The following is a 72,089-nucleotide window of genomic DNA, read 5'->3' as shown; positions in this document are numbered from 1 at the left end:
TGGCTCTGGTTGAATCACCAAATTTTATATTTATTTTGTGACTCTAATATTTTAATCATTGATCAGAGCATTAAATAATATGTATTTCCACTTCCTCATATTAAAGGTTAATGAGGTAGTGTCTCTAACTGAACAAGAAAGTAATTGCCCTTTACCAACTAAGGAAAGAAATATAAGGGTTTGCTCTTTGAAAGTGGATTATTACCAGCATCTTAGGAGCAATGATAGAGGAATAGCAGAAATCCGCAAATGAGAGGTGACTGAGGAAAAAATACATGGGAGTGTGCAATTTTGGGTTAATTCTGATGATCACAATCATCCCAAGGTTTCCCTACCACACTGAAGGTGTAGACTGCCAGAAATACCAAGAAGAGGGGAGCCTGCAGTTCTGGGTGATCCGAGAAGCCCAAGAGGGTGAAGGTGGCTTGGGAGGTTACATTTCTCTTTCAGAAACATGTTTTCTTTCAGTGAGATCTGTAAATTGTCTTGGAAATAAAAGAAGGAAAGCGATTGACACCAAAATCATGCTTAATCACCCCCTAAGCAGATTATGAGGTGAAACAAGATGAATCTCTTTTATGACCCCCAAAATTATCCAGTATCAAGACAGAAAGAATTGAAGTTTCAGAAATATGATTTGAGTGAATTTTACTTTCTCAGAAACTGTACTACTAATTATTCTTATATTCTGCAATGTAATTTGAAAATATGCAAAGATAATCATTATTAGTTCAGCAGTTTGAACAGAAACATATGATCAATGTACAATGTACAATATTCAAATCTCAGTGAGCTTCATTAACTCTTCAAGAATAATGTCTATTAAAATGAAATAGTCATTTTGGTTCTGTGATTACTCATAAAAAGTGCAAGCATTTGAAATAGATTCTATAACTAGTTTATTTAATAATGATTTTTGCTTACATTATGACACCCCAAAAGAATAGTCCATATAATTTTCATTTATATCTGTGGTTTAATTATTCATTTAGCATCTTAATCATTATTCTGCCTTAATTGAATATATCAGACATAGGAGTCTGTATTTTCCTTTTTTCAGTATCAAAATTTATCTGTTAAACTGCTCTGCTCTCTGGATGAACAAAGGGAAACTTGAAGAAGCCATAATTAGCTGAGGCAGGAGTATTGCAAATTTGACCCTAGCCTCAGTAACTTACAGACACTGTCTCATATTTTTAAAATAAGTATAGGGCATGGGGATATAACTCAGTGGCAGAGCACTAATGTTGCATGCACATGCCCATAGGCTCCATTCCTAGCACTACCCACAGCCCCCACAAAAATAAAACCATTACTTGACCAAAAACTTACCAATATTAGATCATCAATGAACCCAATTTTCTTGAATCCCTATCAAATTGTTATCTGGTCTCCACTGCCATTTTGATTTGCATTGGAGATAGAAAATTTAATATTTTAATTTATAAATATCATATTTTCATACTTATTTTTCTAATTATCATTATTTTGAGGTAGGGACTGGGGATTGAACTCAGGGGCAATTGACCACTGAGCCACATCCCCACCTCTATTTTGAATTTTATTTAGAGACAGGGTCTCACTGAGTTGCTTGGTGCCTTGCTTTTGCTGAGGCTGTCTTTGAATCTGTGATCCTCCTTGTCTCAGACTCCCTAGCTGCTCTAACTATTTTGATTACCTTTTAGAGAATCTTTAGAATGTCAAATGGGAAGAAAGTGATGAGAGTCTCAGAGACGTTTCGAATGTTGGCAATAAGGTGAAACATACAGACTGGAGATCACAGAAATGTCTCACTTGGATATGAATAGGCATGATGAAAATCCATAATCGCCCACAAAAACATTTTCTCTTTCTTGGATCTTCTCTTCTTCATCCCATTAAGTCATCTGAAGCCCTCATTCTGCTCTTCTAATACCTGTCTGCCCCAACCCCCTGAAAAAATTGGAAGAAAATGGTAAGATGTTGTCACTAAATTGAGAAGACATCCAGGAGCAAAGGGTTATTGACACAGAGAGATTGTAGGGCTTTCCCTGATTGGTGCTCAGTTATCATTGTCAGATAAATTAGGGAACCCTAGTTAAATATGAGTCTCAGATAAATGATGAAGTTTTTCTGTATGTGCTAAATATTGCATGGTGTATACTCAGAGAAAATATTTGTTTATCTGACGTTCAAATTCAATTTGGTATCCTCTATTCTTGCTAAATCTAGCAACCCTATATCCAGAACAACTTAGTATTTTATGGCAATCAGCACAACCAGTTCATCTGAGACCTTTCTTTAGTACTGTGAGCAGGGCTCCCTCAACCACATTTCCTTTAATGAGGACCCTTTCTCGTACTATCATTTCTGGTAAAACTTCTTTGGTTCTATAATCAAGAGATAGTTTCCAGATGTTCCAAAATGGAGGTCTCTCTATGGGCCTGTGTTCAGATATCCAAGGACTTAAATATCATTGGGAAGACAATCTTTTTGTAGTTATTTCTGTTTAAAATTATTTCTGATTGCTTCATCTTACTATTTCTAAACTTCAGTAGGACTTATCTTCTGTGATGCATTATTCTGTGTAATAGGAGGCTAACTTGTGAAATGTACCAGGTATGGCAGAATCTCTGGCCTCCGTTCACTAGAAGCATCTCACTGACTCCACCCATTTGTGAAAAGCAAAAATCTCCAAATTTATTTGAAGAAGAAAGATTCATAATCTTCTGTAAAGAACTATTTCTTTATTTCCCTGATTTGGATAGCTTTTTGTGTTTCTTCTGATTGCTACTTAAGACTAATGCACAATTTCCATATCAGGATTCATTTTCCCTCAAATGATATTATTTTACAAATTGAACAATTTGTATTTTCTTTAAATATGGGTAAATGTGATATTTAAAAATACTTCTTATATTTTTTTTCTGATAGTTCTTGTTTTGTCCCTCATGAATCAGCTTTATGTCCGTGCTCTAAAAACATATTTAGATCATGTTCTCTTTGTTAGATTTCCTTAGAAGATTCACTTAGTCCTTTCAAATACATTTCATTTAAATACCTATTTCTCTTGCAAACTCCTTTAAATTCTACCACACACAAGGAGATATATATTCCTGAAAACTCACAGTGGCCTAACTTCTCCCACTCACAGTGTACTTCTTCAAAGTGAGTTTCTCCAAACAAAGCTCTCGAGAAAGAGCATGCTTCCTATTCCCTCAGTAACCCCATACATAACGTGTGCAGTGACTCAAAATTTTCGAAATTGTTTTCCCATGAAAATATGACAAAACCTAGGTCATCTTCTAAAAGCCTTCCTTAGAAAACATCATCTGCACTTTCTCAGACCTATGAACTTGCTTCCCGGTGGGAAAGGCCACCCCACTGGTCTTGAGAGAGCTCATTTGGGGAGACACAGTATCCTTATTTCTATTCCATCTCCCTTCGGGGTCTTGTCCTAGAGGAAATTGGTTGCCTTTTCTCCAGGGGCCTCAAAACAGCTATTAACACTAAGGACTCATTTCTGATGTAATCCTTGTTTCGTGGAAAATGTAAATGAAGTCAACAGCAGCTTTAGAAACATTTTATGTGAAAGTTAACTCAGTTGAATACCATCTCCCTCTGCTCCATGATTGTTCTCCCACTCCACAATTTTTTTTAGAATGACAGGTAGAGCAGAGATTATAATTTTTTATTTATTCAACAATTGTCTCAAATTTCTGCTATGCCTCTGTTCTTTGCAAAGTTTCAGTGCCCTTTTATTACTCTAACCAGCAGCAGGTAGATTCTGCCATTATGTCCCTTGACTACTTGGTTACGTTCTTGCCAGAGATACTATGTGGATATCTTTCTTCATATATATTCAGTATAAGACTACAGATGCTTGGAATTTGTTTCTTCCTGTCCCAGGAGCTAAATCTGACTAGAACCAGGATCTCTTGATGTCTAATGTTATTATAATATCTCAATATCCTATAAAAATATATGCTATTATTCATAGAATGATTTCTTTTTGCTTCTGATTTAGAACATGACTTTCAGAAATTTATCCTGAATATTGAAATCCCAAATATCTACAGAAGTCAAAATTCTTGATTCTTTTTTCCATCTCCAGTGATATTTGTTTTGATTATGCTTTTGTTACTTTTATATTCATACATGTGTTTTCATATATGTCTAAGATGTTGTCCTATAATAACTCTTTACAAAAAGCAACATATATCTTTTTGGATATACATAAATATCATAGGATGGATACACTTTTTTTTTCACATGGTTGAGAAAAGAGGGAATGGAAAATGCAATCATATCACGTTACCAAAATAAATATGTTCAAACTAAATCAAAATAAATCAGTGAATACATTATATAGAGACCAAGTTATTCTCCAGTTAGTAAATCTGAATGCATATTTAAGATCCTAATACTGGCTCCCCATGTCTGGTCTAGTGAATTTAATATATCTCAATTTTCTTCACAAATTTTAGTTCCTGCAATTATTAGTAACTTATTATGTATCTATCTACTGTTAATGTGTATTTGTCAAACAGATCTGTGAGATATCTCACCTATCTTTAGAGTATCATTTATGTTATTTATACATCAAAATATTACTGAGGTAGGGAAACTTCTATGGAACACTTTATGATTCCTCCTGACTACATTCATTTTATGCATATTGTCACAATATCTGCAAATTAACCCATACTTATCCATCACTAAGACCTTGGTGAGGTGTGGTTGTCTATATGTACATTGGTGTGGTTTTCTCTCCAACCAAAATGTGGATTTCTGGTGATCAGAAAAGGTTTCCCCTGTGTCTATCCTCACATATCCACATGGTCTCTCAAGACTGGACATTACAGAGGAAAGTATCAAGTAGGACACTTGTCTTTATTCCCTTCATCTGGAATGTTTGTTCTCACTCTGTTCTCACCTTGTTAGGAATAAGAATGTGTCCAAAGTTAAGTTTACTTATTAATAGTCAAAGCTACTTAGGATCACAAAACTTATCTTCTACTCTTCTAGGTTTACCTTATCTAATAGTGCCCTTAGGTTTCTGGTATTACGGTATAAATAGTGATGAACTGGAAAGTATGAATGAAATGTGAAAATTCAGTATAAAGAGAGTGTTAATATGAACTCAATATGGACTTAAATTCTTTCTCCTGACAAAATTCTACATAAGAACATTGATAACTTGAATCTGTACCACAATTTATCTATTCTAAGACAGTTTCATCTCTTATGAAATCTCTATAGTTGAAGATATTTTACAATTAATAGTAAAGATGTCATTGTAATCTCAAATCATTAATTAGCAAAGTTTATTTCTTGCGAGCATGTGAACAGTACTGAATATACCTTGTCAAAATTTAAGCTCAATAAAATCTTAGGAGGTTAGAACAACGAGTAAGTGTTGAAATGTAGGAAAACAAGGATTGAAAAAGTGAAGATAAAATTTCCAAATTAAAAAATGAGGGTTGAAACACCAAGTCTAGTGTTTTTGAATTGGGTCTATTGATTTTCTAACTTTTTATAAATACAAGGTTAGAAACTTCATTTTAAAAGCAAGTCCAAGTAGAAACGGTCATAATTCATAGTGTATTTACAAAGGAAGAATCGATGTTCCACAGGAGAAAAGGCTGAATTAAGAAATGTTCCTGAGAAACACAAAAACGTGACAAAGATTATCTTATGAAGACAAAATACACATGCAAGATGAAGGTTAGAAATCTACTTACAAGTGAAAGTATTTTATCCTCAGTAAACTGTAGATGTAACATGAATATAAGAAGTTCAGACATGGTAAAAGCAATAGTCTGCTACTCATCATAATGGCATTTACCTGATCAGCAGTGATGAATAAGAACAGAAACAGAATCCATAGAGAAAACTATAGAATGTATTATAAATAAGTGATTATAAAAAGTGTTAACCCATGACATGAAACTTTTCTCCTAAGATTTTTATGAAATTATTATTATTACGATACACATTTTTCATCCCTTAACCCAAATTATGTCAACACCCTGGATAACATTTTGGAGTCCACCACTTTTCTGAGAGTTTCTTTCAAATCCTTGTTCCTCAGGCTGTAGATCAGGGGTTTCAGCATGGGGATCACCATGGTGTATAAGATTGTGGTCACTTTGCCAATGTCCAGACTAGTGCCAGAAATGGGATGGCAAAAAATGAACAGGATTGTTCCATGGAAGACGACGATGGCTGTGAGGTGGGAGGCACAGGTGGAAAAAGATTTGCGCCTCCCCTCTGCAGAGCGCATCTTCAGGATGGTGATGAGGATGGACAGGTAGGAGGTGAGGATGATGGTGATGGTAATGATCTCATTGAAATTGACCACAATGAAGAGCAGCACTTCATTCACAGAGATATCAGAGCAAGCAAGATTCAAGAGTGGGGGTAGGTCACAGAAGAAGTGGTTGATCACATTTGACTTGTAACCTGGGATCTCAAGAGTTAAGCACAGATGAATTAAGCACACACTGGACCTCTGTGATTGCATAAGTAGAAAATAAATGGAGTTGCACCATGCAGCCCTGGAAAGAAATGGATTTGTCCTTGGTAAAGATGTTGGTCAGCATTTTGGGCACTATGATTGAGGAGTAGCAGAAGTCCATAAAGGACAAGTGGCTGAGGAAAAAGTACATGGGAGCGTGCAGGTGAGAGCTGAGCTGGATCAGTGCAACCATGCCCACGTTGGCCAGAACTGTGACTCCGTAGATGAGAAGGAACACCAGGGAGAGAGGGACTCTCAGCTCGGGGACATCTGACAATCCCAGGAGAATGAACTCTGTCACAATGGAACAGTTTTCCTTGGCCATTTTACCAGATATCAGGTTGAGAGAAACATGGCAATTTTTTGCTATTCAGGGAAGAGAACAAAAAGAAATTATCCTACTCTTAAACACATGTATTTATGGATCGTGAAAGAAACATAACTGCCAAATTTGGAAATATTACATAATTATGCAAATAATCTAAATTGTGTATCTCAGTAGAGTTCACTGTTGAAATTAATTTAAGCATCAGGAGTAATATTAAATGATTCTTAGACATTAACTACCCTGTACAGTTCTGATGATCCTTTGAATCTGGTGGTTTGGCAGACTGTCAAAGAGATTCAATGACATGCTATTAGTTACATGGAAATTTACTTCAATTTACACAAATGTTAAAAGTTATGTCCTGGTAGTGTAAAAAAATACCATACTCTTTTTATTATTTAAAAAAAATCTATCAGTAGCATAAATTTATACCATAGTTATCTAAATTCTATTGTTGGGAAATGTGGTTTCTGTGAAACTTGCGGTTCATGAAGCCCCTTTAAAATTATAATAATTCAGAATGAAAAAGGAAGCTTAATATATATATTCAAAGATACATAGTTTATCAAATTAGTGAAGCTATGATTTCATTGTAATAATAATTATGAAGTACTATAATGTCTCAGAAAGAAGAAACACCTGTATAATTTTTTAATACATTAAGCAATATTTATTGAAAGTCTTAACATTTTGAGTGATAAATACTAAATGATTTTTAATTAGATATTTTATTCCTAGTAAGATGATATCAGAACTAATTATACTGCAAAATCAACAAAAAGCTATGTTCAATGGTACATTATTGTTTGTGACTGTTTTGACAAAAGTCAAAACTCAAGTTGTTTAAACTATGATTCATCATATCTTTCGTAGAAATGTACTTTTACATTATGTTTTGAAATGATCAATTTTAAAGAACAGACACCAGTAATACATAGAGTGTGAGGTTTTATGTATAAATGAGAATGTATGTGGGGAACACGAATAGAAACACCATGTGTTATGTGTTATCAACTTTATTTGGCTCCGAGCCTGATATAAAAATATTTTAACCACATTAAAAAATAGGTAAGTGAAAACTTTCTCAGGTCCCCACAGAGTTATTTTGGTAAAGGAGTAAAATTGTGTATTTCATGTAAGTGGAAACTACCTTCAGTTCTTTCCCTTAAGGAAGAGGCCTATGGAAGTTGAATGATCATACTCTCTGCCTTCCTTCTTACCTTGTAGGAATAGATGCTTACTTCATTAAACCACTATAATAAAAATTGACTGAAGATGGTCAGGAAGAGAAAAAGTCTGATGTTTTTTATGTATCTTGAATCAATTCTGATGAAATGGAAAAAAATGTTCTTCTGAATTCATGGTTTTCTTGTGTCTCATTTATTTAAAAAATTAAGATATTTGTGGGAATGGGAATGAAAAATCCTCTTTAAAAGTTCTCTTCCTAATGTTCTATGGTAAAAGGAACAAGTCTATGATAAATCCATAGAAAATTCAAAAGTATCCTCCTACACTGAGCAGAGGACATCATGACCACCTTGCAGGCACATTCACAAGCCCCTCAAGATTGGGGTAGCCGTGGCAATCACCAGATCAACTTTGGTCATTGTAGATCTCAGAGAATGTTGCTGTGGCAAAAGTGGGGGAGAAAGAGAAAAAGAGAATGTTTACCATTTTTACTTTGAAATGTTTATATGCATTAGTGTTTGATGTTGCAGAATAAACCGTTGCAATCTCTTCCCTGTTTCTTAAACCAAAGAAAAAAATAACATTTGAAAAGTAAGGGCATGAGATAAGTGTTCTCATAAACATTCTCTAAGTCAAAGACAGTGAGTTAGGCATATCAATTATTTTTTTCTCAAAAAATACATGTCTTTTCATTTTTAAGTAGAGTCTAGTTTTAGTGAACAAACCTGTCGTATAGATGTTTCTTCCCTGGAACTGAAGGTGTTAGATGTGGATAGAATGCAATAAAAGACTTTATATTATAAATTAAGCTCTTGGGAAATGGTTCTCTTACATAAAACAATTACTATTCTCCATGGCATAAGAAAATTTTTTAAACAATGGAAGTAAAAATTGATGTCATAGATGGATCACAAATAATTAATCTCTGTGGAATGTGATCAGAAAATCTGTTTTAAACCACCATAACTTGGTGTTCTATTGCAGAGTACGGTGAACACAGTTAACAATAATGCATCATATATTTTAAGTGGCCAGAAGAAAAGAATGTTCAATGTTTTTACGACAAAATAATATTTTTAAAAAATTGACAAATGTTTGAGATGATAGTTATACAAATCTCCTTGATTTTATCATCATATCATACACACTATAGAAACAGAACTCTGTCTTCTAGGTAGTATAAATATTATGTGTCAATTAAAAAGAAAAAATCTAAAATTAGAAGCAATCAAGGGCTCATCTTCTGTCATTAAAGATCTTAAAAAGGATGCTGGTGTAATAAAAGTGGGGGAGAAAGAGAAAAACAGAAAGTGTACCATTTTTAGTTTCTATTTTTAATATATATTACATTTGATATTGCAGAAGAAATGGTTGTAATTTCTTTTCTGTTTCTTAAATAAAAGAAAAAAGTTTGGAAAACAAGGGCTTTAGATATGTGTTCTCATAAACATTCTCTAGGTCAAAGATAGATGAGTTAGACAAATCAATAATTATTATTGTTTGCTCAGAAAATATATGTCGTTTCATTTTCAAATACCTAGAGACTAGTTTTAGTGAACAAAACCATGGTATGGGTATTTCTTCCATGGATAAAATACAATAAAAGACTTTATACTATAAATTATGCTCCATGGAAATGAATGCCTTATCTAAAACAATTACTGATCTCTGTGGCATAACAAAATGAATAAAAATTGATGTCCTAGAAGGCTCGAAATAATTAATCTCTGTGGATTATGATCAGAAAATCTGTTTTAAAACTAACATAACTTGGTATTCTATTACAGAATAAGGTGAACATAATTAAAACTAATGCATTGCATATTTTAAATAGCAAGAAAAAAATTTTTAATGTTTTCACCACAAAAATCAAATGACAAATCTTTGAGGTGATGCATATGCAAATCATCCTGCTTTGATCATCACATCATGTATATATGCATAGAAAACACACTGTGCCCTATAATTATGTACAAAATCTAATTGTTTTTGTACCATGGAGTGAACCCAGAGGTTCTTAACTATGGAACCACATCCTCAGCCTATTTTCTGTGTTTTATTATTATTGTTATTATTCTTAATTTATATTTTGAGACAGGGTCTCATTAAATTGCTGGGGGGGTCTCACTAAGTTGCTGAGGCTGGATTTGAAATTGTGATCCTCCTTCCTCAGTCTGCTGAGCACGGGGATTATAGGCATGGTTTATTGTACACAGCTCAAAATCACATCTATCTAAGGGTTAGCTTGTGTAATCATCTCAACAAGTGAAGAGATCATTTTGTTCTTATGCATTTCTTACGAAGAAGGTGATGGGGGCACAATCAGTTATAATTCAAACACAGCAAAGAGAGCTGCTAGAGAAGAAAAATCCTTCCTGGTTTTTCCCAATGACATGACTGTACAGAGAAAAAAATGAGACTCAGAGTCAGTGTTAGGATCTGTCTCATTCAGATATGTGAAAGAGAGACTAGAAAAAAAAAGAAAAGAAAAAAAAAAAAAAAAAACAGGACCAGGAGAACCTTCCATGCGATGTGATCTGATTCCTCCAAACTGCATTCATTATTCTCCAATATTCACAATTTCTCTGAATTTGTGCTTACTTAACCATCACTCAGACTTTGGTGTGATGTAGCTACCAATAGATTCATCAGCATAGTTTACTCTCAAACCAAAACCTGGTTTCTGGTGATAAGAAAGGGTTTTTCCTGATCTGTTGCCCTCCTGGTTATCAGAAAGGGTTTTCCCTGATCTGTTGCCCTCCTCACACATTCCCATGTCCTCTCAGGAATGGACACTTACATAGGAAAATATCGAGCAGAACACTTGCCCTTATTCCCTTCATCTGGAATGAACACTCTTCTTTATTCCCTTCATCTCTCATTCTGATCTTCACCTTGTTGAGAATGAAAATGAGCCCACAGTTGAAGGTCATTTATTAATTGCAAAGCCACTCTGGAACACAAACCTTATATTCTACTCTTCTTGATTTTTCTTACACTTTATTAACCTTAGGTTTTTGGTATAAGGATCTAAGAGTCGTGAATTGGAAAGTCTTGGACTAAATATGAAAATTCAGTATAAAATAAGTGATAACAATAAGTTGAATCAATTGTTGTTCTTTCTCTTGACACAATTTTTAGGACAATAATGACAATTAAATCCCAATCATATTTACTCTATAAAATCTGTATGGTTGAATTTATCTTACAATTAAAAGAAAAGAAATCATAGTGTTTTCAAATTATTAATTAACAACATTTATTTCCTTCGAGCATGTAAAATACACTGTGTCAAGATTTAATCTCAATAAAATGTTGTGAGGTTAGCAGAATTAGCCAGTGTTAAAATACAAGAAATTGAGGACTGAAGAAATTAAATTGTGAATTAAATAATCAACATTGAAAAATCAATCCTAGTTTTTATGAACTGGATTTGTGATTTTCTAATGTTTTAAGGGTTGCAGAAGTTTCATTAAAACAAGTTAGTACAAACTAGAAATTCTTATAAATCATAATGGATTCATAAAGGAAGATTCAATGATGCACATGAGTCAGGAATGAATTAAGAAGTAGATGATGATATATAATGGGGGTGGGGGATGGGGTGTAAGAGAAGAATGGAGGAACTTTAGATTATGTAGAAGGAAATGAGAGGGGGGTTATGAAAGACAGTGGAATGAGACAGAAATCATTACCCTATGTACATGTATGATTACATGAATGCTGTGAATTTACATAATGTACAAACATAGAAAAAAAAAAGATGTACTCCATTTGTGTACAATGACTCAAAATGCAGTCTGTAAAAATAAAAAACAATAATAAATAATTTTAAAAAAAGAAAAGAAAAAGAAATGTTGCCTTGGTACACAGAGAACAGCCACCAAAAATCACTTTATGAAATACAAATACTAAGGCAAAGAACAGAATCAAAGTTAGAAATGACAAAGTAGAGTAAGGATTTCACCCACAAAGAATTGAAGAGGTAACATGAAAGTCAGAAGTTAAGAAAAAGTAAAGAAAAAAAAAAGACTACTTATAATAATGGCTATTTAATGACTAATAATTATGAGGAGAGATGATACAGAATGCGGAGAGAATGAGATAAAAGTGAGTAACGTAAGGGGATTTAGTAAATGCTTGCAACTGACTTATAATTTATTTCTTCTAAATTTCTTGTGAAATCCTTACTAATACTCTCCATTTTTCAAATAAAATGATGTTAGGAGTTTTAAAAATAGTGGTCATTGCAACAAATACCACAGCAATAATGGAAACAAAAAAAAAAATCAGTTAACAATATATGTGCACATATGGAATTCTCATGCTTGCATAAACTAACTGACAAGAGGCTGTTTTTCATTAGAGATGTCAGATATTAAAATCTGAAAAATATTATGTTTTCCCTAAATTTTGATGAAACAAGTGATTCTTATGAATTTTAAATTAATACATGTCATAGATTAAAACAAACATTCATGTCATGCTACTACCCATATAACTTTTAATAATAAAAGTTGAAGAAAATCATATGTATAATTTGCAACTTTTGAAAATGCTGAATCCTATCTTTACAAATTGAAGACACACAAAGATTACAGAACAAAATGACTCTTTCATACCTGCCTACTTCCTCATCATCCTGTGCTCTCCAACTCTTCTCCCAATCAACACGCTTAAAACAAATTATGCTGGTATCAGTTTCTCTGGGATAATAATTTGGAATCCACCACTTTTCTGAGAGCTTCTTTCACATCCTTGTTCCTCAGGCTGTAGATTAGGGGGTTCAGCATGGGGATCACCATGGTGTAGAAGACTGTGGTCACTTTGTCAATGTCCAGACTAGTGCCAGAACTGGGCTGACAATAAATGAACAGGATCGTTCCATGGAAGATGACGATGGCTGTGAGGTGGGAGGCGCAGGTGGAAAAAGCTTTGCGCCTCCCCTCTGCAGAGCGCATCTTCAGGATGGTGATGAGGATGAACAGGTAGGAGGTGAGGATGATCACAATGGTCATAGATTCATTGAAAGTAGCCACGATGAACAGCAGCACCTCATTCACACTGACATCAGAGCAGGCAAGACTTAGGAGAGGGGGTAGGTCACAGAAGAAGTGGTTGATCACATTTGACTTGTAGCCTGGGATCTCAAGAGTTAAGCACAAGTGAACGAGAGCACACACTGATGCTAAGAGGTAACAGCCAGAGACCAGCTCTGCACAGAGCTTCTGGGACATGATGACCATGTACAGCAGTGGGTTGCAGATGGCCACAAAGCGGTCATAGGCCATCACTGCCAGCAGGAAGATCTCCGTGATCACACAAGTGCAAAACAAATAGAATTGTATCATGCAGGCTGGGAAGGAGATGGCTTTGTCCTTGGTAAAGATGTTGGCCAGCATTTTGGGCACTATGATTGAGGAGTAGCAGAAGTCCACAAAGGACAAGTGGCTGAGGAAAAAGTACATGGGAGTATGCAGGTGAGAGCTGAGCTGGATCAGTGTGACCATGCCCAGGTTGGCCAGAACCGTGACTCCATAGATGAGAAGGAACACCAGGAAGAGAGGGACTCTCAGCTCGGGGACATCTGACAATCCCAGGAGAATGAACTCTGTCACAGTGGAACAATTTTCTGCAGCCATTGTCAACAGATGTCAGGTTAACTTACATATGGTAAGTTTCAGTTTACTTCTGGGAAGACATTAAAGAGAAAGTGAGAGGTGGTTATTAATTTCAGGAAAAAGTAACATTAGAATGAAATGTATGCATGAATTCTAAGAGGAATGTAACTGTCAAATTTACAAAATGTTCAATGATTTTAACAATATTCTAACCTATATATCTCCATAGAACTCACAAATGAAAATTAATTTCAACCTAATCAATAATCTTGAATGATTCTCAGTCATTAATTACCTTGCACATTTCATATCATGTATAGAATGAGGTGGTTTGGTTGACTTTGAATTAGATTCTAAGATATGCTTTAATTTTACATGGAAACTAACTTCTGGTCACAAAATTTTAAAAAATTTATTACAATAAATATAAAAGTTACTATGCACATTGTACTGTTATTATTAAATTTATCAATAACCTTAAATTTTCCCATAGAAGTTATCTAATTTTCTCTTTTATTTATAATTTTCCTTTTTTACAGACTGCATTTTGATTCATTGTACAGAAATGGGGTACATCTTTTTGTTTCTATGGTTGTGCATGATGTAGATTCATTTGATTCGGGTACCATACATGTACATAGGGTCATGATGTCTCTGTCATTCTATTGTTGGGGTACATGAACATTTTCCATGAAAATAGTGTTTAATGAAGATTCTTTCAAATTGGAGTCATTCAGAACCAAAAAAGGAAAATGAATGCATACAGTTAAAGGCATAATAGGTTTTGTAAAATTACTGATTATTTATTTCACTGTAATGGTAATTATGAAGTCTTTTAATGACACAGAAAGAAAAACACATCTTTCTTGCTTTTGGTAAAAGAATTAGACAGCATTTATTGAAAATCTTAACACTGACAATAATAAAAACTAAATGATTTTTAAATTACCAGATATTATTCACAGTAATATATTATCACAAATGATTACATTGAAAAATTAGGAAAAACTATCTTCAGTTCTCATTATTGATTATTACTGTTTTGACAATATTCAAAAGTAAAAGAATTATCAAACTGTGGTTCATCATATCTACTGTGGAAATTTACTTTCAAATTGTTTTTAAAAAATTTAAAAAAGGAGACACCAGCAGTACATAGGATGCAAACTTTTAGTTGTAAACAAACTTTTAGTTGTCTGAAAACAGACAGATACCCCATATGTCATCAAACTAATTTGGCTATGACCCTTATATATAAGTTGTTTATTCAGATTTTAAAAAGTTAAGTGAAAATTTTGTAAGGTCCCTCAAAATTTTATTTGTGTAAAGAGGGTAAATTTTATATTTCATGAAAGTGGAAACTACCATCCAGATCTTTCCCTTAAGGAAGAAGCCAATGGAATTTAAGTAATTTTACTCTCTGCCCTCTCTAAATTGTAAGAACAGATACTTCATTAACATATTGTAATGAAAACTGAGTGAAGACCGTCTGGACCCACCCAAACAGTCTGATCGTTTCTCTGTATTATGAGTCAGTTTTAAAGTAATTAAAACAAATTATTCTCATGAATTTAAGACCATTTTAAAAAGCTAAGACTCTTGCCTGGATAAAAGAAGAAAATCCTCTTTGAACAATTTGTTCCCAATATTCTATGCTAACAGGGAACTAGTCTATGATAAATCCAAAGAAAACCCACAAGTATCCTCCAATGCTGAGCAGAGGACGTTTATGACCACCTCACAACTCACACAACCCCAAGACTGGGGTAGCAGTGGAAATCATCAGCTCATCTGTGGTCACTGCAGGTCTCATGAAGACTGTTGATGTGGCAAAGGTCGGGGAGAAAGAGAAAAAAGAAAGTTTAACATTTTTACTTTGTAATTTTTATATTCATCAGTTTTTGATGATGCAGAAGAAATAGTTGTAATCTCTCCCCTGTCTCTTAAATAAAATAAAAAATTTTGAAAAGTAAGGGCATGAGATACGTATTATCATAAACATTCTCTAAGTCAAAGACAGATGAGTTAGACATATTATTTTTTCCCCCCAAAAATACATGTCTTTTCATTTTTCAAGTACCTAGAGTCTAGTTGTAGTGAACAAACCTGTGGTATGGATGTTTCTTCCCTGGAATTGAACTGAAGGTGTTAGATGTGAATAGAATGAAATAAAAGACTTTATACTATAAATTATGCCCCTGGGAAATGAATGCCTTAGCTAAAAAAAATATTAATCTCTATGGTATAACAAAGTGAGGAAAAAATTGAAGTAGAAATTGATGTCATAGAAGGTTTAAAAATAATTAATCTCTGTGGAATGTGATCAGAAAATGGTTTTAGAAGCACTGTAACTTGGTATTCTATTGCAGAGTAGGGTGAACATAGTTAACAATAATGCACTGTACACTTTAAATGGTCAGAAGAAACAATTTCAATGTTTTCACCACAAAAAATTAACATGACGATTGTTTGAGGTGATAGTTATACAAATTACCCTGATTTTATCATCATCATGTACACATACAGAAACAGCACACTGTGCCCTATAAGTAAGTATGAGTACTATGTGCCAATGAAAAAGAAAAAAAAATATTCTACATTGGGAAAAAAAAAATGTTTAAATCCAAATTTACCTACTTCCAGAATTTTTGGTAATTGCACTTCTGCATCCTAATATCAGATATGTGAAGCACAGCTTGTATTGCCATTTGAAATTACCATGAAAATTTCTGATGAACTTTCACTTTCTCATAAGATTACAAAATCCCCTAGCTTCCAGGAGGGCAGACTGTGTAGAGTCACACTGGAGCTTCTTCAAATACAGTAAAGGTAATGAATCTGCTGGCCAGATATCTCTAATGGTGGGACACATTTATTGGGCACACATTGTGTGTTAGAATCTATCTAAATCTTATCTAAACAATCTAAACATTGTCTTTTTTAATCTTCCTAATAACCAGTCAAGAGACAATTTTGTTTTCATGCACCACTTGCAAAGCAGGTGATGGAAGCACAACCAGTCGTAATTTGAACAACCTTGAAGTAAGCTGCTGGAGAAGGCCACAGCTTCCTGTTTTTCCCACCTACATGACTGTATGGAGAAAAGCAGAGATTCAGAGCCAGTGGTTTTGCTTTTTTTTTTTTTTTTTTCTTTTTTTGCAGTGCTGGGGATTGAACCAGGAACTTGTGCTTGCAAGGCAGGCACTCTACAAAGTGAACTATATTCCCAGTCCCAGAGCCAGTGTTAAGACCTATCTGTGCCAAAGGAGTGGGTTTGGATGCAGAGAGGTCAAAGAAACTGCAGAGATACAGCATGGGAGACACATAGTATTTATACCGCCGTTTACCGGTGACGAGTTCTGCTCCTTCTAATATTGAAGATTGAACACTAGAGAAGCACGCCAAGGCAAGCATATTAAGCAGGTTTTATTTAAAGGTAATGATACAGACTTCTCCCGGCAGGAAGTGGGGGCCATGGCTGATGTTCTAAAGTCCCCAGAAGTGAGTGCACCCTACATCTTTAATAGGTTAAATTCTCTTTTGTTCTCCAGTTTTCTCCCCCCTTATCTCTCCTTTCTGCCTATGTGACTAGGCCTGGTTTTGCATTAAGTGAAAAGCCATGGGCAGGGAAAGGGCCAAGGTGATACAGGCAGGTAAAGGTCCAGGGGGCATTGATTAGCAGCTCCTTGCTTGCAGTCCTTGATAAAGGCAGGTAAATTTGGTAATCAATGGGCTCCAGAGTCTTTCAGGGGCAGTCTCCAACTTCCAGAGGCAGATGGCTTCATGGCTTCATTTCCTCGAATTGACCCTATTCCCTATTTCTACACTAACTACCTGTCCTTAATTCTGGCTTCAGTATGTTGGAGAAAGCTTACAGGAGATCACTGACTGCTCCAGGAATAATTCAGAGGCAACAGCAGACAGCACCTCCATCCCTCTTGTCCTTTGTCAGGCAGTGCCTCCTGTCCCTGCGGGAGTTTTGTCCAGTGGCAGCTACCGGGATGAGTGGCATGCATGCTTTCCACTCAGAGAGGGTCTCTGTAAGTTGGGCTGCAGGTGCAATGACGTTATCATCATTCCTTTGCTTGGCCTGCGTGTCTGACCAGCAGTCGAAGGAGTGTCATGAACCAGCACAACTTTGATTGGTCCCAAACTCTAGGGTAGGTGAGAGGATGAGAAATAAAAGTAATAAAGGAAAGAAAGACAAACAAGCAATATAGGAAAGCTTGTGAGCAGGAACAGCCCAATTAAAAGCTCATGAGTTAGTGCCCATATCTCGTAGCTCCAGGCAGCTTGGCATCTCAAGGACATTGAGTACACTCTTCTACCTGAAGACAGCAAACAATGGCATTTGAACCCAAAGCCAGTAAATTCTGTGAGGCACAGAATCCTCCATGGGCAGGGCATCACCAGTGACTGAGCAGTCTCAAACTGGCGAGATACCACCGAGAGTTCTCAGAAGGGCATCGCCTCTGCCTTGGGATGGTTCAAAAAACCTGTAATTAATTAGCTGCTCCCAACCAAGGAGCAACTGTCTTGTTATACATGCCAGACAACACTAACTTGCCCTTCTTCCCTGTGTGCCTAAGCAAAAGCCAGCTTGAGTCTACACTTTCTGGTCCAGGCTTTCTCTCCATGTTCCCTTAACTTGGTTGGATGTTTTGGGAACAGAAAGGAGGCATTCAGAGACTTGGTGTTTACAGATGATACAGGATGACAGGTGACATCATTTTCATGAATGAATGTCCAGTACCAGAAGGCATCATGTGGGAGCCGCATTACCCATCTTTTGTAGGCCTGCACTTTAACCTTATAATGTCAATGTAGGCAAGGGTTGTGCCTGCCTCTGTGTAGCACTGGTGTACACCATGACTATACAATGTGCACATGTTCAAAAGGTCATTTCAGATAAATTAAATCCCATAATTCCCACTATCAAAATAGTTCTAAAATGATCCTCCAGGAACTTCACAGGAGGTTGAAGAGACATCTAAATATTATTTTTCACACTTTTCAAAAGAAAAGAGAAGCTCTGATGAAATCATATATATGCCCATGTGTAAAATCCTGTGGGTCCAAAGGGAGAGTTTCAAATATTGTTGTTCTTAGAACTGTTTTGAGTTTTAATTCTTAATGATGTCATCTAAACCAAATGATAGTGAAATAGATAAAAAGTTGAATAGTCCCAGAAACACATCCATACCTGCATTGATACACTTTTCTGAATTTAGTGAGTAAATTCACACTCTCAAACTTTAGTTTTAATGAAGTATTGTAAGGTTAGTAAAGATAGTCTTCATTAAGATGAAGGAAACAGAGGATTGAAGGAGTTAAATTCTTCCAAACTGAAAAAGTCAGAGTCAAAGTACCAGTCCAGGCTTTCATGAAATCAAGTCCACTGTTTTTCAAACATTATTACACAAAAGGATATGCTTCATTTAAACATGTGAATGCAATTCAGAAACTGAAATAATAACGCAGCCTCAAAGCGCCAGTGGTGTACAGCAATCAGGAATGAATGGAGACATATGATTTAGATACATAAAAGACACCAAGATGCATGCAAAGAACATGAACAGAGCTTAGAAATTATACGTGTTTCATTAATTATTTCATCTATAGTGAACTGAAGTGTTAGCATGAAAATAAGAAGAAAACAAAGTGATAAAAGAGACACTTCAGAAACTGTTACACCAATAATGTTTTTGTAAATGGGTACAAGTATATATAAGGAGGAGAGAGAGAGAGAAGACATGGAGCAATAATTATTTACTAGGGATCAGTGTAAGTTGATGCTTTCAGGTTGTGTAACTCAATATTTGTAATGTAACTGTGAAATTACTATCATATTATACATGAAATGAGGTATCATCCAAGGTTCAAGCACCAGACATTAGGACAACTGCAGAAAAAAAATGGAAAAAATATAGTAAATAACATTTAAAAAGTAATAAAAAAATAAACTCATAGAAGTATATAGTGACATATAGATTTATCATCCTGTGGACACAGTGTCAATTGTGTGATCTTCATCATGAAATTACAGAGGTTCTACTATGACAAGAATCTTACTTTTATGGATCAGGGAGACTGATATGAAATGTGATCCTTTAGTTCTTCAACTTGCAAAGGTTTCACACCAAACCAAATATGTGTGTCTTAGAAGTACCATTAACCATATTCATTTAAATATTACTAATTACTTTAAAATTTAAAAAAAAGTTTTGATATTTTTGAAAGATGTTTAATCCACAGTTGTAAATTGAAAAGATACAAATATAAGTGAATTGAAAATCTCACTCATGACTACTTAGCTTGTTCCTATTCCCTGTGCTTCAACACCGCAGCCCACCTATCCACGCCTCCACCTGCATCAACATTGCGACCTAAGTCCTGGCAAGCATACAATCTCTAGGAATGTGTTTTAGAACTGAGAGCTTTTCTGAGAGCTTCTTTTACATCCTTATTCCTCAGGCTGTAGATTAGGGGGTTCAGCATGGGGATCACCACAGTGTAGAACACCGTGGCCACTTTGTCAGCATCTCCAACATTGCCTGAAGGGGGTCTGCAATAAATGGAAAGGATTGTTCCATGAAATATGGCGATGGCTATGAGGTGGGAGGCACAGGTGGAAAAAGCTTTGCACCTCCCCTCTGCAGAGCGCATCTTCAGGATGGTGATGAGGATGAACAGGTAGGAGGTGAGGATGATCACAGTGGTCATACATTCATTGAAAGTAGCCGTGATGAGCAGCAGCACCTCGTTCACACTGACATCAGAGCAGGCAAGACTTAGGAGAGGGGGTAGGTCACAGAAGAAGTGGTTGATCACATTTGACCTATAGAATGGGATCTCAAAGGCCAAGCACAAATGAATGAGAGCACACACTGATGCTAAGAGGTAACAGCCAGAGACCAGCTCTGCACAGAGCTTCTGGGACATGATGACCATGTACAGCAGTGGGTTGCAGATGGCCACAAAGCGGTCATAGGCCATCACTGCCAGCAGGAAGACCTCTGTGACCACACAAGTGCAAAACAAATAGAATTGTATCATGCAGGCTGAGAAAGAGATGGCTTTGTCCTTGGTAAAGATGTTGGCCAGCATTTTGGGCACTATGATTGAGGAGTAGCAGAAGTCCACAAAGGACAAGTGGCTGAGGAAAAAGTACATGGGAGTTTGCAGGTGAGAGCTGAGCTGGATCAGTGCAACCATGCCCAGGTTGGCCAAAACCGTGACTCCATAGATAAGAAGGAACACCAGGGAGAGCAGGACTCTCAGCTCAGGGACATCTGACAATCCCAGGAGAATAAACTCTGTCACAGTGGAACAGTTTTCCTCATCCATGTACCCACTTTACATGTGGCTGGGGGGGAAACAAAAACAAAAACAAAAACAAAAATTAAAAGCTATTCTTCATTATGTGATGAAATTTAGTTTTCACTGGATAAAAAATTTTAAAAATTAAAAATAAATAAAAAACAACAGAATCAATAAGTTAGTTAATTTTATCCATAAAAAATTGTTATCTGTGCTATTCAATTTAACAAAAACTAAGGCATCGTATAATGGAGATGCATAAAGCCTTTAGTTTACTTCAGAGATGACATGAAATTATTAATATTTATAAAAACTTTTCTGTATGTTTGATTAGGTTTTCAAAATTGCAAGTTTGGCATTGAATCATGAGGCGTGATGTCATCATGTTATTTGATTAGCAAAATTTCTGTATAACTTTCAAAGCCATTTTACCTGCTTGAGTCTATAATCAATATTCCAAATATTGTGATTAAAGGAAATAAATTTTAAAATCTATGGTAAAATTTTCTGAGTTTTCCATTCTGAAAACTGTTGAGATAGGCTTATTTATAATTACTATCCCACAAGTGTTTAGGTTTTGTTGATGTATTTTACATGGGAATGTAGTTATTATACTCCATATCACCATTTCTTCTATAAAATTAACCTAGTTTTTCAGTTTAATAAAATGCCTAATGTTTGCCACAGTTTAGGTAATTAGTACTCTTGAGAACAGCCTTCCTATATTTACAACATTTTTAATTTCGGATGATCTACTTGACAATTAATTTACTTCTCTGATTCTATCTCAAGAGCTAATCAAAGATGTGCATAGAATATTATTGAGAAAAATAACCACTTAACATTGTAGCATTTTTTATGATTAAAAAAATTAGAAATGAAGAAATGAAGTATCACAGGAAACATTCAAAATTATTTTTTAAGTTCAAAATGATAAAAATGTTCAAAAGTATTTTGAAGGAAAATATGCTTATCTTTAAAATATTTTGACAAATAATTTTAAAGATATTAGAATTGATGCTGATAAAATGAGACAGTGAACAATAAAGCCGAGGGACAGGTAAAATAGTATGCTTATGTAATTATATGGTTTTCTTTCTCTAAATGACCAGGAAAAATGAGTTGTCCTCCTCTGAGTTCAAAGTAATACAAAATTTTGAACTTTTTTTCCTGTTTTCAAGTCTGAAAAAGAATCAGGTGGTCAGTGGTTCACAGAGCACTGCTCCTTTACCAGGAGTTGAATATGACCACTATGTCACATTGGTCAGTGATATTTTTGGTGGTCACCATGGTAGGTGTGTGTACTTATTACATCCAGTAAGGATGCTGCTAAAACTCTACCATCCCTCTCCCTCACCCTCACCTCCAACACAGCCAAACGCCACCAGGATGATACTGTAAGTCGCTGAGAAACCTGCTTTCAATTGACATTCTAAAGTGCTTTGCACAGAGCTAAAGCAATCCCTCCCTTTTCTACTTCAGAGATGGTTCACGTGTTTTGGTCCCTCCATGGAAATTCTCATGGGTGTCTCATTGCCACCCTCAGCATTGGGGTGACCATACGGAGCTTTTCCATGCAGGCTTGACCAGGTTGCACAGATGGAGTTGTTGTGAGAGAGAGATGTAAAAGAAAAACTGAAAATACACTTATCCTCATTGTTCTTGTTGATTTTCCTCTCGTGCTAGCATTTCTTATGAGATATGTGCTTCTGCAGATAAAATTGTCCCATTTGCCATTGAGAATATCCTTTACCTCTAAAGGAGAAGTATATTTTCTTAAAGCAGTGCTTAAATCTTGGCATTTATCAAAGAATTCTCTGAGAGGAATACTACTCAGAATTTTTAAAATATCTATAATACTATTTCCCTCTTTTACACCTCATTCTTCTCTCATTTATGACTGTAAGAGATTTCAAATATGGAAAAAAATCAAGTTTCCAGTTCCCAGAAAATATTATTCATATCCAAACATCCCCTCCCAAAATAATAAGCATGTATTTCAACTCACCTGTGGAGTAGGTACTCAATTGCTTTCCTTGTTTCTGAAATTGTTGTGATGGAAAATGTCATCAACTTTATGTTTGTGGATGTTTCTCTGGGATCTATGTTCCCTAAGGTACTAAAAACAATTACTGATCTCTGTGGGACATTAACAAAATATCAAGAAAACTCTTGGGATTCAAACAACTATTTTCACTATGGGAAGCAACTATCTTCACTATGGGATATGAACTGGGGAAAATAAATAATGCGGTAGGTACACTTTATATTTCCCTTTTATGCATAGGTTATTACAAGCTAACTCCATTCATTCAGAGTTTATGATGAATTTGATACATGGAAAGCTACATTCAATAATTTTGTCTTTGAGTTCTCATATTGTCATTTTGAAATATATGGATGCATCTTTTAAGTTTGTCTGCTTTATATGCAACAGCTCCTTCCTGCAAGGTATAGGGTCTCAAGACACATTATTCTACACAGAGTGGGGACAGTGAACCTACTATAGTGAGAATAATAGTCGTTGCACACATTTATTGGGCACTTACTATGTGCTATGTACTTTTCTAAATCCAACTATAACATATTTCCTCTTTACAAAAATAAATGATATAAATAATTTTATGTCCTTTACAAATGAGGTTACTGGGGCATAGACAGGTATAATTTGCCCAAAGTAACACAGAGAATCCCTGTTGGAGGTGGGACACATGCTGCTTTTCAGTTTGCACCACCACATGACTATGGAAAGAGCATAGTTGCAAGGTCCCTAGGAGGTCAGAGGCCCTGTGCAAAGCTGGAGGCTTTTGTACTGGGATGTCTCAACATCCCTCCATGTCTGCTCCTTTCCTGACTACTGAACTTTGACATGAACTCAGTGTTCAAACCACAGTCTGTGTGCCCCTAGATACAGCAAACATTTTAAAGTTTCACAGAAGTAAATAGTTACAGATAAACCATTCCTAAATTCTCAAAAAACTCTTCCTAGGTTGATCTAAAGAGTTTCTGAATTTAAGGAATCTTGGGTTTCATTTTACAACTAGCATTCCCACATGCCTTTTCTCCATTTCTTCAAAATCAAGGACTTTCTCTTATCCATTCAAATTTTCTCTGAGAATTGCTCTAATCAGGAAATGAACAAAACCAACATCCAAAACCTATGGCAAAAGGACAACTTTAAATGTTATCCATGAGTCCTGGAGTCTTTTTCATCAAGACAAATCAATTCTTATTTTCTGTCGTATATACAAATGTATTTTCATGGAAAAGAACATTTTACATGTATTATAGTCCATGGAGGAGTATTTTGAAATCAGATATAAAGTAGACTGATGGGCATATTTGTTTAATACTAATTCAGTGTCCTAGGTGTAAACCATACAACTTTTGTCCCAAGATGAAATACTATTGAAGAGACGATCCCATGACAGCAAAGCTAAAAGAGCATTTGCAAACAACATGGTTGTCCATGATGAATGTCATCCAGCAAATGCCATGCAGAAAGCTATTTGCTTTTCAATTCATCTTATACTTAAAGATTTGTGAGGCATTTGTAAAAGTTGGCAGATTTTTATTTCTGCAAGAGAAAGGTAGGTTCAACACTCCATCATATTCAAACAAACATCAACTTCTTTAACAAGACTCCTAAAGTGCATGATAGAAAACCAACACTCAATAAATAGAATGGAATGAAACCAAAATCCTTCTTCACAGCAAGGAAAACAAGTAAGAGCATGGAAAGAGAGAGACTGTAGAAAACAAGTAAGAGCATGGAAAGAGAGAAACTGTAGAATGGGAGAAAATCTTTAGCACCCGATATGCAAGGGGTTAATATCTAGATGATATAAAGAACTAAAAATAAACAACAGAAAAATACCAAATAATTCAATTAATAAATGGGCAAAAGTACTAAATACACACATCTCAAAAGAAAAAATACAAATGGTCAACAGACGCATGAAAAAAAAATTAACATTTCTAGCAAGCAGGAAAGTGCAAATCAAAACCACATTGAGATTTCATCTCACTCAGGGCAGAATAACAATTATCAAGAATACAAATAATAATATATGCTGGTGAGGATTTGGGGATAAAAGTACACTTCCTCCCCTCTGCCTAATAAAAAGTACCTCTATTGCTCCCTAGCATCCCCCTTATTGTGAATTAGCATCTGCCTGTCAGAGAAAATATTTGGCCATTGATTCTTTGTGATTGCCTTATTTCTCTTAGCATGACATTCTACAGTTCCACACATTTACCACCAAATGCCATAATTTTGATCCATGTATGTACAGAGTAATGGTCAACACAGGTTAATTTTTCCATATATCACCTTAAATTTTTATCATTTCTATATTGTTGTTATAGCTATCAATTAGTATAAACCCTTTGGGAAACAGAAGACTTCTCAAAAAACACTAGTAAGGGGATCACCTTTTGACCCAGCTATTCCACTCTTTGGTATATTTCCAAAGGATTTAAAATCAGCATACTACAGAGACACAATCACATCAATGTTTATAGTAGCACAATTCACAATAGCCAAGCTATAGAACCAACCTAGTTGCCCTTTGACAGATGAACAGATAAAGAAAATTGGATATATATACAAAATGGAGTATTACTCAGCCATAATGAAGACACTTTATGGCATTTTCGGTAAATGAATGGAATGGAGAATATGATGCTACTCGAAATAAGCTAGATTCAGAAAGTCAAGGGTCAAATAATATGCAGAAAGTAGACCAAAAAAAAAAAAAAAAAAAAAGAAGAAGAAAATAGAGAAGGGAATCCTATAAAATTAGAAGAGGGATCATTGGAGTAGAGAAAAGGATTTGTGATGGAGGGAGGAGGGATGGAAAAGGGGGGAAATGATGAACTGTATCTGACCAAACTTTCCTCTGAAAGTCACCACAGTGAATCTCGCCATTTTGCACATCCATGAGGAACTAATTTAGAAAAAAAAAAACCTGTAAATAAATAGAAAAAAGATTAGTATACTAGAGGAAAGGGAGCAAAAGGAGGGAAGAGGGAAGGGGAAGGGGGTGTATTGTGGACCAAATTAGAGCAAATTATATTCCATGCATGTACAATTGTGTTAAAAATGAACCCTTACACAGGAGTTAAACAAACTAATAAAAATTCTAAAACTATAAAAAGTGAGCATTAAGTAGAAAGTAAAGGTAGTTGATGTAGAAAACGTTTATCACAATTTTATCTTATGGTCACTCCATATTTTGAATAATATACACATAAAACTTTAAACTTTTAATAATATTTGATTTTTAAGTCACATAATATAGGCACCTATTCATGAGGTACAATGTGATATGTATTTTAATTTGTTCTAATTAGTTTTACAGGACAGTAGAATGTATTTTGACACATCATACATAAATGGACTATAACTTCTCATTCTTATGGTTGTACATGATGTAGAGTTACACAGGTCATGTAATCCCATAAATACATAGGGTGATGATGACTGATTCATTCTACTATACTTCCTACTCCCACATTTCCTGCCCTCCTTTCCCTCCTCTCTGCCTAATCAAAAGTACCTCTATTGCTCCCTAGCATCCCCCTTATTGTGAATTAGCAATTGCCTATCAGAGAAAACATTTGGCCATTGGTTCTTTGTGATTGACTTATTTCTCTTAGCACGACCCTCTCCAGTTCCATACATAAACTGCCAAATGCCATAATTTTGATCCATGTATGTATAGAGTAATGGTCAACACAGGTTAATTTTTCCATATATCGCCCTAAATTTTTATCATTTCTTTGTGGTTCGTGCATTTAGAAATCATCTCTTTTAACTATTTTGAGATATATAATACATTACACTTACTGTATTTGTCTTCAAAACATGAGTATTTATTTCTCCTCTCTGACTTTTCTTCCTCTCCTCTGCTTTCTATTCTCCCCAGTCTCTGGTAACCATTATTCTACTCTCAATTTCTCTAGGCCCAACTTTTGAAATTCCACATAGAAATGGGATAATGTGATATCCGTTTTTCCTTATCCTGCTTTTCCACTTCACATAATATTGTGAATTTCATTAGCAAATTAAAGTCTCTCATGTTATAATTTCAACCACATAATATAATACTATGCAATATCATATTGGTAAATAGTGTGTTGGCAAGTTTAAACACAGATATTACATTTTATAAACTGTTTAATGATATTACTTTGATCAATAAACTTGCATGTAGAAGAATGATGGATATCTTTAATTTATATATGATAAGACCTGAGAAAATATTTGCAGTAAACTTGACTGAATTTGAAAAAGTGATTACCTCTATTGACTTCAAAACAAACTGCTCTAAAATCTATTTGTTAAAAACAACCCTTATTGAATTAGCTGCAATTGTTTATTTATTAAAACATTGATATAGAAATGATACTGAGACCTCTTGATCTAGAATTGGGATTTTTCTACAAATACATTATTTAATTGGAATTAGAAATCCAAGCCCATATGCCCATGAAAAGAAATATTTTCAGGAATATTTGAAAAGTTTAGTTAATTATATTTTATCAAAATATATGGTGCTCTTATATTTTAATTTGTGGTGTGATTCTTATGAAAACATCAAAAAACAAACATTGTAAGAGCCAAAATAATATTATCAGAGGAAATACTTTCTTCGACCCATATAAAATTGTGCAGCAAATTACGTTTTTCCCTCCCTAAAATAAATGCAAATTGATTTTTTTCACTCTATTAATAATTGTTCAGAATTTTATCTAAGCATATTCAGTAAAGAGGAGAAAAATGACACACACATTATTGAAGCAACATTCAAAATAAAGATAGAATTTTGAAGGCTGTGAGAGAAAAGCATCAGATTACATATAGGGGGAAACCAATACAGATAGCAGTAGACATCTCAACCCAGACTCTAAAAGCTAGAAGGACCTGGAACAACATATTTCAAGCTCTGAAAGAACATGGTTGCCAAACAAGAATCCTATAACCAGCAAAACTAACCTTCAGATTTGATGATGAAATAAAATTCTTCCATGATAAATAAAAGTTAAAAGAATTTACAGATAGAAAGCCTGCACTACAAAATGTTCTCAACAAAATATTCCGTGAGGAAGAAATGCAAAACAACAATGTAGGTCAGCAAAGGGAGGAGCTACCTTAGAGAAAAAGCACTCAAAGGAGAAACCAAGCCAAGTTAAAACCAAAAATAAGCCCAAATGACTGGGAATACAAGTCATATCTCAATAATAACCCTGAACATTAATGGCCTAAACTCATCAATCAAAAGACATAGACTGGCAGAATGGATTAAAAAGAAAGACCCAATAATATGCTGCCTGCAAGAGACTCATCTCATAGAAAAAGACATCCACAGACTAAAGGTGAAAGGATGGGAAAAAACCTACCACGCACATGGACTCAGTAAAAATGCGGGGGTTTCCATCCTTATGTCAGATAAAGTGGACTTTAAGCCAAAGTTAGTCAGAAAGGATAAAGAAGGACATTTCATACTGATCAAGGGAACCATAAATCAGGAAGACATAATGATAGTAAATATTTATGCCACAAACAATGGTGCATCCCTGTACATCAAACAAATCCTTCTCAATTTCAGGAATCACATAGACCACAACACCATAAATCTGGGTGACTTTAACATGCCAATGTCACCACTAGATAGATCTTCCAAACAAAAACCAAAGAAACCATAGAACTCAATAACACAATCAATAACCTAGACTTAATAGACATATATAGAATAATCCATCCATCAATAAGTGGATTCACTTTCTTCTCAGCACCTCATGGAATCTTCTCAAAAATAGTCCGTATGTTATGCCACAAAGCAGCCCTTAGGAAATGCAAAACAATTGAGATACTGCCTTGTGTTCTATCAGATCATAATGGACTGAGAATAGAAATCAATGACAGAATAAAAAACAGAAATTACTCCAACACCTGGAGACTAAACAATATGCTATTAAATGAAACATGGATAACAGAAAACATAAAGGAGGAGATTAAAAAACTCTTAGAGGTCAATGAGAACAACGATACAACATATCAAAATCACTGGAACACTATGAAAGCTGTACTAAGAGGAAAATTCTTTGCATGGAGTGCATTCCAGAAAAGAGTGAATATTCAACAAGTAAATGGCCTAACATTACAGCTCAAAGCCCTAGAAAAAGAAGAACAGAATAATAGCAAAAGTAGTAGAAGACACGAAATAATTAAAATCAGAGCTGAAATCAAAGAAATTGAAACAAAAGAAACAATTCAAAAAATTAACAAAACAAAAGGTGGGTTCTTTGAAAAAGTAAACAAAATAGACAAACCTTTAGCCACAATAACAAAGAGAAGGAAAGAGAAAATTCAAATTACTAAACTTCGTGATGAAAAAGGAAATATCACAACAGACACCACTGAGATACATAACATAATGAGAAGCTATTTTGAAAATCTGTATTCCAACAATAGAAACTACCGAAGACATTGAGAAATTTCTAGAGACATATGCTCCTCCCAAACTGAACCAGGAGGACATACACAATTTAAACAGAGCAATATCAAGCAATGAAGTAGAAGAAGCCATTAAAAACCTACCATCCAAGAAAAGCCCAGGACCAGACAGATTCTCAGCCAAGTTCTACAAGGCCTTCAAAGAAGAACTCATTCTAATACTTCTCAAAGTATTCCAGGAAATAGAAAAGGAGGGTACCCTACCAAACTCATTCTATAAAGCTAATATCACCCTCATACCCAAACCAGGAAAAGACACATCAAGGAAAGAAAATTTTAGACCAATATCCTTGATGAATATAGATGCAAAGATCCTTACCAAAATATTGGCAAACCGTATCCAAAAGCATATTAAGAAAATCATGCACCACGATCAAGTGGAGTTCATCCCTGGAATGCAAGGATGGTTTAACATCCATAAATCAATAAACGTAATCAGTCATGTCAATAGACTTAAGGATAAGAATCATATGGTGATTCCCATTGACACAGAAAAAAGCATTTGACAAAATACAACACCCCTTCATAATCAAAATACTAGAAAAAATAGGGATAGTAGGAACATACCTGAACATTGTAAAGGCTATTTATGCTAAGCCCATGACCAACATCATTCTTAATGGAGAAAAACTGAAAGTATTCCCTTTAAAAATGGGAACAAGACAGGGATGTCCTCTCTCACCACGTCTATTCAACATTGTTCTCTAAACTCTAGCCAGGGAAATTAGACAGACTAAAAATATTAAAGGGATACGAATAGGAAAAGAGGAACTTAAGCTGTCACTATTTGCTGATGACATGATTCTTTATTTAGAGGATCCAAAAAACTCCTCCAGAAAACTTCTAGACCTCCTCAATGAATTCAGCAAAATAGCAGGCTATAAAATCAACACACATAAATCAAAAGCATTTTTATATGCAAGCGATGAAACATCTGAAAGGGAGATGAGGAAAACAACTCCATTTGCAATAGCCTCAAAAAAAAACAAAATACTTGGGAATCAATCTAACCAAAGAGGTAAAAGATCTCTACAATGAAAACTACAAAACACTGAAGAAAGAAACTGAGAAAGACCTTAGAAGATGGAACGATCTCCCATGTTCTTGGATAGGCAGAATTAATATTGTCAAAATGGCCATACTACCAAAAGTGCTATACAGATTCAATGCAAATCCAATTAAAATCCCAATGAGGTACCCTACAGAAATAGAGCAAGCAATCATGAAATTCATCTGGAATATTAAGAAACCCAGAATAGTTAAAGCAATACTTAGCAAGAAGAATGAAACAGGGGATATTGCAATACCAGAACTTCAACTATACTACAAAGCAATAGTAACAAAAACAGCATGGTATTGGCACCAAAATAGACAGGTAGATCAATGGTACTTGTGAAATTATTACTATATTCTACATGAAATGAGATACTATCTCCGGTTCAAACAACACTGAACATCTGGATGACTGAAGTAAAAAGGAAAAAATAGTAAATAATATACATATATATATATATATATATATACACAATAACAAAACAAAAACATACACGTATAAGTATGTACGTATAGATTTGTCATCTATGGGCACACTCTCAATGCTATCATCTTCATTATAAAATTACAGAGATTCTTTTCTGACAAGAATCATAGTTTCATGAATCATGGAAACTGATATAATACTGTGATTCTTATGTTCATCTTTAACTTGAGAAGATTTTATACCAAACTCAATATGTGTGTCTTACAAGGTCATTAACCATATTCATTTAAACATTACTGATTATTTTAAAATTTGAAATTTAAAATTTTTTTGAAGAATTTTTAAGGCCACAGCTGTAAATTAAAAAGACACAAATATAAATAAATCAAAAAGACTCACTCGTGACTCATTTAACTCATTCTTCTTCTCTCCACTCCAATACTACAGCCCACGTATCACCCCTCCAGTTACCTCTGCTTTGCAGCCTGAGTCCTGGCAAGCTCACATTCTCTAGGAATCTGTATTAAGCTGAGAGCTTTTCTGAGGAGCTTCCTTCACATCCTTGTTCCTCAGGCTGTAGATCAGGAGGTTCAGCATGGGGATCACCACGGTGTAGAAGACTGGTCACTTTGTCAATGTCCATGCTAGTGCCAGAACTGGGCTGGCAATAAATGAACAGGATTGTTCCATGGAAGACGACGATGGCTGTGAGGTGGGAGGCATAGGTGGAAAAAGCTTTGCACCTCCCCTCTGCAGAGCGCATCTTCAGAATGGTTTTGAGGATGAACAGGTAGGAGGTGAGGATGATGGTGATGGTAGTGACCTCATTGAATTTGACCACAATGAAGAGCAGCAATTCATTCACAGAGACATCAGAGTAGGCAAGACTTAGGAGAGGGGGTAGATCACAGAAAAAGTGGTTGATCACATTTGACTTGTAGCCTGGGATCTCAAGAGTTAAGCACAAGTGAACGAGAGCACACACTGATGCTAAGAGGTAACAGCCAGAGACCAGCTCTGCACAGAACTTCTGGGACATGATGACCATGTATAGCAATGGGTTGCAGATGGCCACAAAGTGGTCATAGGCCATCACTGCCAGCAGGAAGACCTCCGGATCACACAAGTGCAAAACAAATAGAATTGTATCATGCAGGCTGGGAAGGAGATGGCTTTGTCCTTGGTAAAGATGTTGGCCAGCATTTTGGGCACTATGACTGAGGAGTAGCAGAAGTCCACAAAGGACAAGTGACTGAGGAAAAAGTACATGGGAGTGTGCAGGTGAGAGCTGAGCTGGATCAGTGCAACCATGCCCAGGTTGGCCAGAACCGTGACTCCATAGATAAGAAGGAACACCAGGAAGAGGAGGACTCTCAGCTCGGGGACATCTGACAATCCCAGGAGAATGAACTCTGCCACAGTGCTGAGTTTCTTCAGTCATGTACCCACTTTAGATGTATTTAAAGGAAAAGAAAAAACTAAAAATTATTCATTTATTTACTTATTTATTTATTATTTATTTATTTATTTTTCAGACTGCATTTTGATTCATTGTACACAAATGGGGTACATCATTTAGTTTCTATGGTTGTACACATTGTAGATTCATACCATTCATGTAATCATACATATATATTGGGTAATGATATCTGTCTCGTTCCACCATTTTTCATACCCCCCCTTATTTCCTTCTACATAATCTAAAGTTCCTCCATTCTTCTCTCATTCCTCCACCCCTCACCCCCATTATTTATCATCATTCACTTATCATGGAAAACATTCAGCCTTTGGTTTTTGGGGGGATTGACTTATTTCACTTAGCATGATAGTCTCCAATTACATCCATTTATTTGCAAATGCTGTAATATTATTCTTCTTTATGGCTGAATAATATTCCATTGTGTATATACACTACAGTTTCTTTATCCATTCATCTGTTGAAGGGCATCTAGGTTGGTTCCACAATCTAGCTATTGTGAATTGAGCTTCTATAAACATTGATGTGGCTGTGTTAAAAGTTATACTTTATTATGTGAGATCCAAATTTAGTTTAGGCTGGTATAAATAAATAAATAAATAAATAATTTTAAAAAGCAGAAGCAATAGGATAGTTAATATTTTCCACAATTAAATAAATCATCTTTCATATGAAATTTATCAAAAGTTAAGCACAGCATAATGGAGATTCATAGAGTCTTTAATTCTGAGATCACATGAAATCATTAATATTTATAAAAAAATTTATATATGCTTTGATTAGTTTTTAAAATTTCTAACTTGGTATTGAGTCATGAGGGATCATGTCATAGTATTATTTGATTAAACTTTTTTCTGTACAATATTCAAAGTCATTTTACCTAGCTTATTCTATGATCAATGCTCTAAATATTGTGATTGTAGGAAATAAATTTTAAAATCTAGGGTAATATTTTCTGAGTTTCCACTTTGACAGCTGACAAGATAAACTTCTTTGTGATTATTAACCCACAAGAGTTTATGTTTTATTGATTTATTTTATATGGGAAAGTAGTTAATTATTATACTCCCTATCATCATTCATTTTTTAAAAAATTAGCCTAGTGTTTCAGTTTAATAAGATTGTCTATTGTTGGCCATGGTTCAGGGAATTAGTACTCTTGAGAACAGTCTTCCTATATTGGTGCATTTTCCACCTTCAAAAGACATTTTTGATAACTAATTTTACTTTTTGGACTGTATCTCAAGAACTTTTCAAAGATGTGTACAAGATGTAATTGAGAAAAATGACCAAAACATCACAGCATTGTTTAGATATAAAAATTTTAGGAATGAACAGTCAGATAGAAGGAAAAGTTCAAAATCATAATATATATATACACACACACACACACACACACACACACACACACACACACACATATATCTGAGAAAATACAGTTCTCTTTAAATGACCATGTCAAATAATTTAATGACATAATAATTGACCCTGATAAATTAATACTTTGTGAACAATAAAACTGAGGGACAGCTGTAATATTATGTATACATAATCATATGTTTTTCTTTCTCTAAATGACCAGGAAAAGTGATTGTCTTTCTCTCAGTGCAAAGTAACACGTAAATTTAAAAATGTTTTCCTGTTTTCAAGTTTGAACAAATAAATCAGGTGATTGTTTGCTCACAGAGCACTGCTTTTACACTACGAAGGAATGTAACCACTATGTGACTTTGGTCAGTTACATTTTGGTTGTCACCATGGCAGGTGGCCTGTGCTGCTGACATCTAATAAGGATCCTGCTAAACACTCTACAGGGTACATGACCACCCCTCTTCCTCACCCCCACCTCCAACACAGCCAGACTCCACCAGGATGATACTGCAAGTCATTCCACAGTTGAGAATCCTGCCGATAAGAGATATTCTAATGTGCTTTATACAGAACTAATGTTAATTAGTCCTCCCTTTTCTGCTTCAGGGATGATTCACTTGTATATGTCCCTCCATGGAAATTCTCATGAGTGTCTCATTGCCACCCTCAGCATTGGGGTGACCATCCGGATCCTCTCCATGCAGACTTGACCAGGTTGCACAGATGGACATGTTGTAAGAGAGATTTGAAGGGAGGGTGGGAAAGGCATTAATCCCCCTTGTTCACATTGATTTTTCTCTCACGCTAGCATTTCTTATGAGATATGTGCTTCTGCAGATTCAAGTGTTCGTATTTCCCATTGAGAATGTCCTTTACCTCAAAAGGAGAAGTATATTTTCTTAAAGGGATGCTTAAAACTTGACATCTCTCAAAGGATTCTTCAGAGGGGAAGGGAATAGTACACAGATTTAAAACAAAATCTGTAATACTATTTTCCTTCTTTACACATCATTCTTCTATCATAAAAGAAATCAAGTTTCTACTTCCCAGAAAATATTATTCATGTCCACACCCGACAAAGTAATGAGCATGTATTCCAACCCACTGAGGAGTAGATATTCAATTGCTTTCCCTGTTTCTGAAGATGTTATGATGGAAAATGTCATAGACTTAATGGTTCTGGATGTTTCTCTGGGATGCATGTTCCCTAAGCTTCTCAACACAATTACTGATCTTTCTGGAACATCCACAAAATATCAGGAAAACTCTTGAGATTAAAACAAATTTTTCCACTGTGGGATGTAAATGGGGAAAATAAATAATGTGGTACACTTTAGAGTTCTGTTTTTTCATATGTTATTATAGATTAACACCATCCATTCAGAGTTTATGATGAATTTGAAACACTGCACCCCACATACAGCCATTGCATCTTTGAGATCTAACCTTGGTATTATGAACTGTATGAATAAATCTATTTATTTTAATTTTTTTGAATTGTATTTGCTCTTTTTAGTTATATATTATGGTAGAATGTGTTTTGGCATATTATACTACATAATATGGTTGTACATGATGTAGATTATACTGGTCATATATTCAAATACAAGTCTAGGAAATTTATGCCTGATTAATTCTCTGTCCTTCCTATTTCCCTCTCCTCTCCTTTCCCTTTGGTCCCCTTTGTCTAATTCAGTGGACTTCTATTCTTCCCCTCCATCCCATTTTGTGGTTGAATATTTGACCTTTTTGTTTGGGGATTGGCTTATTTCACTTGGCATAATATTCTGCAGTTCCATCCACTTACTGGCAAATGCCATAATTTCTCTTTTTATGGATGAGTAATATTCCACTGTGGGTATATAATACATTTTCTCTATCCATTTATCCATTGAAGGACACCTACATTGGTTCCATAGCTTGGCTACTGTGAATTGAGCTTCAATAAACATTCCTGTGACTGTATCACTGTAGTATGCTGATTTTAAGTCCTTTGGGTATAGACCAAGGAGTGGGATAACTGGAGAGAACTGTGGCTTCTTCCAGGTTTTCTAAGGAATATCCATACTGCTTTCCATAGTGGTGGCACCAAAGTGCAGTCCCACCAGCTGTATGAGAGTAACTTCCTCCCCACATCCTCACTAGCACTTATTATTACTTGCATTTTTATTTACTGTTCTGACTTGAGTGAGTTGGAATCTCAGGGGTTTTAATTTGCATTTCTCTTAATTACTAGAGATGTTGAACTTTTTTTCACATTTCTTATGATCATTCCTATTTCTCCTTCTATGAGATGCCTGACCAGTTCCTTTGCTCATTTATTCACTTTGTTATTTGTTTCTTTGGTCTTTAGTTTCTTGAGTTCTTTGTATATCCTGGAGATTGCTATTCTGAGGTACAGGTAATAAAGATTTTGTTCCATTTTGTAGGCTCTCTCTTCACATTCTTGATTGTTTTCCTATAAGGTGCAGGGTCCCTGGTCTAATTTCAAAGTCCTTGATCAATTTTAAGTTGAGTTTTGTGCAGGGTGAGAGATAGGGGTTTAATTTCATTTTGCTACATATGAATTTCCAGTTTTCCCAGCACCATTTGTTGAAGAGGTTATCTTTTCTCCAATGAATATTCACAGTGCCTTTGTCTAGTGTGAAATAACTCTATTGATGTGGGTATGTCTCTGTCTTCTATTCTGTTTCATTGGTCTTTATCTTCATGTTTGTTCTTGTGTCAATACCATGCCATTTTTATAGCTCTGTAGTATAACTTAAGGTCTGGTATTGTGAGGCCTCCTGCTTCAATTTTATCTCTGAGGATTGCTTCAGGTATTCTGGGCCTCTTATTTTCCCAAATGAATATCATGACTGCTTTTTCTATTTCTGTAAAGAATGTCATCAGAACCTTAATAGGAATTGCATTAAATCTGTATAGTGCTTTTGGTTGGTAGTATTTCTGTTTTGATAATATTAATTCTGCTCATCCAGAAACAAGGTAGAACTTTCCCTTTTCTAAGGTCTCCTTCAATTTCTTTCATTAGTCTTCTTCAGTTTTCATCGTAGAGGTCTTTTGCCTTTTTGTTAAATTGAATACATTTTATTAGTTTTTTCTATCTTATACACAACAGCTTCTTCCTGCAAAGTATAGAGTCTGAAGATACATCATTCTCCACAGAAAGAATGGGGACAATGAACATTCATTAGTGAGAATAATAGCCATTTCTCACACTTACTGAGCAATTCCTACATGCCAGGTACTTTTCTAAATCCAACATATTTCTTCTCTATTAAAAAAATGATATCAGTGATTTTATGTCCCTTGCAAATGAAGTGACTGAGGCATAGACGGGTATAATTTTCCCAAAGTCACACGGGGAATTCCTGGTGGAAATGGGCCACATGCTGCTTGTCAGTCTGCACCACCACAGGACTGTGGGAAGAACATAGTCGCAAGGGCTTCGGGAGAGCAGAGTCCCTGTGCAGTGACAGAGGCTGCTGTCCTGGGAACTCACCAGCTCTCCATGACGGCGTCTTTCCTGACTATAGAACTGTGACGTGAACTCAATGTTCAAACTACAGTCTGTGCACCCCTCGATACAACAAAATTTAAGCATTTCATGAAAGTAAGTAGATACAGATAAGCCTTTCCTAAATTCTCAAAAAACTCCCTAGATTGATCTGAAGATTTTCTTAATTTAAGATATCTTGGGTTTCTTTCTAAATCTATCATTTCCACAATACCTTTTCTCCTATTCTTCAAATTCAAGGACTTTCTCTTATTCATTAACATCATCCTCTGGGAATTACTCTAATATGAAAAGAACAAAAACCAACAGCCAAAACCTAAGGCAAAAGGGCAACTTGAAATGTTATTCATGAGCTGAAATTCTTTCATCATGACACTTCAAGTCTTTTTTTCCTCTGGTGTACACGAATGTATTTTCATGGAAAAGAACATTTTACATGTATTCTAGTTCATGGGGGAATATTTTGAAATTAGATATAAATTAGACAGATGAAAATATTTGCTTAATACCAATTCAGTGTGCTCCTGGTAAACCCAAAAACATTTGTCACATGATTAATTACTACTGAAGAGGAGGTTGCCTGAGAGCAAAGTTAAAAGAACACCCGTAAAGACCATGTTTGACTATAATGCCTCATTCCTCTAATAAATGCCACACAGAAAGCTATTTGCTTTTCAAAATCTTTTACTTAAAGACATGTGAAGCATTTGTGAAAGTTGGGTGATTGTTATTGCTTGAAGATGAATGTAGGCTCACAGATGCAACATATTGGAACAGGCATCATCTTCTTTAATGAGACTCCTACAGTGCAAAAAATAGAATCAAAACTCAATAAGTGAAATGGAATAAAACTAAAATGCTTTTCTGCACAGCAAAGAAAACAAGTAAGAGCATGGAGAGAGAGATTGTGGAGTGGGAGAAAATCTTTGCCACCTGCTTCTCAAGGTATTAATATTTAGAGTACATAAGGAAATCAGAAAAGCCTAACACTAAAACTACCAAAGTAGTTCAATTAATAAATGGGCAAAAGGACTAAACACACACTGCTCAAAATAGAAAATGCAGATATCACACAAATACCTGAAACAAAATCAAAATTTCTAGCAAGCAGGAAAATACAAATAAAAACCATACTGAGAATTCATCTCAAGCAAGGCAGAATGACAATTATCAAGAATACGAATAATAATAAATGATGATGAGGATATGGGGATAAAGGTACACTCATACATTGTTGGTAGAACTGTAAATTAGTACACTTACACTTGGAAACAACTATGAAGATTTCTAAAAAAAGCTAGAAATGGAACCACCATTTGACCCATCTTTCCCACTCCTGGGTATATATCCAGAGGATTTAAAATAAGCACACTACAGTGACACAGCATCACATCAACGTTTCTAGCAGCACCATTCACTGTAGCCAAGCTATGGAATCAACCTAGGTGCTCTTCAACAGATGAATTGATAAAGTGTGGTACATATACACATGGAGTATTATTCAGTCATAAAGAACGGCTTCATGGAATTTGTCAGTAAATGAATAGAAGTGAAGACTATCATGCTAAGTGAAATAAGTCCAGCCCAGAGAGTCAATCTAAAGTTCCTCCATTCTTCTCTGAGCCCCCACCCTCCCACCCGCATTATACATCATCATCCAATTATCAGGGTAAGCATTAGGACTTTGGTTTTTTGGGATTGGCTTATTTCACATAGCATGACTATTCTTTCTACAGCATCAATTCTTTAGTTTCAACATATAGATAAGAACCTATAGTACATTTTCTGTACCAGTTTCTTTCACTTAGTTTATTTTTCTCTTCCATCCATGCTGCTGCAAATTTGAGAAATTCATTCTTTTTATGGCTGAATATTACTCCATTGTTTTCTTCACACCCCCCATCCATCAATGGATACTTAGTTTGATTCCATATCTTGACTATTGTACATGGTGCTGCAGGAAATATGTGAGTGCAGAGGTCACTACCACATACTCATTTCAGTTTCTGATTTAACTTTCCAATAATGGGATTACTCAATCATATGGTAGTTTTATTTCTGGTCTTTTTAGAAAACTCTATGATAATTTCCATAATGTGCTATATTGATTTTGATTCCAGCAACAGTGAATAAGTATTCTTACTTAAGCTCATTAACATTTGTTACTTCTCCTCTTTTAGGTAACTGCCATTCTAAATGGTGTAAGATAACACATCACTGTGGTTTTAATTTATATTTTCTAATAATATTATTGAGCTCTTCAGATCATTTGCCCAGAGTTAATTGCATCATTTCTGGGGTTTGCTGAGTTGTTCAAGTCCCTCATGCATTGTGAATATTAATCCCTTTTCGGAGGGATAGTTAGCCCTTATTTTTTTCCATGTAGTAGGTTGTCTCTTTACTCTGTTGGTCATTTCCTTTGCTCTACAGATGTTATTTTGTATATTTGTATATTTTATATGTTATTTGTATATTTTTTCTGTATATTATCCCACTGGTGAATTTTTTTCCTTGTCTTGCCTGTGCTTTAGGGGTCATACCCAAAAAACATTCTGCAAGACCAATGTCCTGATGCATGTTTCTAAGTTTCCTTCTACTACTTTCATAATTTGTGGACTTTGTTTAAGATATTAATGAATTTTCAATTGATGATGGTATATGGTGAATGATCAGAATCTGGTTTTATTTTTTGTTTCTACACGTGATATCCAGTGACCCCAGCACACCATGTATTAAAGATTTCCTTTCTTGAAGTTTTTTTTTTTTTTTTTTTTTTTTTTTGTTTTTTCCAAAAGTCCATCAGTTGTAAGTACACAGACGTATGTTTGTGGTCTCTGTGGTGCTTCTTATGTGTCTACTCTCATTTCGGTAGCATTCTGAACATTTCTGGTACAATTCACCCATGAAGTCATCTATTTGATCCTGAGTGTTACTTTGCTGAGGAAGTTTGTATTGCTGACAAAATCTTTGCTGAGGAAGTTTGTATTACTGACAAATTACTATTGTTCTGTTCAGGTTTTCTATGTACTAATGGTTCAGTTTTGGGTAGTTATATGTGTTCACAAATTTATCAATTTATTCTAGGCTTTCTAATTTGTTGGTGCAGAGGTGTTTATCATATTCCTAATGATCACTTGTTTTTTTCTGTAGAATAAAGAATTTTTAAGAGTTCAATATTAAGAAATAACAAAAGTTTGAGGAGACAGATACATTTAACCTGATTGAAACATTACATTATGTACACATGGTACCCTATCTGCAGATTTTCTGTTTTTCAGTATAAGTTAAAAGTAAACTTATGTTGGATAAAATAACTATGATATGGAGTGAAGAAGGAGGATTGATTTTCTTTTTTCAATGAAGGACACATGGCTTCATGGCCTTTGACACATAATGAATGCAAAGATTATTTATTCTCTTTCCTCAGACCACGGTGGAAATATCTATGGCTATGGGTAATGAAGCAATGATATTTCGGTGTTTGTAGCCATGGAAACACAATCTGGACTAGAGACCAACACTTCCAAGTTCATCAACTGATTTCAAAGTTTTGCAGGAAAAGTACATTAATAAATCCCTATTAGGAAAAAACATGTTTTTTTTTTTTTTTGATTACATGCTTTTTCTAGTATCAAAACAATAGGAAAGTAGGTTGTTTGGCTTTCCCTGAGTTCAATACAGTATATAATTTTTTTATATTTATTCATATTTTCAAGACTAAAGTTGGAGTATTGGGCTGCAGGTTCCCCAAGGAGCACCACTCTTTCCCTGGAGAATTTGATTGCAATGGAACATTTTTCAGTGTCTGGGAAGAGTTTAGTTCCCACAACAGGGAGTAAGGGCTACTGATGCCAAGGTGCAAATCTTCCCAGCTCCTCACTATGCCCTTCAGTTCCCTCCTGCTATACTATCTAGCCCAGCACAAACACATTTTCTGAATTAATTTCATGGTCCCTATCCATAAAGTGAATACTATGAAGGTGCAGCTTTAAAACTTCTCATTGCATTTCATTTTTGATTCTCACATTATATCTGTATGCATTTATGAGGTGCAATGTGAAGCTTTTATTCATGTGCATATTGGGTGAAGGTCAAACAAGCTAATGTTCCTCTCCATTGCCTTTTATCATTGCTTCATAGTGAGTGCATTTAGAAACACTCTCTTCTAACTAGTTGGAGATATATAGTACTTTGTTTTTAATTATAGTCACTCTTTCATGTCAAGTGGCAATGAAACTTCTTCCTACCTAAACGTAAAAGCTCCCCTCTCCCTACTCTCCCCAACAATGAAAATTGCTCTTTTATTCTTAACTGTCATGAAATCAAATGTTTAATACTCTACACATGAATGAGATCATGGAGATTTTGTTTCACTGTGACTCCTTATTTCAGTTAACAAAATTCCTGCATGTCTGATGGTACAAGATAAATACAGTTAAGTCACATAATATAATACTGTATTAAAATGTTTTATTGGCAACATTAAATTAAAACACATGAAGGTATCAAGAAAATGTGATATGTATACATAATAAAGTTCTACTCAGCCATAAAGGAAACAAAATCATCATTTACTAATAAAGGGATAGAACTGTAGAATCTGATAAGTTGAAAAATTCAGACTCAGAATATGAAGGATCAAATGTCTTTTCTCATATGTGGAAGCTAGAGGCAATAAAGGATTGTAAAATGGGTTATTCATGAAAATAGAAGGAGAACAGTAGAAAGAGGAAGGGGATTGTTGTTTAGGGAGGAGGGGAGAAAAAAGATAGGCACTTGGGAATTAAATCACCCAAACTATCTTGGGTGCAAAAGTGAATATATTACAATGAATCACATTTTATATGTAATTATAAAATGATTTTTGAAATTAAATAATAGGAAGACCAGTAGAATAGAGGATGGAGATCAGTGGGAGGAAAGGGAAGGAAGTGAGGTAAATCATGTATTTGCATGTATGAACATGTCACAAAGAATGTAACTATTATGGAAAATTCATTCAAAATGCATTAAAGGTAATAAAAAATGAATAATTAAATAAAGTGAAACATTATATATCTTTCACAGGTGTGCCATTAGGCTTGAAAAAGTCTTTGTGACAGCTTCTTGGATTTGAGAAAGTGAATGTAAAGACAATTACATAAGACCCTCCAAAACCCACTGGTTAGAAACAGCAACCATGTATTGGAAGTGTCAACTGGATAATTTAATGCAGATTTGATCTGGATATAGCAGGTTATGACTTGGTTTATGTATTTGTATAAGACATAAAATATTCCTAACACTACTACTTTTAAAATGTGTCTGCTCATGAGATTATTATTTTTTTTTCATGTATGTGGTACTCGGGTTTGAAACCAGAACCTGCACAAACTGATATAACTGACACTTAGCTACATCCTCAGCGATATTTTAAATATTATTTTGAAATGTGGACATATGAAATTCACCAGGCTGACCTTAAACTTGTGTGATTGTCTTGCTGCAGTCTCCCAAGTAGCTGGAATTACAGGCACGTAGCATTGTGCCCAGGTCACAAGAATGATTTGATTCCTTCTAAGAGTGTATATGAAATGAACATTTTTAGTACTGATAAAGGATATAAAATTATATTACAATAACAAATTACTGTATTGAGCCCACATGAAAATATACCCCAGGTCCTTTTTTCTCACTTAATAAATACATGGAAATTTATATTTTGCATTGTATTGATGAATATTTGGAATTTTATCTGGACACATTTAGTAAACAGAGGAAGAGGCAGAGTAAGTTATTCAAATAGAAGTAGTGATAAACCGAATTTTGATATTTTAGTTAGTTATATTAATTAGGTTGATATATGGTTTTTAAATTTATTTTGAAGATTATATACATAGTTAGTTTTTGATACATAAAATGAGATATGAATTTTTTCTTGAGAATTAAGAGTTCATGCTCAGAACAAAAAGTTTCTGTAAAATCGAGAATATGTGTGATATGTTCAAAGACAGAATAACAGCTCAAAATACATGCTAAGCAAGAACTCATCAATTCAATCATTTATGACTTAACATAAGAGATTTTCTAAGAAGATCCAGATCCAGTCTGAGCTTCTAGTGGGGTCCATTATAGGTTATCACACCATCATACAGAACTACTTCTAAACTATGGCAATAGAACATCTTTAATTCAAATTTCTATTCATACAATGGAAATCATTTACAATACACACCACACATAGACACATAGGTGTACATACACAAATGTGTCATATTAGCTCAATAAAATATATGTTAGACCTTTGACTCAGTATTGCATTCTTACCTCCTTGGTATTCTGTTGACACAGTTTTCTTCTGACTGAAACTCTGTCATCAATAAACTATATCTCCAAATTCCTATCTTTCTCTTATTTTGGAAAAGTTCACATGATGCTTATTTTACAAAAACATCCCTTTCAAGTTCCTTGGTGCATTTAAACATTCCCATCTCTGAAGCTCCCCATGAGTGTTAATATTATCTGTTTTATGAATTGGCCACTTACTGCATAGGTTTCTGAGAATGTAGTTCATGTCAGATATCTTGTAAGAAATAAATACAGAAGTAACATTTCTTAAGTTACAAACCATATTCTATATGATATGTGTGTTTTTCTTTAATCTTAAGAGTATGATTGTGGTGATCTCATTATTCCAATTTTGTCGGTAAAATAAGGAAAATGAGAAGATTACTGATGATTTCAAGCAATAAAAAGAGCAAAGTTTATTCCCTTGAAGGAAAAATCCATTTCAATTTCCTTGTACAATATTAACTCTATTCATTTTAATGCTATCCTTAAAACCAACTTTCATGAACACAATTTAAATATTAGGAGCAAAATCCATGATAATATGATGCTCAAAAGGAAGAGACTTTACTGCCCAATACTTTGCTGACAGTGTCCTTGACATCCTTGTTTCTCAGGCTGTAGATCAGGGGGTTCAGCATGGGGATCACCACTGTGTAAAACACAGAGGCCACTTTGACCGTGTGCCTGGAGTTCTTGGAGTTGGGCACACAGTAGAGGAACAGGATGGTGCCATGGAAGATGGAGATGGCCATCAGGTGAGAGGCACAGGTGGAGAAGGCCTTGTGACGACCCCTGGCTGATGGCATCTTGAGGATGGTAACCAGGATGAACACGTAGGACGTGAGGATGATGAGCAGGGTGCTGACTTCATTAAATGTGGCAAAAACAAAGAGCAGCAAAGAGATGATGTGGAAATCTGAATATGAGAGGGAGAACAGAGAGTAGAACTCACAGAAGAAGTGATCGATTGTGTTGGAGCCATGAAAAGACAGTTGTAGAGCAGAGCATGTTAGTATCAGGGAACAGGCTGCCCCCCATGCATAGGATCCCGCCACCAGCACAGCACAGAGTTTCTGGGACATGGCCACTGTGTAGAGTAGAGGGTTGCAGATGGCCACAAAGCGGTCATAGGCCATCACTGCCAGCAGACAGGACTCAGTTACCACAAAAGTACAAAAGAAAAAAATTTGTACCACACATTCAGAAAAAGAGATGCTTCTGTCTTTTGCAAGTAGGTTCACCAGCATATTTGGAGCAACAGTGGAGGAATAGCAGAAATCCACAAAAGAGAGGTGGCTGAGGAAAAAGTACATGGGGGTGTGCAGTTTGGGATTAATTTTGATTATGGCCATCATCCCAATATTCCCTACCACCGTGATGCTGTAGATGGCCAGAAACACCATGAACAGTGGGACTTTTAGTTCTGGATAATCTGAGAACCCCAGGAGGGTGAATTGGGCCCCACTTTTATTTCTGTCTGTGAATATCATGTTTCTTTCGGTCGAAATCTGAGAGTTAATCCTGAAAACAAAAACATTAAGGCAAGTGTGGACAGATGCAATGGATTTCACTGCCCTGTCCAAGTTCATAAAGTACATCTTTCAGAATCTGGGTATTTATTTATATGAGATAGACAACATGTATACAATTTAAAAGCATCACGCCCTTTTTTACACTAAAAATATGATTATTGAATTAAATTATGAGTTATAAAAATAATTTTTAATATTTACAAATATGAAAAACAGAAATCAACTTATTAATGGTCATTTTAATAAATCTTCACATAAAACTGTCAACCACCATTGAAAATTGTAAATTCATACAAGAGAAATTGAATTATCAAGGGATGACTGATGATCTCTTTCTTTTATTAATAATCATGTTTTCAACTAGTGAGTAACTGGACATTCTAATCCTATAGAAATTAGTTCTGTGACAACCTGTATGCACCAGAAATGTACCCAAAAACAGGATCAAGATAAGTAACAAGTGGGAAGTAGGTAATTTTCTCAGCCAGGAAATAATTAACTAAAACAAAATGCTGACATAGAAATATCCCTTTCCTGGATATCATGCTCACTGAGTCTCTTTTCTCTTTCTCTACCTGTAAGATATCCTCTATTTTCATTCTGTCCCTATCTTACCTGTTAAAGAGGAGGATTAACAATTTTAGTTAGTACTATACTGTGAATACATGTCATAAGGGATGGGGAGGGTAATATAAAAGAAACATATTTCTAATATTGCTTAACAGGGTCAGTATCCCATAATAAAATTTAAATCCATCTGTCTTTTGAATGTTAAAACAAACCTGCTGATGGCTAAGGCAGGAGCTCTCCTGGTTGGGGTGATGAAGTATTCTTATATGTACAGTTTTGGAGGTAAGAACCCTAGAGACTATCAACTGCTTCATTCTCTTGAGGTCACACTTGAACAATTAAAATTAATCACTTCAATTTGATGCCATTTTAACACCTGAGAAAATTTAGAGAAAAATTTATCAGCATCGGGACCTTTTCATATATAATATATATTGAATTCACCTTTCCCATACCCTCATCACTGCCCTGGGCTGTATAAATTTCATAAATTTTATGCACCATAAATTCCATTTGTGAAAAATGTAAGAATCCTCATTTCTGTAGAGTGGTGACAGAGAACAGGAGAGCAGTGACTGAAATTGGGAGTCTCCAGTGACCTCATGGCTGTGGTGGGCTTGGTGTCTGGGAAAGTGTTTGGGCAGGGGCATAGGATGCCTAGCTGCTATGGGAAAGCCCTGGTTGAGGAGGCTCTGCCCAAGAACTGCATCAGCTTCGACCTTGATCTCAGGCACATAGCTCCCGGGGATAGATGAATTCTCCTGCCAGTCATCCACAGTGTTTCACCATTTCCCCAAATATAAATAAAGATTGATGGAGTAACTCTTTAGATCTGCTTCTCCACCAGAGAGCAGCACTTTACCGACTCCAGTTTAGTCTTCACAGTCTATGTGTGTGAGTCTTTATTTTTCAAATCCCCCTTCACCCCTCATGAGAACTGCAAGTTTGGCCCCGCAGTTAGCAACACTCATTATCAATAATTTGCTAATATTCATAAGGCTTAAACGCTTTTCTACCATTTTAAGGAGTTTGTTCATATTGGAAAAGTGTGAGTACCCAACTTTTCAGGTTGTAATGCTCCCTTGAAAGTTAATCCAGAAAGTTGTACAAAGGTCAACATTCAAATAGATAAATGATCAAGTCCTTGTTAAATCTTGGCCGTTTGTTATTCCTTTCCTCAACTGTTGTGGTTAAAATGTGGAGTGTGCTCAAAAGGTTATGTGTGACACAATGTCAAACTTTTCAAAGGTGAAAAGATTAGATTATGAGAGACGTGATTTAAATGGTGGTTAATCCACTGATATGGATTAACTGGGCAGTAAGAGTAAACAGGTATGGTGTGTCTAGAGGAAGGGGGTCAGTGGGGTGGTCCCTGGGAGTCTACATTTTGTCTTAGGTGAGCAGTGCTCTCTGCTTCCTGGGTGCCTTGTTCTGAGATCCTTTCCTCCCCTGTACCCTACCTCCATGATCTCTTGCTTTATCTTAGGCCCTCAGTACAGAGTTGGCCAACCATGGTATGATCCTCAGAAACCACAACCCTAATGAACTTTTCATCCTGTAAGTTTTCCTTGTAGGTCACAGTCACTAAAAGCTAACTAATACACCATATGTGCCCTGCAGAGATGCTGACCTCCTCACTGTTTCTTAAAATAAAAGCATACTCCTTCACTGTTGCCTATTATACTCCCTCTGACTGGAATACTTTCCTTTAAATTTCTGTCCATATGGTTTTTTACAGTGAAATGATATATGAATACACTATTATACTAAAGGCATTACCTATTTCTCAATATTACCATTTAAAATAGTACATGCATTGTTGAGTTCAGTGATATATTATAAGCTGCTAGACTAATAACTAGCACAAAGTGTACCATGAATAATTATTGAATAATAAATACAACCTTTCATGCAACTGGGGTAGATCAAACCTACCAGAACTGTGGGAATGTAGAGGGCAGAGAGAATAGAGTTCCCAAAAAGAAATTCTGAATACTTCTATATGAAATGATTATTTAAAGTAAATATATACAATTATAAATTACTTTTTATAAGGTGGGGAGTCAAAATTTAAAAAAAAAAACTTTTATATTGATATTTCTATTTCTCACCAATATTCAAGTAATAAATTAGCAAGTAATAAATTAATAAAGTTCCTTACAATAGAAATATTTTATCTTCAAAATAACATGTAGGATTTATGTTATCTTTTCGATTAAAGTTGTACCTGCAAGGTAATATAGGCATGCTTACTGGAACTTAAGTTTCATCTGCAGAAAGGAGCCATCTTAAGTTTGGGAACTCTGTGGTCAGAATGGAGCCATGTTTAAAATTCCCTGACAAGTGTCCAATCACAACTGAAGCCCTTTTTCAGGCTGGCCCCCAATTTTAAATTAGCTAACCTTGTGGAGGGTACCTGGAACTATTCTTCTCAGGAGCCAGGAACGATGGGAAATATTGCTTTAGGGATGAATACTGCCTACTGCCTGCCTAGGTGTGCTTGCCCTCCAGATTCCCTTTGGGAGTGTACCCTTCTGCAGAAGTATAATTGTTCTTTGCCAACCCACTTCTCACCACATGTATGATTTTTTGTGGCATCTTGGTATTTTTAACCAATATACAGCATGGAGAAATTACTGGCAAATGGAAACTGATATCTCAATTATTCTCTTCTAGAAAATCTTAAAATAACTTCATCAGAATATTTTCATGCTCATTCACTGAGCAACCATGCTAGCATACCAATTATGTCCAAGGATATGCTATTGACATAAGAATACAAAAATGGAATCTCACTGAAACATTCCTCTCCAAAGATAGCTAATCCTTCTGTAATAATAAGCAAAACCATTGAGCATAGATTGTTTTAAATGTATGAATTTCACAATAAGGATTACAACATTTACTATTTCATGATCACTGTTTTCTGGTACAGGAATCAGAGAAAGGAGATTGAGTTCACATTGAAGATCTGTAATTACTCATTTAACTTTTCATTGAACTTTTCATTAAATAAATATTTAAGACAGACTTACAAGCCAGATCCTGTTTGAAAAATTGGTGAGATAGTGTTTCTGTGCTCATCAAAGTTATATTTAAAGTAGGACATAGAAATAAATAAATATGTGATCATTTCCCTTAGTGCTAAAATACATGCTAACTTCATTGTCATTTTAATGAGAAAGGTCAGGCAAGCCCATAGGAAGGTGCCTTTGTGCAGGAGAAGAGTTTCTAGTTTGTTACAAAGAGAAGAACAAACCCATTTATTTTGAAATAGAAGGTCTTTTGTTGATGTATTTTTAACAACTCTGGAGTAAGTGAGCCTGCTGTGCATTTCCTGAATTCCTTTGTAAATATATGACAAGGATAATACAGGATATATCTGTGTTTGTCCTTTGAGGCTGCATTTATGCCACTAAGTAAGTTTTTCACAGGACAATGAAGAAATATTGCATGGCATTAGTAGACTTCTATTGTGGTACACTTTTGTTAATCCATTACTGGTAAAAAATTTCAGATCAGCAGAAATAATCTGCAATTATAAAACCAGAAACAGAATATCAATGTTACAGTAAAACTTTCAGTCATTTGAAGACTTCCAAGGAAATGACAGTAAAATACTGTTGTCAATACCGCAAGCCCCAAAGGAGGAACTATGGGAATTGTTGAAGAATGGATTAATTTTCCCTGTCCTGAATGTATTTCTTGAGCATTCCTATATGAAGCCTATGTGAAATGAACTTTGCATGTAGGGACAGTGAGCACCTGAAGTTTTATAATTTGGATGATTTAATTAAAAAAATTGGATCATTTAAAACACAGCCATATTGCATAAAATAATATTTCTTTATCAATTTATCTCACTAAGAAGATTAAATCAACCCAGTTTGGTGGCAGTCTTGTAATGCCAGCTGCTGAGGAGGCTGAGGCAGTTGGATTACAAATTCAAAGTGAGCCTCAGCAACATAGTAAGGACCTATGCAATTTGTGAGGCCCTGTCTTAAAAAAAAAAGAAAAAATGGAGGGGTCCTGGGGGAGATGCCTCTTGGTTAAACATGTGGTACCAAAAATATAAGAAAAACAAAAAGGACTTAATCAATGATAGTTTATGAAAAAGTGTTACCATTCACAGAACTAGACATTTGATTGAACACTAACACCACGTGGTTGGGGTGTAGGTCATGGGCGGGTATGTGTGTAGCCTGGGCAAGGACCGGGGTTCATTCTCTACACCAAAACCAGAACAAATGTACAAAAATAGCTCCTGTCAAGGTTGAACCTACCAAATATAAAAATACCTTCTTAATAATACTCGGAATTCAAACCATTTTGAATTCTCCTACTTGTCCAAAATATATTTATTTCCTGTTAGGTTGAAGCGAGTCAAATTTGATTGTTACTGTTATGTCCCCTTTATCCTGTCACCAATCTGTGTGCAAGAGCTTGTGTGTGTGTGTGTGTGTGTGTGTGTGTGTGTGTGTGTGTGTGTGTGTGTGTGTGTGTGCGTGTTCATGAGTTTTGTGGGAGGTGGGAAATGGACCATTTGTGGAGTGCTGCTTTCTCTTTATTTAGCTAACTGCTATATTTGATGTCATTGAATTTTTCCTGCACCTATTCTTTTAAAGGGCTATTCAGATAAAATATCTTTACTTGTTCAGATTCACTCTTAGTTTCTTTTCAGCAAGAATTCTGGCAGTTGGTTCTGAGCAGTGCAAGGTACACCCCTTTGGGAACCAACTTTTAACTGGTTCTTTGGCTAGCAGTAATAATCATCCCTACCCATGGGTTTAGGTAGTGTCAGGCTGATTATTTCATTTTAAAATTACCCACATTTATTTGCCTAATGATTTTATATAACTATTGAAATCATCACCACGGTCTTTTTTTCCCAAATTAAAAGTCCTAAAGTTGTGATTTTCTAATTTCATGCTTTTTCCAACCATGATTTCTTCTGAACGACCTCATTGTTAACTGTTATATGACTTTAAAATGTAATTCATACAGGAAAGATACACTGAATACATTTTCTTTATTTAACAACTTTCAGAGTAATGAATTGCTATCCCACCAACTTTCATAACAACGAAATGATTCCTTCCTTCCCTACATTCTATATGGACTATAGTAGAAACTGCTAGTAGAGATTTCTAGGTATGATAATTCAGGGAGTGCAATCTTTTGGCTAATAATACCAGTGTGCTATCTAGAAATATTGAAAAGATTCTCATGTTAGTCTTTTCTGAAAGACAAAATTAATTTTTATGCCCTCTTCCACTAAGAGCCTCAGCAGCGTTGTACAGAAAGAGCACTAGATTTGTAGTAAGAGAGAGAATTCGGTTCCTGTACCAAGTCACATTAGTCATTTCTCAACTAGTTCCTTCCAAATCAGTTTAGCCATCTATGCAACAGATGTAATCATTCTTATCAAGTGTATCAACAGATGACTCTTTCAAGTGCCAGACTTACACTTAGAAAATTCACAGAACCAAGGAATGAAGGTAACAGGAAGGAATGTATTTTTATTTTGGTGTTTTTTGTTTTGCTTTGTTTTGTTTTAATCACAGAGCATATCTGCCTTTATCTCCCAACACTGACACAATACTTCTGTGACACAACCAAAATGACCTTAAAAGTCAGGCACTCATTGGCATAAAAATGAACCGATCAGAAAAGAAAAAAAAATTCTTTGGTAGTTGCAATCATTCTTAGAGTGACTGTATCCCCCACACTACATGACTGATCATGTTTTGTGCCTATTTTATATCTGAGTTCAGAGACTTCAAAGAAGTAGTTGTTTAATGGATCAAAATCCTACGGAATTCATCTCAGTATTAAACTTCTTTGGTTTCTTCATGGAATTTGAATTCATCAGTCCATGCTTCCCAATCACCTATAGAAACCTCACAGAAACACATGCTATAGACTTAGAAACATGTTAGATTCTGTTCAGTTCTGTTATTCATTAGGATGAAACCATCTCTTGCAACTGCTTCAGTGAAACAGGACTTTTTTGTCTACCAACTTCCAGACAGCCTCTTTGACATCTTTGTTCCTCAGGCTGTAGATCAGGGGGTTCAGCATGGGGTTGACGACCGTGTAAAACACAGAAGCCACTTTGACAGTTTGCCTGGAGTTTTTGGAGTTGGGCACACAGTAGAGGGAAAGGATGGTCCCGTGGAAGATGGTGATGGCGGTCAGGTGGGAGGCACAGGTGGAGAAGGCTTTGCGACGCCCACTGGCAGAACGGATTTTTAACACAGTCACAACAATAAACACATAGGAGGTGAGGATGATCAGTAGGGTACTCACCTCATTGAAGGTGGCAAAGCCAAAGAGCAGCAGGTGGGGGAGGTGGATGTCAAAGCTGGAGACAGCAATGAGGGCCGTGTACTCACAGAAAAAGTGGTTGATGACATTAAATCCAGAAAAACTCAATCGAAGAGCATAGCACAGGAGCACCAAGGGGCCAAACATACCCCAGATATATGACCCTGCCACCAGCAGGGCACAGAGTCTCTGTGACATGACTACTGTATACAGCAGGGGATTACAGATGGCCACAAAGCGGTCACAGGCCATCACTGCCACAGCCGTGCAGGAGAGGAAGTACTGCAGCATGCAGCTGGAGTAGAAGATGCTTTTATCTGCCAAGACCAGGTTCTCCAGCAGCTTGGGGGTGACACTGGAGGAGTAACAGGAGTCAACAAAAGAGAGGTGACTGAGGAAGAAGTATATGGGGGTTTGAAATTTGGGGTTGATCTTGATGATCATGATCATCCCAAGGTTTTCCACCACGGTGATGATGTACACGAGCAGAAACACAAGAAAGAGAGGAACCTGAAGCTCTGGGTGGTCTGTGAAGTCTAAGAGGGCGAAGGTTGTCTCCACACTCAGATTTCTTACCACCATCACCTTAGCTCCTTTAGGAGGGAGAGTGTGGTCGAAGTCACTTGCTCCTGTCAAATATGAGGTGTGTGGAGGTGAGTGACCATTATGTCATGACTGTCTCTGAGCATGAACGACACAGAACTGATGGGAAATGGGCATAAATACACAAACCAGTGAAGGATCTGTGAGAAAATATGAATTATTTGTGTCAAAATATAATATACATTTCAACTGTATTTTGTTTATTTGCACAAATCAATTAAAGCCAGTGAAAGAATATACTCTACTCTTAAAGAAACTATTTAGGGGAACATAGATAAACAGGAACAATCCCATGTCAGCAGCTTTTGCCCATGGAAAGTTTACTTCCTTAATGAAATATCTTACTTGCTAAGTGATCCAGGAGAAGGATGGCCCACTTTTCACCTGAGAGGAACATGCACCTTATTAGGGTCTATGACCTATGTGTTAGCTTCCATTTTAGTTCAGACACCAAAGAAACATTTTGTTAATATCTCAAGATGTATTCAGTAGGAGATCTCTCAAAATTAACTAATTTTCATTCTTATAATAGCTTGTATACCAGTTTATGGTACATATGCAGAGAGTATAGCAAGTTAATTCTTTTCTTTCTGAAATGGTTGTCAGTGGAACTGAAGTAAAAAATTTACATGAGTTTCAAATTTTTTCATGCATCAAAGTTGAATTGCATTGATATCAACTTAGAATAAAAAGAAAAAGTCAAAGAGAATCCCAGTTACAATATTAGGAAAATAATATTTTCACAATTTTCTAAGAAACCTGAATAAACTTACCTACCACAGAGAAACAGTCCACCGCCCTCCTGTTTCTCTGTAGGCTGAGTAAAACTGGGACATCAATGATCTTACATCTAATTCTATAACTCTGGGGACTGTTACTCTAGAGAACCAATGGCAAATTATTCCTTACAAACATCCAAACAGTTAATTAAGGAAATTCCAGGTCTCTTAATAACTGGTCTTTTCTTGAAATTACAAAGAAATATTGCATCAAGATGTTAACTATGATACTTTGTTTATATATAATTAAAATGTCCTCTATAATTAACAAAATAAAGATGACATACTACCTTGTCTACTTAAAAATCAGTGCATCTCTTTAGATTTTGAAGGAAGCATATAGCAGATTCAAGCAGGTTATTCTAGGCAGCCTACAAAACTCAATAAAATGTGATCTCTTTGGTGTGGGTCCCATACCAAGAGAAAACTCTGTAACAAGTGCAACCCGCCATACAGGCTCTTAAGTTATTTAAGCTGCATAACCGGGTGTATACGATTGTCCTTGAAGGGTAAACAGCAGATAGAAGTTTTCTGAATGTTGCATAGGCCACATAATCAATTACAGATCAGACTAAGAGTTTTAAGGAAAATCAGTAATATCCTCCAAATAATTACTCACTCACTATTAAAGAAATAGCTTCTGTCATTTTATCCTGCTGGAAACAGTGATTGGCAAGTGGTTCCCAAGTTACCATGCAACCTTCATTTCCCATTTTGAAGAGGGTGTTGGTGACCCTACCAGTCTATCACAACAGGCATGGCAGCAGTCAACCACAGTCCTCTTCCTGATGTCACAATAGAATGTGGAACCAATATCCAGGGTTTGCACTCTTGCCTCATTGCTTCCCTCTGCTCAGCCAGAACTCATAAGCTCAGGAGTTCATGAACTCACTTGACAAAGCAAATATGAAAACAACATTGAGAGCTTCTTTTCAGATGATTCCCCATGATACACTGACACAACAGAGATAGCTGCAGCACCATCATCCTGCTCTGCAGTGGCCCTGAAGAACAGCAATGAAAAAAAAAAAATACACTAAGAACCAGAAATCTAAAATGGGAGTCATCTTTCCAAAATTGGCTTAGACAAGTTCCATGGCAATATTTTAGAAGGATAGAATGAAAAAATCCGGAATACTATTCTCTGGAATGTGCTCTCTGTAGGTTCAACATATATAGACTCTGCGACCAAAATGCATTGTGGTTTCTGTAATATTTTATGAGACCAGGATATATGAGCCTGGAGTGTAAAGGAAGTGGCTCTTCTACTTATTGATGATCCAGGTGCTGAAAACTTGCTTCCTGTGAGTGAAGCCAAGAACTTCAGTAGTTAGGAGGTCTCTTCTCTCCAGGGAATATGCTTCTGCTGGGAACACAGTAAGCGATGGAAGCATTAAATCAGAATTGTGACTTCCTTGACCAAGAAAGTGCGGTAGGAGTACCTTGCAGATTCCAGAGGGAGGCAGCAGGATGCCTTGTGTCTTCTACATTCACTCTCTTTAAACTCTGAGAGCGCCAAGTAAGGAGGCCAGTGGAACTTACAAGCAGGTAAGTGGTTGCTGAAGAGAACAGAAGCAGCACCTCCAGCAGCCAGCACCAGTTCACCTGACATGAGCAGATGCCATCTTGGGGTGACAATGTGTGAGCACAGGCTGTGTTCCCATAAGTGCAGCAGTGTGCAGGCGTCCTAGTGGTGCTGGCGGAAGATCTAACCTGTCAGCTTGTGAAATGGCAAGAAATACTTTTTAGTTACTGAGTTCCATTTATTTTTTTCCCCTCATCAAATAATAACTGGATTTTATTTATTAGAGGACTTTCACAAAAGTGTGACTGCCCCAGAGAAAGAAAAAAAGAAGCAGGGCGTCCACTGGATAGGAGAGAGGAAAGCAGGAGAGGTCACAGGGGGGAAATCCTAAGCTTACTCTGTGTAATATGGTGGCCACTTATCACAGGTGGCTTTTGATACCTTGTAATGTGACAACCCTGAACTCAGGCACTACATACTTGCTTTCAAAAACTTAGTAAGGAAAAGGTAATGTAAAATATTACAAATTTATTTACTGATTATATGTTGACATAATATTTTACAAATATTAGGTTGAATAAATGTATCATTAAAATTAAAAATAATTAAAATATATGCTAAGGTACATTTCAATGAATTCATTGGTTTAAAAAAATAGTAATGTTCATGAGATAGATATCAAAAGCATCAAGTGTATTGGATGACCACGTGTACCCACACACTCACACATGCACATTTACATATTCAAGTATACAGACTGAGAAACTGGAATCAGAATGTAAAGAAGACTATGCAAACCATTTCTTGGCATTAGAAAATTATGGAAAACTAAGATAAAATTTTATAAAACTGAGATAAACAGATACCTAATAACTTATACCTTTAACACATCCAATGTGTATACTGATGTGGTTGTATTTTCATAAATAATATTTGGTCATGGATGTGTGTGTGTGTGTGTGTGTGTGTGTGTGTGGTGTGTGTGTGTGTGTGTGTGTGGTGTGTGTGTGTGTGTGTGTGTGTGTGTGTGTGCATGTGTGTGAAGGCGGGGGCGAGAGAGAGAGAGGAAGGTATTTATACCAAGCAAAACATAAAAGAACTCAAAGCAAGCCCTTCTGCATTAGTAGGGTCTTGAGTAATGGAACCATTCATAGTTCCTTTCCATCCTAGTGGAATCAGAAAATAACACAATATTAGTTATCTCTACCTTCATAGATGAACTCCCTGTTTTTTATTCTTTCATCTAATTTGCACAATACATCCAAGAGCTAATACATTTTACTTTGCATGCAGCTCAAAAATTTTTTTTGCCGGCTCAATGAAACCTTATCTTGCTTTTTATTGATTCTGTGAGTTATTTTTTAATTACTTGTATGCTTTGAATAATATTCAACCGTATTTATTTTACATATCAAACAAAGTTTGAAGCTTTTTCTGATTGATGATATTAATTGAGCAATTAGACTTCTCTGCCAGTTTTCTGTCATGGTCTGATGACTCCTCTCTGGCATAACTACTGCCTGGTGCTCTTCACAGGAACAGGGACTTGCTCCACACCTCTTCAAGAGGCCATTCTCCATTTTCTTCATGTTTTTCCCAGGTGGAGGTCAGACGAAGTAGTGGAGAGCTATTTTTAAAATCCTGTCATGGAGTGGTAGGAGCAGACACTCTTCATGTCATTCAGGTTACCTTAGATTGGCTTCTGTTCTTACCTTATTCTCTGCAGTTAGTGGGATCATCCATGTCTTGATTAGTGCTTCTATTTACTAACATTTACTAACTTCTACCTTTTAGAAGTTTAATTAAAAGAAAATGCTTACACAGTTGCCATGCTACACCAAACAGCACATCTAGGCCTGTGGTCTGTTTCCTGATATTTATTCTTTTATTCGTTGTCTATTTTGTGTCCAGCACGTTATATTTGATGTAAATATTCTGTTGACCTTTTGGACATTGTTAACCTCATCCAAATAGGTTCAGATTTTTAACTTGAACCAATTTTGTTGAATTAAAGAAGCTCCCAGCCATTGCTTCTTTACTTTCATTTTCAATTCAGTCCCTAAGGTACCTTCTTCCAGGGCGCAGTGGCATCTCTGAGTGCTTATACCCATGTTGAACTCACACACATTTAACAAGAGGTATGAAAATTTGAGATACTTTGCCCAGAAGTTAGTAATCTCCAAAACATTTTAGCACTACATGCAATTTGAGTAAACATATTTTTGTGAAATTCTGTATATTTCTATTCAAATGTCTCCTTTTCACAGAATCCTTCTCTGAAAATCTAATAAATTGTTATTCTCTTAACTAATTCATGTACTTTCAAAACTGTAGAAAAATATTTTAATACATATAATAATTTAATTGACAATTACTGATCTTGATTACCTTATGTCTGACAGACTTTCTGCTGATTTGGTAAGATATTGTGCTATTAATAAATAATCACACTCATTTTTTTTCTTACTTTTTTTTCTATATTGTCCTTTATCACCTTCTTTCTTATTGTATTCACAACCCCAATCAAAAACCCCGATCAAAAGAAATTCATCCTCTCTCCTTATACATGCCAATGTATCACAAAGAACTTAACAAACTAGTTTATTGTCAAGGATATTCATTAATAATGCTCAATTTATCATAAATGTGCCAGAAGAGGAAAATCATTTTTCTCAATCTTCAATAACAAAATGTCAAACCCCCAACTCTGCCACACACACAGAAGCACAGAGTTTAGTAGTGGAATTAAGAATGAAGGTTCCCATTTTGTTTCCCAGAGTGAACCAATCTTCAGTTGCATTATCTGGAGAATGTGTAATACAGTATAATGGTAATTGCCCAGAATCATGGTGATGTGTGTGTGACCCCTGCATTACAACTAAAATATAAGTGATGTACCTATTAGATTTATGCTTTAAAATGATCTACTATCATATAAAAGGTTTGGTGATATATATTTATAGCAAAATGAAGTTAAAGGCTTTATTTGCCATGAATAGAGTTTACTCTAGGGAAATAATTAATATTTAATCATTAAGATTCTGCAGAGTAACATATCAGATGTGTGCACAGGACATATCCTGAGAGACCTTGGCAACACAAAGTGTAATTAGTAAGGGAATAGAGAGATCAAATTTTGATCTTTTTTCAGAGTCAGAAAATCTCTGGTTTAAACCAAACCTGTGAATAATAGGTTCAGAGGATATTTGAATCAAAACAGTTGCAATCATGCCACAATTATCTAGCAAAGTATTCCATGAAGAGTTAATGTGTAATCAAGTAAAATGTTGCAAAGTTTGTACAAACTGATTCTTAACTTTATTGTACTATCTGCTCTATTAGTAAGTAGAATTTACACAATCAACTTTGACATTCTTTTTTTTTTTTTTGGCATTTCTCAGGAACTTCAAATAAACTCAATGTTTTATTTATTGATTGATTTTACAGTGCAAACTATTACTGAGCTTCATCCTCAGTCCAAATTAACATTTCAGTTGATAGTGAAAGTTATGTCTAACATCACTTTCTGTAGCCTAACAAAGTACAGCAGGCTGTTGAAGAGAAAGGAAAGAATTTGGCAGAATTTTAAGACAATGTGTTCAAGCTGCTCATTAATATACACATTCTTCCATATACACATTCCTATTCAACTCTGACTGCTCTATGTATGTGCGGATTTCCACTGTATCCCTGACATTCTCATTATTAAAATGGATTTAAAGAACCCCTCTTTACTCCTAGGCTGGTGGCTAAAACACCAATCTGCTTCCTTCTTCACATGGCCCTCTTCCTCATGTATCCGTATTTTCCTTTACTATCTCTTATAAGAACAAACTTTCTGGATTTAGTTTCCCCAATCCTCTGTGATCTCATTTTGATCCTTACCTGAATTATAACTGCAAAGATGCTATTTCCAAATATGGTCACTTCAGTGGTTCTGAGTGGATATTTTAGGGAACACTATTCAACTTGTAACACATTAATTCACAGAGCTATTTTGCTAAACATTGAAATGAACAAAAATCAAATGATCAAATAATTGTTTTAAAACATAGATTTGAAACTCTGACTAGTGAACTGAATAAATCATTCAAATCAGTGTGAGAACCACTGAAAAACTTCAGGATGGTAAATCAAATTCCTTTGGAAATCTAAATCTTCAACAGAATAGTGTGGGTGATTCATCAGCTTCCTAAAGCTCTCCTTCACATCTTTGTTCCTGAGGCTGTAGATCAAAGGGTTTAGCATGGGGATGACCACTCTGTAAAAGACAGAACCTACTTTGACAATGAGCCATGAGTTTTTGGAGTTTGGGTACACAATAAAGGAACAAGACAGCCCCTTGAAAAACGGTGATGGCGGTCAGATGGGAGGTGGAGGTTGAGAAGCTTTTTGGCGTCCACCAGTGGAGGGCATTTTCACGACAAAGATGGATATAAAAATACTGAGGATGATGAAGAAGCTGCTTACCTCATCAAATATGGTGATGATGAAACAAAGCATTTGACTGACAGAGGGGTCTCAGCAGGAGACAGAATAATGGCAGAGTGCTCACAGACAAAATTATTGATGATATTAGACCCACAGAAGGATAATGCCAAGACAAAATAGGTGAGTGTCAGGGAGGAGTCTATACCCCATGTGTAGGTTCCAGCTACTAATGATGCACACAGCTTCTGAGACATGATGACTGTGTAGAGGAGAGGGTGACAAACTGCCACAAACCCATCATAGGACATCACTGCCAACATGAAGGTTTCTGCCACTACAAATATGCAAGCCAAGAAGAATTGTGTGATGCATCCTGTAAAGGAGATGGTTCTGTCTTCCATAACCAGGTTCTCCAGCAGTTTGGGGGTCACTGTAGTGGAATAACAGAAATCAATAAAGGACAAGTGGCTAAGAAAAGATTACATAGGGATGTGAAGTTTGGGATTGATCCTGATGATCAGGATCATGCTCAGTTTTCCGACAGCTGTGACTGTATAGATGATCAGGAACACCAGGAACAGGGGCACCTGAAGGTCTGGGAACTCCGAGAAGCCCAGGAGGATGAAGGTGACTTCAGAAGTCTGATTTGCCTCAGCCAACAGCATGACTGTTGTGGAAGAAAAATCTGAAGTAAGAATAAAAGTATAAAGATCTAGTAGTCATAGAATATTTACCACATAAAAGGCAAAGTTCCAAAACATTAAAAATATATATCTAGCTCTCCAAATGAAACAATGAATTATAAACAAGTAGCTCCACATACATATGAGGAAAATGGAGAATATACAAAATGTGGCACTTGTTTACATTTAGACAGCTTAACACCTATGAGCTGGGTTTTGGAGCAGATCCTCAGTGGCAGAAGTTAAGTGAAGCCATTTCCTTTAGAAGAGAGAAAACTTTTCTGCGGTGTTATAGAAATCATGTTCCAGAGTTCCTCATTTAATTTAACAGCATGAATGTAGCAATGACTACATATTTAACGCTAAAATGTATAAAGGAAGTATTGGAGAGGGAAAGCAGAGAGGGGCCAATCAGACCGGGATGCCCCGTCTGAGGTCCTAAGTCTTTAGGAGTTGCCCCAGAAAACTATGAGCCATAAAACATGTGGACATTAAAGAAAACCAGCTCTCTGTTGATCCCTCCCTCTGTCACAACACGTGCCTCAGTGTTCTAGAATAAGGTAGCAACTGATAAAAAGAGGAGGACATATTTTTCATGCATTGCTTCACCATTTTTTCTTCTCCTCCTCACAGGTTTTCTCACAGGCCCTGATGCTTCTAATGTGCTCATCCAGATCCATTTTTATTTTTTTAAACTTTTCATTAACTTTCAATCTTACAACTTTACTAGTCCCATTATGTTATTAAATATTTGCAGAATCTGAGAATTTGAAATGAAAATAAAATGCTTTTCCCCAAGTCATCTGTGTTCTTCAGAACAGGCTGGAAAATATGGTAATAGTGTCTGAAGGCTAGGTAACTACCCTCACCCTCTCTGGCGACAGGAACATTTTCACTCTACATATTGAAGAAGGGTTTGATTGAAGATACATCAGTGATCATCTTAGGAGTTTTAAGTGATGCAATCATTGTTATATCTGTATATGTTATTTTCAGAGGGCAAAAATGTGTTCTGTTTGCAGGGAGTTCATAATCACAAAATTCCCTATTCATTTCATCATCATATAACAAACAAATTGAGCCAATAATAAGCACAACTCTGAAATGTCCAAGTGGACACAAGATAATTAGTATGAATCCCATAAGCAGAAGACTCTAGTTTTAGTTTTGTACTACCAGCTCAAGGTAAAAAGAACTTGCACCTCCTTTATAGCTAACGGCTATTTTTTACACTCAAAATGAACTTCCTTCATGAGGAAAAAGAAATCATCAGGAGAGTGCAAACAGCTCAACACAGAACAGCACCACTAGAGAAGCCCAGACTTCAGATGGAGATTTAAAATCAATTTGAGGCTTTGGTATTTGCTGTGTTATCTCTTGTAACTCACTCAGATTTTCCTTCCTAATGGGTAAAGCAAGAGTAATAATGGAAAGATAATACCTATTTTGAATGTAAGCATTAAATTAGGAAATGATGTTAATATGTTTATTTAATGTCTAACAATTATGCAACCCAGGAAATGGAGATTCCCTCAGACTTTCCCATTTTAATTTCTAGTTCAGTGATGAACTGGTGCTTTTTTACAAATTTCATATTATTATTAAATAGTGAAGAAACAGCGAACATCACCGAGGGCAGCAATGAACACGTGAGTGCAGTTTAGTACTTCAAAGGTAAGTTCAACTGTTCAACTCTCGTTCCTGGGTCTCTCTCACCTACTAATTCACAGTTATCCTGAAATAACATTTTCTGACTTCCCCTTTGTTTTCTCATGACAATCTGACTCTTTTTGATTTTCCACTTCTCATCTCGGATTTTGCCTGGAGAAGATTTATCAAACTGCAACGTTCCCTGGTGGATTATGGGACAGAGGCTCAGTCTCCTCCCTGTAGTGCTTCCACCTGCCTGTGAGAACGTCCTTTCCTCATCCCTCGATTCCTGTGGTTCTTAACACACTATGGCTTCAAACACTTCAATTCCTTTCTATCACTTAGTTTATTCAATTTAAATTTATCATTTTAATTTGACTTAAGACTATACCTAGCTATTACCCAGTGTTCAACCTTCTTTAATCATGCCAATATTCTCAGTTTATTCCTTGATTTATTTAATTTTCTTTCACTTTTACCTAAATATACTATTTCCTTGGTCAACTGATGCAGCATTTGTAATACATAATGTCTTAGATGAAAATCACTATCACAAAGAGGTGTTCCCTTTTTACTCCACTAATAGCTTCTTAGTGTACCTACAGGTGTTACCATCAGGGAATGCAATGTCATGAGATGTCTGTTCGCTATTACTTACACAGAGCATACTCTTATTTCTACAAGATTTTGAAATGTTGACAGTATTCCTAGATTTTATAAAATTTTTTCAAAAATTTGCAGTGTGACTACTAGACACATGGCAGATACCCTGAGAGCACAAAACAAAAACAAAACAGGATTGATACTCAAAAGAAAGAAGGAGAGATTAGAACTTAAATATCTGAGCCCTGAGAAGATGAACTAGGTAGGATGGTCTTTGGAATAGGAGAGTTCCCTGCTTTAAAAGGTACAGAACTTCAATGACTCCTGAATGGTATAAAAGAGCAAATGACACATGGTCAATCTGAAACCAACTCACCTGACGATCTTGTTCTTAGTTTTTGATAGACTGCAGGGAATCCAGGGAATTCTTACTCAGAACTCAAATATTATTTGAATATTAAGAATTTATGAAATACATCAGGCATCCACAATGAATTTTAGTTAAATTTTCTAGGATGTGCTTCAGAAAAGTTCAGGGAGAAAAGGAATAGAAAGGAGAAGAAAGAGAGACAGGAAAAAAGAGAAATTTAGAAGCTTATTCTGACTTGTAGGCAGAAAATAAAATGAAGGGCTTACTTATATCTCTATGACCTGAGGGATTTAGACCATAGAGAATTTTTACTAAATTATTATGAATACAGAAATTATATTAAATGTCTTAGGTAGCATTGAGCAAGAATGTATTTTCTTCTTAATCACTTGAGACAATGCCTCATCAAGCCTACTCCATTAATTTATATTAGAACTTTTAACTGTGGGAAATGTATAAACTCACTTGGAAAAAATAATAACTATAATAAATTATAAAAGAAAAGGTAAATAAATGGTAATGCAATAATTAAGAATTAACTGCTCTTAGCAATTACTATATTATTGTTCTCATTTTCTACATATCATGTGTGTCCTTGGGTGTATACATGACAGAATATGACTTCCGACTTTTTCATTTAAGATAAAATAATCATTGGTGTCCTTGGAAACACTGATTCACATTATTACAATGAATTTACATTTTCTTTAAAATATAACCACACTATGCTTCCAAGCTTATACAGTACAATGAGTTAGATATATTCATGCCCACACTTTCTTAAAAGTTACTTGAAATATTAAGTAGTTAGTAAACATAACAGAAGTCTGAAGTAAACAGGGATTATTAATCGCCGGACATAAAGACTTTTTATTATGAATGACTCAGCATTGTTCCAGAGTTCCAGAGTTCTCTCTTAATGGAACAGCAATCTTTTCCCTACCCCTGGCACCTCTGCACCCTGCATTCACTGTGAAATCAACTTCTGCAAAAGAGAAAATGATGACAGCCTTCCATGTCATTTGTATATCAGTATTTTTCTGCATCATGACAAATTGCTCACAGCTCAGTGGCTTTAACTAATGCATTTTTTTTAATTTCACACCTTCTGTGGGGTAGAAGTCATGTCACAGCTAAGCTCGATATTGGTATTTGAGGTCTCACCAAGCTGCCATTAAGTTTCCAGTCACAGCTAGAGTCTGAATCAGAGGGAAGACCAGGGAAAGATCTTCTTCCATGCTCTTGAGTTATTGACAGAGTTTGTGTTCTTGAAGATGCTGAACCTCTATGGTTTGAATATGGTGCATGTCACCCAGAGCTCATTAAAATTAAAAGCTGATCCTATGGGTGGCACCACTGGGATGTGGTGTGACCTTCAAGAAGTGGGGCCTGGAGGGAGGGCCTAAGTCATTGAGGGCATGAAGCATTTCTCATGACTCCTTGATAGTTCCAAGGTTATTATAAAACCTGAGTTTGTGCCTATCTACTTTCTGTTCCTGTTGGAGATGTGACCACTTGCTTCTGCTTATGGACCCCCACCATGGTTCTCCATTCACTACACTCACCAGAAGCCAAGAAAATGGGGTCACTAATCTTAGCCTTTGAACATCCAACAATGTGAACTAAATGAAAATTTTTTCTCTATAAAAAGTGAGCTGCCTCAGGCATTTTGTTGTAGTAATGCACAACTGACTATTACAGGGGCTAATGTCACATTTTCTTGCTAACCATTGGTTAGCAGCCACTTTTAGATCCAAGAATACTATTTTGGCTTCTCACTTCATCTCCCTCTCCACAGGCCCTCCCAACATGAAAGGATTGTTTCAGTGTCTTAAATGATTTCATGTATGAACATTTCATTAAAATGTCAGGTCCTTGAATCTGTTCTATCCTGTGTCTAAGACTTTAAGATAATAGCTTCCCATTTTTGTCAAGTTTAATGACTCTGATGCTATCAGTGTAATAAGTTGGGGTCATGTTCAGGTGGTCCCAATGTCTTCAAATTATTTTAGGAATGAGAACTGGGGAGTTAACATAGCCCTACGCAAAATGTTTAATAAATGCTTTTTGTCTGTCTCATGGGAATGTGAGCTGTTTCTGATTTCCTATTAAAATTAAGAAAACATTCATTTTGTCAATTCAGATGACTACATGCTGAATATCTTAAGCCTTATTATCATCTTAGGACCTACTACTTGGTTGAGTTTGTCATAGTCTACAGTCATCTTCAAGATTCATCTAGTTTCCTTCTGTTACAAGAACTTACATTTTTTTCTACTGTAATTCCACTGAAGACATAGATTTATAGTTTATGTTCTGTAAAATCTCTGTACCATCTTTATTTTAGAAGGTTATTTCTTAGATATAGGAATGAAATTCGACCTATTTTCTTCACCAATTGAAAAATGTCAATCCTTGCCTTCTACCTTCTCCTCTGTCACTAGAGGGTCAGCCACAGTCTTCCACCTCAGGGAGGATGTGGAAGGTAACAGTTCATTGATGCTATCTCAAATGACAACTTCTTTTTCCAGCCTGCATAGTATGATATTGCATATATAAACCACATGTTATTTCTCATTTCTCAATGGACACTTAGGTGATTTCTTTACCTTGGCTATTGTTAAAAAATACTGAAATGACCACAGGAGGATCAATATGTCTTCCACGTACTAATTACAATTCCTTTAAATATATGCCCAGAAATAGAACTGCTGGATCATATGGTGATTCTATTTTTGCTTTTCTGAAGATGCTTGGAATTATTCTTCAACATTGCTATAATAATTTGTATGCCCACCACCAGCATGCTGGGGTTCCCTTAAATGCTCCATGCTCTCAGTTGTAAGTGGAATCTAAAAAAAGTCAAACTCGTAGACTCAGCTAGTAGATGTGGTTACAGGAGCTGGGAAAGAAGAGAAATGGGGAAAGTGGAGATGTTGGTTAAAAGGCATGAGGTTTCAGATAGACAGGAAATATACAATTCTATGCACAGCAGGGTTGCAATGATAAATAAAATGCATTGCACAAACAGAATGCTCCTCGATAAAATCCTGAGGATATCTCAAAAAATGCATTGCACAATTATAAATTGTCAAAAGAATAGTATTGAAAAATCTCTTCACTAAAAAATAAAGGTAGGTAATTGATGCAATGATAACATAACATTAATCAATCTGATTCAATCATTTCACAGTGTAAGCATACAACTGAACATCATATTGTACACCTTAAGAATATACAGTTATTATTTGCTATTTCATACAAAGGCAAATTGCAAAATTCATATTTTTAAAAGAAGTTGGAAGCAAACAGAAATAGATAATTAAGTTTCTAAATAAGTTTGAGACCTTCACTGATGAGCTGGCAGTGGCTAGCATTTTGCTCCATCCCATGTATTTTCTGATTCTTTTAGCAGGTGGGAATTCTGGTTTGGTGATTTCAAAGGGTCATGACTAGGATAACAACAAAACCCAGCAATGCTTTGTGAATATATACAAAACTATATTTATAAAATAAAAACTTAAGAACACTAAATGTAGCTTGTCTTTCTTTTCTTTCCTTTCTTGATTTGTTTCCTTTATTTCTTTCCTTCATCCCTTTAGTTATGAACTTAGGTTTCTAATTCAAAACCTGTCTTCTTTTTTAAGGTAGGCACTTGTCATTTAAAAATTTCCTTCTTAAAGCTGCTTTTGCAGAGTCCTATAAGTTTTGGTATGTTGTATTCCCATTTCTGTTGACTCAATGTATTTCTTTTTAATTTCCTCTTCACTTTCTCCTTTGATCCATTGGGTATTTAGCAATGTGCAGTTTAATTACCTTATTTTTATTGATGTAATACTTTCTTCTGTTACTGATATAGTTTCATACACTTTTGGATAGAAAAGACAATGAATATATTTCAATATTTATGTATATTTTACTTCTTTTGTGGATTAACTCGTGATTTTTACTAGAAAATATTTCCTACATGTTTCAGAATAATGCAACCATTGTCTTACACCACACACACAAAATAAATTCAAAATGTTTGAAAGACTTAAATGCAAAATGTGAAATATATAGGAATTAAGCTCCTTGATATTAAAGTCAGTAATGTTGTTTTGGATTTTATATCAAAAACACAGGCAACAAAGCATAATTAAACAATGGGGAATATATTAGACCAAAAGATTTCTGACATAAGAGTAAATAATCAACAAAATGGAAAGACAATCTGTGGAAAGGGAGAAAATGTTTGTAAACTATAAATCTTTTAAGAGTAATAACCCTACTACCCAGTGAAAGTTTATCACTTGAAGCAAATGAACAAGACAATTTTAAAAAGCAGGAAAAACCTTAAGTAGACATTTTTCCAAAGAATACTTGCAATTAGGCAACAGGCGTATGAAAACATGCTTAACATAACTAATCACCAGGGAAAGGCAGATCAAAACCACAGTGTGATATCACCTCAAGCTTGTCAATCTGGCTATCACAAAGAATCAAAGTTAAAGAGGTGGAAGGCAGGGAACCCTCATATACTCTTGATGGGAAAGTGACATGAGGCATTTATTGTGGAAAACAATGTAGTGCTTCCTGAATAAATTAGAAACAGACCTACTTGTTATTTAGAAATGCCACGATACACACTCTCCAATTTTCTCCCTAATGATTATTCACCTTTTTAAAAGAAGGAGATCCTGCCATTTGTAACAATATGAAAATGCCTGGAGGACATGAATCTTGCTCAGCGAATTAAGCTTGACATAACATGGTCAAGCTTATGTACTCATATGTGCACATAGTAAACAGTACGGCAGTATAATTTGGCCAGTATCTCTCCCCAGCACTTCCTCCCCACCCTACCTCTCACACCCTGGACCCTTTCCTCTGCTCACTTCCCTTTGCTTCTCATGAGATCCCTGCCTCCCCATCTTTCTTTTCCTTTTTCCTCTCCATCTTCTACACATGAAATAAAACATATGACCCTTGACCTTCTGAGTTTGACTTGCTTCACTTAACACAATCATCTCTAGTTCCATCCATTTTCCTGCAAATGACATAACTTTATTTATCTTTAGGGCTCCTGCATTGTGTATACATATCACATTACTTTATTCACTCATCCATTGATGGATGCCTAGGCTGGTTCCATAGTTTGGTCATTGTGAATTGTGATGCTGAAAACATGGGTACGCATGTATCATGCATGTAACATCCTTTGATTGCATCCACCCCTACTGCAAGCCCCTTTCCTCTTAAGTGAAATGTCCCCTTGTATTTTCCACATTATGTTTTTTTTACTGTTGCTATATTTTAGATTCCGCATGTGAAATGAAAAAAAAAAAAAATACAATACTTGTTTTTTTGAGTCTGACTTATTTCACTTAACGTGACCTCCTGTTCCATGCATTTTCCTTCAAATGACATGGTTTTGTTATTTTTTTGTGGTGAAATAGTACTCCGTCCTGTGTATAGGACATGTTTTCTTTACTTATTTTTAAATTAATAGGGGTTTAGGCATAATAACTTGGTTATTATGACTACAAGAGATCTGTCTATATCAGCTTTTCAGATCTGAGGAAGGCACACACCTGTCAGGAATCAGTGAAAACCCCAGCAGAGCCATCCCTATGATACGTAAATAAATTACGGTATGACTGAGTCATGAAAACTTTTGTTCCTCCATTTTGATGGCTTCCTTAGTACTCCATGGAAGACCTCTCTTCCATTTTTAACTCCAGTAGAGCTTCCAATACTTTTAGGATAAATCCCTATTCTAAATCCACTAGGTTTAACAATGAAAAGTAGTTATTTTCTTGTCCTGATAAAACATTGGCTAATATACAAAGTCTATCTTTACCAGAATTAACAGCAATGGACAAATCATTCTTTATAAACAAATTACACTTCTTATCTTTAATCTCAATAGTACAATTACATGGGAGGACAATTATATCTCATCAGTCAAATTCTCCAAGGTGTACGTATGTGGTTACTATGAAGAAAAAAAGCACAATGCAGGTAAAGAATTACACACATTATGGGATACTTGTATGTTTTACCATATATTAAATGTTCATAATTATGACTATATATTGGAATATGTATATACATATCTATATGGGCTTACTTAAGCTAAGTTATATGTGATTACATGCAGTGTATATAATTAAATAAGTAATTTCTAACTTTCTATAATCAGTTTCACTAGGATAACAGGATAAGATGCATCAGTATTTTTTCTCCTTTTGCCCATTTATCCTTAATAGGTCTATAGCAAAAGTTCTTCATGAAAGAAGAATTGCATTTTCCAAAAATATCACTTTTTAAAGGAACTGAGTCAAGAAAATCTCATCAATATCTCCCCCTACTAATCTCCCTCCTCTTTTCCCTATGTTATTGAACAAGTCATAGAGAAGAATTTTATCCTGAAATATCTAATCTCACTTCTTATGGACAAATACCAAGAAAAGAAATTGCTGGGTTCTTTGAGAAATTTTTCTATAACTTCATATAGCATTTTATAACTGTCTTCAAAGTCATTTGTCTTTTACCCTCATCTGAAATGTATGAGCATTCCAGTTGCTCACCATTACGTGGAATTTCACTTGCATTCATTTTCAATTATTTGTTCTTTTCTAACTGGAGGGTCTGAATTTTAGTCATTCATCTTTTTTCAAATACAGAATAATAAATATAAGAATATTATATTGTGTGCCAAAGAGATTTGGTGACAACTAATTTTCTGAAAGTGTCCTTCACATCTCTGTTCCTAAGACTATAAATCAATGGGTTCAGCATGGGAATCACCACTGTATAAAACACAGAGGCTACTTTAACTGAGAGCCAAGAAGTCTTGGGACTAGGAGCGCAGTAGAGGAACAGGATGGTTCCATGAAAGATGGTGATGGCCGTCAGGTGGGAGGCACAGTTGGAGAAGGTTCTCTGACGCCCACTTGCAGAAGTCATCCTCATAACAGTGATGAAAATGAACACATAGGACACAGTGATAATGATCAGGCTGCTCACCTCATTGAATACTGCAATAATGAAACATAGTATCTGGCTGATATGGGGGTTTGAGTAGGAGCCAGGAACAATTACAGAGTGGTCACAAATGAAGTTATTTATGATATTAGATTCCCCATATGGAAGGGCAAGAAGAAAATATGTGAGTATCAGGGAGCATACCATGCCCCAAGTGTAAGACCCAGTCTCCAGAAGAACACAAAGCTTCTGAGACATTACAGTGGTATATAGCAGAGGGTTACAAACTGCCACAAAACAGTCATAAGCCATGGCTGCTAGCATGAAAGTTTCTGTCACTGCAAAAATGCAAGCAAAAGAAAATTGCATGATACAACCAGAGAAAGAGATGGTTTTCTCTTTCACAATCAGGTTCTCCAGCAATTTAGGTGTAACTAGTGGAATAACAGCAATCTACAAAGGAAAGGTGGCTAAGGAAAAAGTACATTATCCTATGGAGTTTGGGGTTGACCTTGATGATTATTATCATCCCCAAATTTCCCACTACAGTGACTGCATAAATGGACAAGAAAACCAGGAAGAGTGGAATCTGAAGACCTGGGTATTCTGAGAAACCCAATAGAATAGAAGTGGGCCTGCTGCTTCAATTTCATTCAGAATATGTCATAAATTCTGTTGGCTAAAAAAAGAAAACACACAAGTTATTCCTGAAAAGCAGAATTAATAGGAAAAAAAATGGAGGGAATAAAGAGGTGGCATGTGTAAAGAGTGACTTAAGAAGCCTGGTACCCAATGAAAGCAGCAGCCGCACCTGGCAATTTCTTAAGATAGGAATTCCCCAACCCCATCAAACTTCTGAATCAAAAACTCTGGGATGCTGTCCACACTTTGTGATTCTACCAAGCCTCAAGAAGATTTCTACCTGCAATAAAATGTGAGAAATACTAGATAAAAACTTATTTAAAAGTCAAACTTTGTTAGTATTATTTTTGTGCTGCTGAAATATAAATTTATGGCACAAAGTAATCACAAAAATTGAAGCAAAGGAAGCAGAACAGAAGCAAAGAGCCCCTTGTTATGATTTGAGGAATGACACTAAGGATCGCAGAGATGGCTCAACATCACTATTGGCAACCCAGATATGATAGTGTTAATTGCTTTTGCATTTTATACCCTTCTAGACATGATACAAAACCAAATGACCATAGAATCTAAACGTTGGACTGTATAGATTCCATGATGCAGTGTAGATTCCATTCTATATGATTCTGAAAAATTTGCTACAGAATCTCATCTACGACATGTTCACACTGTCTCCATTCAAACTTCATCAATGCACGCTGTCTCCTTGGGTATTTTTATGTGTCTTCTATTGAGACATTGAATCAACATTTATTATTTTTTAGAGGTTTTCAATTAAATTTTCAATAACTTTATTAATATGTTTTACATCAGGTATATATTTAATATTTAATATACCTGACTACATATACATGTATATAGATAACCCAAAGAACTGACTTAAAGCACATTAATAGTTATTTCACTTTAAACATTAATGAAATATGTATATATACATACATCAGTATTTATATATTTATAAATATACATAGAACAGAAACATGTTACAGTCACCAACAATATTTCCATACAAAATATATTGTATGATACAATGAAAATTGTATAATAAAAACTGCACAGGTACTTAACCAAAGAAACAACTCTTTCTTTATGATGAGGCAAACTTGGTGGAGAGGATGAAGTATAAGCAATGGGCAATTTACTGAGTGGTCTTGATATGAAAGAAGGAAAAATGAAAAAAAGAGACACAAGGCAACAGCAGAAATACATCTCTAGATTGTATTCCATTTTTTCAGCTTTATGTGAAATAAGTATCTCAACGTAGATGTGACCCCATGAGTTCCTACTCTTCCATGACAGCAATTCAACACAGAACATCTATTAGGAGCAGGTTTTTCCCATAGACAGTGGGCCTGGGTGGGCAGACTTGAAATATCCACTATTTTTTAGACAGTTTTAATACGTAAATTTTCCTTCAAAATTTGAATATACTAGTAAAGTCTGCTACTACTACTCTTGATATATGGCATATTTTGTAGGTCAGTACAAATATATACTCAGAAAAAGTCTTGGTACTTAAGTCCTAGCAATTTTCAATGGATTTTTAAAACATAAGTGGTTTAGGATTAGGCTTGTACTCAAATCAGAACTAGATCTAGGGGAGCTCACAATCAACAAATATCCCACAAACTTTCTGTGACTTTCTCCATTGATCCCTAGTACTACCATTGCTGCCAGTTTCTGTAGTACACAATTTAATTCTGAGAAACACTTTATGCACTGTGAGTGAAAATCCAGGCAGCCCTGGCCATAG

General features: G+C 35.6%; 5 protein-coding genes and 3 pseudogenes across 8 annotated transcripts; all 8 read right to left on the bottom strand.

The window, feature by feature from the left end:
* Positions 1-5,998: 5,998 nt before the first annotated feature.
* Positions 5,999-6,824, bottom strand: LOC306639748 (olfactory receptor 5L1-like; the record flags this gene model as incomplete). The annotated part of the gene is made up of 2 exons (XM_079103504.1): positions 5,999-6,451; positions 6,531-6,824. The coding sequence occupies 2 exons, from the start codon at positions 6,822-6,824 to the stop codon at positions 5,999-6,001; spliced, it is 747 nt and encodes a 248-aa protein (XP_078959630.1).
* Positions 6,825-12,712: 5,888 nt separating this feature from the next.
* On the bottom strand, positions 12,713-13,717 carry LOC306639747 (olfactory receptor 5L1-like; the record flags this gene model as incomplete). The annotated part of the gene is made up of 1 exon (XM_079103503.1): positions 12,713-13,717. The coding sequence occupies exon 1, from the start codon at positions 13,655-13,657 to the stop codon at positions 12,713-12,715; it is 945 nt and encodes a 314-aa protein (XP_078959629.1). The 5' UTR covers positions 13,658-13,717.
* A 6,095-nt stretch (positions 13,718-19,812) lies between these two features.
* LOC306639011 (olfactory receptor 5L1-like) lies at positions 19,813-21,074 on the bottom strand. Its single transcript, XM_079102455.1, has one exon. It carries the CDS (start codon positions 20,981-20,983, stop codon positions 20,048-20,050), a length of 936 nt encoding a protein of 311 aa, XP_078958581.1. The 5' UTR covers positions 20,984-21,074; the 3' UTR covers positions 19,813-20,047.
* A 10,393-nt stretch (positions 21,075-31,467) lies between these two features.
* LOC306639746 (olfactory receptor 5L1-like) lies at positions 31,468-37,318 on the bottom strand (annotated as a pseudogene). Its single transcript has 2 exons — positions 37,308-37,318; positions 31,468-32,380 (listed from the first exon to the last, which is right to left on the bottom strand). The product of its transcript is annotated as an olfactory receptor 5L1-like (transcript).
* A 6,882-nt stretch (positions 37,319-44,200) lies between these two features.
* LOC306638971 (olfactory receptor 5D18-like) lies at positions 44,201-45,142 on the bottom strand (the record flags this gene model as incomplete). Its single annotated transcript, XM_079102420.1, has 1 exon — positions 44,201-45,142. One exon carries the CDS (start codon positions 45,140-45,142, stop codon positions 44,201-44,203), a length of 942 nt encoding a protein of 313 aa, XP_078958546.1.
* Positions 45,143-51,745: 6,603 nt separating this feature from the next.
* Positions 51,746-52,663, bottom strand: LOC306639143 (olfactory receptor 5D14-like; the record flags this gene model as incomplete). The annotated part of the gene is made up of 1 exon (XM_079102558.1): positions 51,746-52,663. The coding sequence occupies one exon, from the start codon at positions 52,661-52,663 to the stop codon at positions 51,746-51,748; it is 918 nt and encodes a 305-aa protein (XP_078958684.1).
* Positions 52,664-59,083: 6,420 nt separating this feature from the next.
* Positions 59,084-60,084, bottom strand: LOC306639744 (olfactory receptor 5D13-like; annotated as a pseudogene). Its single transcript has one exon. The product of its transcript is annotated as an olfactory receptor 5D13-like (transcript).
* Positions 60,085-69,412: 9,328 nt separating this feature from the next.
* LOC306639743 (olfactory receptor 5D13-like) lies at positions 69,413-70,997 on the bottom strand (annotated as a pseudogene). The gene is made up of 2 exons: positions 70,993-70,997; positions 69,413-70,335 (listed from the first exon to the last, which is right to left on the bottom strand). The product of its transcript is annotated as an olfactory receptor 5D13-like (transcript).
* Positions 70,998-72,089: the final 1,092 nt, after the last annotated feature.

This window comes from Sciurus vulgaris, assembly GCF_902686455.1.
Source record: "Sciurus vulgaris genome assembly, chromosome: 11".
Classification (NCBI taxonomy): Eukaryota; Metazoa; Chordata; class Mammalia; order Rodentia; family Sciuridae; genus Sciurus; species Sciurus vulgaris.
Note: the sequence above shows the minus strand (reverse complement) of the source record. Positions and strands in the feature narration are given on the sequence as shown.

Excerpts from the sequence above, each read along its gene's own strand:
- LOC306639011 (XM_079102455.1), bottom strand. The coding sequence starts at position 20,983 with ATGGATGAGGAAAACTGTTCCACTGTGACAGAGTTTATTCTCCTGGGA.